Source organism: Enoplosus armatus, chromosome 11 (assembly GCF_043641665.1).
Source record: "Enoplosus armatus isolate fEnoArm2 chromosome 11, fEnoArm2.hap1, whole genome shotgun sequence".
NCBI classification, from domain to species: Eukaryota; Metazoa; Chordata; class Actinopteri; order Centrarchiformes; family Enoplosidae; genus Enoplosus; species Enoplosus armatus.
The window spans coordinates 4688012-4748959 of record NC_092190.1 but is presented as its reverse complement, the minus strand read 5'-3'; the positions used below and the strand labels follow the sequence as shown (position 1 = coordinate 4748959).

Here is a 60948-nt window from a genome sequence, read left to right as displayed (position 1 = left end):
GACGAGTAAACTGGTTCCACTCTTCACACATTGCCGTGTCCAATATTTTGAGTGTAAAGCAGCTCAGGTAGAACAGGAAGTAGCTCCTGTGTCAGAAGATCACCGTGTAGGTGTTTCAGTCGTCCGTAAGACACAAGGGTGGAAGGAATGGGACAAGAAACCGCTGGAGAAACCAGAAGCAGTCCTCGAATTACAAATCTTGTCTGTGATCCAGACATCCTTACATTCCCAAGAATATTAACTATCTCCTTTCAACCTGTACAGTTTCTGAGTCTTGCTCTTCTGATGGCATCTGCTTCACCCTCGATGCAGTCACATACAGAATGTTGTTTTTTGGTCCTGGATCAGGGGAGTTTTGTATTTGGAGTCAATGTGGATGCACTATAGATTCCACAAGGTGGCAATGTTCATCAATCCTGCTCCTGCAACTTAACAGTCACACATGCCAGGTATGCAGAAACATACACAGACACGCCTGTGTAGCATGCACACCTCTACACACAGACACATATGCAGAAGAAGAGCAGTGGTAGGTGGGGGAGTCATGAGCTGAATGATGAGCATTAATAGACACACGCTGCTCAGGAAGCCTGTCAGTCTGCAGCTCTAGACGTACACCGGTTCACAACCCTCCCCCTGCTCTCCTTCCTCCTCTTCATCGTCCTCTTCCTCCTCGTCCTCTTCTTGCTCCTCCTCCTCTTCTGGGCCCATGCAAGTGGCTCCGGTGATGCTTGGCGACCCACCGCCGGCCTCAAGTGGTTTAGGGTAGCGGAAGGGGCAGCCGTTGTCGTCGAAGAATCTGCGGAAGGTGAACTCGTAGAAAGCGTGCTCTGGGTGCTTCCCATGTGGGGAGCAGAGCATGTCCAAGGCCCGGGTGCTGTCCCCGCTGTCACTCCACGCACCGGGACCGCCCTCCTCCTCCACGGGGTCAAAGTTGGATGTGTCCATCGGGTGGGCGATCTTGGGCCTGTAGGGGGCTGGTTGCTGCCGCAGATTGCTGGAGAAGTCCATCTGGGCAAAGAAGGGGTGAGCCTTGATCTCGCCGGCGCCGTTGGCACCCACCCGATCCTCTGCGGAGCAGCAGAGGCGACCGATGATGTCGACGGCCTCGGGGCTCAGTTTGACCTGAGCAGGCACCTGCAGTGTGCTCTCCCAGTTAATGACCTGCGGAGGGGACAGACACATCACATGAGGTCGTCACAGCCACAGTAATGTCAGACGCACCTACAATTCTGACTTGAGACTGAAGGTTCATTCTTGACGTTGGACACAGTTGTTGACTAATACTGTACAGTCTCACCATCAGGTTCACTCTGCAGCTTTTGATTCTATCACACAATGTTTCAGGTGGAGTTTGCCATAAAAGTTTAAATGTTTGAGTTTCCATTTTTATTGATTGTTCTCGTCAACTACATCTTTGTATTTGACTTGTTTGGGGTCACATTATTCCAAAAACAGCTTTTGATTGCAAAACTATCTGTATGAGTATTTTTTTTAATGATTTGGCTGAACTGACCCTTTAACAAGGCCAGGTTTGAGATAAAGAACAAAGTTGTGATTCCAGTTCCTGTAACTGTAGCCGAGTATGAGGTCTACAGTGTTTCATTCACCTTCTGTGTTGTTCAGAAAAGTCTAAATATGAGTCCAGCTGTCTTTGTTCTCAGTGGCAGATGGTCAATAGCTCAGATTTTATTCAACTTCTTCCTGTTTACATCAAACTGTAGTACGGTGGCCTTTTAGGACACATCTATCCATTAACACAATATTAGCCATTGCTAGCTTCACTGGTCCAATCCAGCAGATGGCAACAAACAGTAGGCTAAGCGGCTGTTTTTATATGCACTATATTCTGGCATTGCTGTTATTATCACAGAAGTCAGGACAATATTTTCACTATGTTTATGAAAAATAGGAATGAATGTACGTTCAGCATTTATGTTTGCATGCAGCATTTATAAATTTGAATAAAGTCCAATAAAGTTTTGGGGATCATTCTTCTATAGTTGAAGTCAAAGCTTAGTGCATCAAGCTAGACAACAATAGTGTGTAAGCAGAAACACAGGTAAATAATCACCAGCCACCATTGCTATCGATGCATTAAGAACTACATCTGTCTATTAGGCATAAACCCACACTTTGGAGAAATGTCCTATAGTTGGTGGCACTGTCTAATTGGCCTGTTCGGTCAATGACTTAATTTGTAATTCAAAGCAGGGACATTTTTCTTCTTCACTGACCTTAATCTGAGTCTCTGTAGGTGTGGGGGCCAGGAAGGGTGGCTGTCCCACCAGCATCTCAAACAGGATCACTCCCACGCTCCACCAGTCACACAGCTGGGTATAACCTGCACACAAGACACAAATAGTTAGTTTACAGTTTACAGAATTCCACAACTTTTGAACAGCAAGTCAAAAACAGGGCTACAGTTTCTACCGTGTTCATCCAAAATAATAAGCTAATAAATAATAAGATTGGCTGCCTTTGCTGCTGCTTTGTGTAGAGCAGCTAAACTCTTTTGTCTGGATGATTACATAGCCAAATGTTTTTCAGTCATCAGACACTTTATTTCAGACACTGTGCATCTGTATCTGCAGCAATTATCCATCATATTCTCGCCCACCTTTGCGCAGCAGCACCTCCGGTGCGATGTAGTTAGGTGTTCCCACCAGGGAGTGAGCCAGGCAGCGCTGGTGCTGCCTGTTGGCACGCTGCTCCAGCGTCATCAGCCGATCGCCGCAGCGGCAGTTAGACACGTCGTCCCAGAGGTCACTGGGCTCCATGCTGTCCTGTCTGACGTGGCTCCCTGGAGACAGAAGAAGGGAAACAATGCTGTTAAACTCCACACAGAAAACACACACAACGACACACTGCCTGGATTAGCTAGATGGGAAAGGTAACACTTGATCAAAGCACTTAATGACCAGCAAAAGAAAACTGGCTGGACTTGATAGCTGCCAAGTATGAATGTGTCTGAAAATGCACCTGCAAGCTCATTTGATTTTGCATGGACAGAATATTTAGAAAAAGACAATCAAAGGCTCAGAGATAATATATGAGATATACATGAAATATGATTCTCCATTCAGTGAGGGTGAGACATAGTTCTAAGAAAAATCACTTTCATTCGTGCATTGGATTATACAGTATATTGTTACATATCATATATATGTTTACACAATCCACTGAATCCTCACAGAAACTCGTAAAACTGTGTTAAGTCGTGTGTGTACGTGTGTTAAGATGTTTTGGCCAAGAAGCATGAGTCGAGCTCTAAACCATCATCACAAACTGCCTCACCTTTCTGGTAGTACTTGGAGTTGTGCGTCCAGCGGAAGCCCGTGCACAGGCCAAAGTCCGTCAGCTTGATGTGTCCGTCCAGGTCAATGAGGATGTTGTCTGGCTTGATGTCGCGGTGGATGAAGCCCATCTTGTGGACACTCTCGATGGCCAGTGTCAGCTCCGCCACGTAGAAGCGCGCCAGATGTTCGGGGAAGACGCCCATTCGGATGAGCAGGCTCATCATGTCTCCTCCGGGGATGTAGTCCATGACGAAGTAGAGGCTGTCGCGGTCCTGGAAGGAGTAGTAGAGACGTACCACCCACTCGTTGTCTGCCTCCGCCAGGATGTCACGCTCTGCTTTCACATGGGCCACCTGGACCAAAGAAAATACCCAGTTGAACTCATTTACATAACAACATGTAATGACATACAAAAGCATGGGCCCTAACTAAAGACCTCTTTAAAACAGTAATACTGTGTACCATATGAACACAAACGTATGAAATCACCTGGTTGCGGTTCAGCACATCTTTCTTGCGCAGTGTTTTCATGGCATAAAGTGCACCAGTGTCCACCTTACGCGTAAGACACACTTCACCAAAGGCACCTATGCCCAAAGTCTTGATTTTGACAAACATGGACTTGTCCATTTTGGCACGGCGTAGCCTGTTGTAGTTGGACTCTTTCTGGTTCAGCATCTTCCTCATCTGTTCCTGCTCTGCTTCCGATAGGCCAGCCTGAGCAGGAAGGACAGGGGATGAAGACAGACAGTGAGGGGAATAAACAATGACTACAACCTTTCAAAAGCAGCCTCAGAAACAACTTAAAAACAAGTTAATTTTTCATTTTTGGTTATTAAATGACCTAGGAATGTCAGCATGGGCTGAACCCTGCACCCTGACCTTTGTTGTCAAATTTAACTCATTCTAAAACTGTCTGGGTCTAGCTGTGGTATTTTCTTTCTCTTCTAAAAATGCCTTTCAATCACTTTAAAGTAGGTCAAAAGGGCAGGGCAGAGGCCAAAGTCATGACTCAGGACAAGCTCATGCAAACACAAGTGTGAACTCACTGACTTCTCATTCCTAGACAAAGGTCCTGCTGTCTAAAACAAAGCCCTGAGGGAGAATTCTCTGGACATCATCGCTCTGTACAACCCATTATCATTCTGAGACCCGAACACTTGACCAGTGGCCCATTAACTATAAATTGATAATACATTACTCCTGGCCATTTTGTAGAGTTTCCTTATTGATTTTCAAGCTAAAGACAGCCATTGGTTTAATATTCTTTTAACGCACTTTGAAAACCAACTTCCAGAGACTCAATGCTTGCTGGAGACAGTCAACAATTTGCTTCTATTAAGTATTTGTCTAAATTTTACTCAGTTGATGCAGTCCAGGATGTCTGAGACCTGATGGATGTCTGCTCTGCTGAAAATCAACACATAATACTGTAAACTTGGCTGTTTTTATAAAAATGAAAAATGTTGCTGCTTGCAAAAGAGTCGATACTTACATAATCTAAATTTGACACAGAAATACATGTGCCAGCTATGTTTTCCACTACAATGGACCTCAAGCAACAGCTGCTTGGAATTTATAAATTTCTTAACGCTTATGGTATCCTTTGGAAAATGGTCTACAATAATGTAAAATATACACAATTTGTAGTCAATGGGCTGAAACATGCAAAACCACTGCTGTGCTCCTTTAATTTCTATTTAAAGATGCTTTCCAGGAAGCACCTGGGGATATATAAGTGGCCTTTTGCAATGTCCAAATAAGATGTACTGAAACTGAAATATATCGCCCTAATACGTTCCTCAATCAAACCTTTGATTTTGTTAATTTATTTCTACCTTTGACATCTCTTGTTCCAGCTGAAGCCTGCGGTTCAGTTTCTGCTGGTGGGTCTTCATCACATTCTCTATGTGCTGCTCCATGTAGAACTTGAAAGCGAAAGGTGAGTAGGTCTTAATGCGTGACTCTCTCTTCTCCTCATCACGTCCATTCTTCCTCACCGGCACAGGTGACGTCTGGATCTGCTTCTTGTCTTTCACTGTTTTTTCTCCCTTGCCCACCTTCGTCTTCTCTTTCACCTGCTGGCTCTCCTCAGCCTTTCCGCTCCCTCCGCTGCCGCCGTGTGTGCTTCTGGCAGCAGGGTTGCAGAGGTCCGGAGCTCCACACATGGCTCCGGGTCCTTCCATGGCTCCTGGCTCACCAGCTGTGCCAGACATGAGCAGGTTTTTGGGGTAAGGTGGTGGTGGGCAGCGTGGCTCCTGAGCAGGCTCAAGGGAGTAGGCCTCCTCTGGCATGTAGGCCAGGGGCTCAGCTGCGTCCTGGGCCTGAGCAGTCATCCAGCCGGGGTGACACGGTCCCACAGCCGTCTTGGGCTCTGGCCTCATCACACGAATACTCTTGACCGGCTGTTGGATGGGCGGGGATGTTACAGCTGTGATTGTGTTCGGAGGGCCCAAGGAGGGGTCCTGTTTGCCAGCTGTGGGGGGTGCAGCCATCGCAGGCCGGACACCATTGGGCCCCGCAGAGCGACTGTTGAAAGAGTTGGTTCTGCTGGGGACACGCACCTCCCCCCTGAATGGGCCCTGGGGCTGGGGTTGCCTGGCTGTAGGGGCCCCTTCAGGACCTGGAGGCCCCGCCCAGTGGTGCTCATACAGGTCCAGGTTGAGGCTGGCCCTGGATGGTGTCATCAAGCCCTGGGGCATATCGGAGAAGTCAGGGCCCATGGCTGCCACCCCACCTGGAGAACGGGACATCATGTGGACCTGGTGGGACGTGGGGCTGGCCTGGCGTGGGTGGGAGTGAGGGGGCAGGAACAGGTTAGCTGGGTACCCTCCCCCTCCTCCTCCTCCTGGACCGTTCTGGCCCATGGCCCCTTTCCCCTGCATGTTGACGTAGTTATCTGGAGGCGTCATGGGGGGCGGTGCCATCTTGTTCTGGAAGGAGGCGGTCCTCTTGACTCCATAGCCTGCAGGCTCCATCATGTGTGGTCTAGCATGGCCGTAGTCATAGAGGGGGCCGGGGACCGGTCCCCCTGGTGGCTGAGGCTGGAGCTGCAGAGGCTGGCCAGGGACGTTGTAGCTCATCATCGGTCCGTGCTGCTCCATACTGCCAGGGTAGCCCTTCTGCTGGGCCCCTGGAGGATACATGGTGTTGGCTGGATTGCTTTGGGTAGCCATCACTGGTGGATAGGTGCCCATGCTGGGAGGTCGACCCATCGGGTTTCCCATGGCAGGGCCCTGTGCTGCACCAGATGGGGGCATCATGTAGTTCATTACCGGGGGAGCACTCATGTAGGGTCTGGGCATCTCACCCTCAGGGCCATATCCACCTGCCCCCTCATACATGGGAGCTCCTCCCATCTGGTGATACGGAGGCATGGGACCTGCCTCACCTGAAGTCTCTAAAGAAGGTCGGTGGTCCATTGAGTTTGGCATTCCAGCTTTTCCTGAAAGGAGAAGAAATAAGATCACTCAATGTATATAAAAAATAACAACATTTTGATGAAATGAAGAGCATAGAAGTCAACTTATAGCGGTTGTATTTGTACCTGGTGAAGTCTGCTTGATGACACGGACGATGAGCTCATTACGAGGGTCAAGGTAACCCATTTTGCTGATGTACTCTAAGGCCGCTTCGATGTTCCTACTTCCTGTCTGCTTCAGCGCCCGCACCGCCATCTCCTGTGAAAAATGCACACAAATAAAGAGATGTTGAGAAACTTGACACACCCACCCCCCTCCCGTTTTTTCATTTAACAAAAACAGAATACTTAAAAGCATTTAGCTGCACAAGAACTTTGCCTAAATAAAGAGTCTAAAATTGGCGAATTGTTAAATTAAATTCTGGAACTGTTTGATCAAGGAATATGTTAACAAGACTACAAATCTGGCCTGATATTCAGTACCCGCTTGTCATACTCACAAACAAACTAAACATAATGTTCAAAATACATTGCTGCTGGTCTCTGCAACTAATCACACAAAAATACTCAAACACAGGCACAGACATGCCTGAAACACACATTAATTCAAAATGAGGATAATCTGCCTTGAAGGTGTCCATACACCCAACAAAAACATAAGGAACACATAACAGAAATAAACTTTAGCTCAGAAGGTGCTCAAGCACCTGCATCCTCTCCATGTGGGGTCACATACCAGTGACTTCCTGTGTCAGTCACAACAACATACCACCAAAACAAGGTCAAACAACTATTGGAAATAGGAATAATAATCTAGCAACAGTTTTATTGCTTTTGCAGTGAAATAGTATAATGACATTCAAAGCACAACCCGATCTATGGCATTTTGTCTGCAAAAAAAAGGAAGAAGACAAGCATTAACACATGGACATTGTGAAAAGGATCATGGGAATTTGGAAGCATACTGCATTAAAAGATTCCTGTTTGGCAGCCAACTCCAAAATCTTGGAAATGGGAGTTTCCCGCCATCAATAACGCACCACCCGAATGATTAACGTTGAGCCAATTTAGTTTGCATAAGATGCAAAAAAACACCAAAATACTATGATAAAAGCAAGATTGTGTGTTTTTTTTCAACTGAATTAAAGATCTATGCATTCTCCTTATTCTTGATGTAAAATTACATTTTATTGAATTATTTGCCTTTCAGCTCATCTCCCTCCTCAATCATAGCCAAAAGGTGGGGCACTGGGAGCTCATCCCAGGATCCAACAGGTGGGTCACTGTAAAAAGCCTGAAGGTATGTAGGTCACCTATGTGAAAAATGTTGGTTAACCACTGGGATTTTCTATTCATCAGCTGCCGTGTAATTTGTGATGAAAATGTGAGGGAGGAAACATGCAGAGCATTCTTTACGAGTTTACGGCCGTTTATTACACAATGTCAATCAGTCCTTTGGTTCTTGTGTTAATGTAAAGCAGGAGGTCTTAAAAGCTTTTCAGCACAAAATTCAAATGAGAAATCCATTCAACTCCCCCAGACAAAGACGGCTTAACATGCACTTTGGTTGTAGCAAGACACAGTAACCAACTGTGGTTCTGATTTATAGCTTCAGAAGTCAGATTTATATCAAGATAATAAAAAGAAAAGTCAAACTGACAGTTTCAATGGACCAAAGTTTGTCCACTACAAATTGTTGTTTCATCAGTTTCTGTTTATTTATTTGCTGCCTGTGGGGTAATATCTATGTAATAGGAAAATCTAATAATAGCTTTTTACTTAAATTCACCTCATTAGTGTTCTTCACGAAAACACTCTCCTGTATATGTTGTGCAGTAGATGTATACATTGAGGTGATGCGGCCCCCACCTGCAAAGCAAAATTCCTTTAGATGGGGTGGTGGGGGAACAAGACGAGGAACAACTGCCTTCATCTCCATGAACTTCCTGTCTTTTTCACAATAATAAACATGTAAACAAACAGGGAGTGTGAGAGTATGAGATAAACACAACAGAAACTCTGTCTTTCCCTCTCCGACTGAGCGACCCACACCTAGATGAGGAAATCCCCTCTATTGGCATATGACCTCACTGCTAAGACATTTCAACTCAGACCTCTGCCCAGCCGCTCTGACAGAGCCGGCATTCACCCCCACACTCAGCTGCCCCTGCTGGCCACACACAGTAACAGCAGCCACAAATGAAAGTCTCCTTTTACAGATGATATTAGGTGGATTTCATTATTCCGACACACTCATGGGGCCACAGGGGGCCTTATGAATATCATTTATGGAATACCATTGCGGCTTCTCCGCTGCTCTTCCCAAAAAGACCATTAAACACCTGCAGCACCTTCAGTTCTTACAATGACCAGGAGAAGTGAGCATATTATTCCTACTCTTAAGTCTTTACAACGGCTTCAAGAACATTTTAGATTTTAAAATGCTGCTGCTAGTTTATAAATCACTCAGCAGCCCAGCCGAGCAGTCAGATAGAAGGGCCTCGAGTCAGAGCCAAAATGGTAAAACTGCATTTAGCTACTATGCTGTGCACAGATGGAAGCAACTTCCTGATGATCGTCAGTGTGAAGAAACTTCAGCTGCTTTCCAATCAGATAAAAAAAAAAAACCTCTCCTGTTTTCTTCCTTTAGTACATTTGGGGCAACTTATTACTGGACTGTCACTGCACTGAAACTGTTCATACTCATTGGCAAAAACGAATGTGGTCTAATACAACAATCCTGCAATGAATCTTCCCTTCATGAAGGTCATAATGTTTTCCGTTTTTGTTGAAACTGTTTTAGAGACGTGTTGATTCAACTTCAACTGGATTTTGTTGTGCTCTCGAATATTGTTAGCCTATTTATATCAATGATTTTTTTCTCTTCAATTGTGTTTTAAATGTTGTTTTAATGTATTTTGCCTTAAGTAAAGCACTTTGAATGCTATATAAATGAACCTGCTTGGCCTTCTATATAATACTAATAATTGAGGCATTTTGTAACCAGCATCAAAACAGTTACTACCTCAAGGATGATAAAGGTTTTTTATTTTAATATAATGCAAAGGAGTATAATGTCATCCAACAACAGAAGCAACAAAAACATGTCTTTGTCCTTAGAGTGTTGTAAAAGTTGTATCCCTGTGCGGACATTTTGTGCCTCTTCTGCCAGCGGTTTCTCAGACAGACTGGCCAGCTTCATTTGTTGGAAGGAAACTAAATCAAACATAAATGCTTTAAAAGTCAAAAAAGCCAGGAAATGCCAAGGCCGCACTCTTTCTATGCCTTCTGTAATGTGTGTGTGTGGTGTCCATCACAGTGTGTCTCTATAGGTATAAATACACAACTGCATGCAGCGTGCACACGCCTGCATTCGTCCCCTCCCATTGCATCCGCATGTTCATACACACATACATAACTACGTCCCAGAGCCCAAGACTGACCATCCACACACACACACAGACACACCCACACCACTGTTTATACTTCGTTTCCTGTGTGTACGTGTATGTGTGTGTCTGTTGCATTCCTGCGTAGCCAGTAGAGAGTGCTGGCTGCCAGAGCCGCCCAGTAATGTCACATTATGTCCTTGTCTCGCTCAGTCTTTCTACCTCGTTTGCTTCCCTCCGGCTTCTCATGCAGGCATCTTTCTTTCACATTGTAATTTTCTTTAATGGCATGATGATAATGAAATACAGTATTACCAAGTTGTACATGGTTTACAACATGTAAGTATGGTAATGCAGAATTAATTTCATTATTAATAAGTATTTTTTGGCATTTCGGCCTTCATTAGACAGTACAGTATAGAGCTGATAGGAAATGAGAAGAGAAGTAGAGGGACTTGCAACAAATGTCCCCAACTGGGCACATTGCGACGTCTAAAGGCGGAGGTATGCTCAAAACAAACTAGTAAGAACAAGGTGGAAGTGTTTTAGCTGTTCTGTACGGCCAAACTCGAAGGTGGGGTGAAAAACCAGCCGTCGTAGAGAGGGGCGAGCCACGATAACATATAAAATGGGGATGTTATCTGATGGGCAGTTTCAGCTAGCATGTCAAATCAGATTTGAGCTCAAGATGAGTCATCAAAAATATCTTAATGTTTTACAGGAAAAGAAAAGAGGCATTTTGGCATTTACCATCTAACAGAAGACAAATGAACAGCTAACACAGGGACACAGGCTTAAGATTTTCTTTTCTTTCTGTCATGATCTCTTTTCCCCACTCAGTACATTTTACCTTTTGTGTTTCAGAATAGTAAACCAGTATTTATAATGAAGTTTAGTATATCTGGTTTAAAACATAGCCTCCAATTTCTAAGCTGTCATTAAACAGTTCTGAGGCAGAGTTATATTAAAACTGACAGATATATTGAACCATCAAAACACAGGAATAATCTCTGCTTTTTATTGTTCGACACTTCCTCTCTTTTGTGTGTGTGTGTGTGTGTGCTGGGTGGAGGCGGGCCTTGTGACCCCGGCTGTCATGGCGACAGATGTTCCTTGCTCACATTCCTCAGCCCGGGAAGCAGGAATTCAAGCTATTTGCATTCTGGATAGTCTCTTTCCCTCTCTCCCTCTCCCTCTCTCCCTCTCCCTCCCTCCCTCACTCCCTCTCTCCCTCCCTCTCTCTGTCAAAAATATCCAGGCCACATTTGTACCCTTGTGATAATGGTCGCGGGCCGCAAGCCGCCGAGTTATCCCAAACACATAATCACCAGCCTACAAACTTTACACACACACACAAAGTGCTACAAACACAGGCTGAGTTACTCACATACACTCTTTTTCTTTGCACAAGGGTGACAGTTGACAATACTACCCCGAGTGTTTTCTGATATTAGTTGTCTCTTTGACCCAATTCTGAAACACATTCCAGCATGGGACCCTGCAAATCAAAGCCATATGGAGGACGTTCAGGAGCGGAGTGCAGATGGATGGACATGCCAAGAGGGACGTCCATGCATCATTTCCACACAGAGAGCCATAAAACATGCACCGTCTTCCTCCCTCCTCCTCCTCATCCATGGCAGTAACGTGCAAAAAGCTCCTCTGGAAACAAAATAAGTGTGCGCGAGGTTACACCTTACTTACAAGTTATTATAGCGTGAGCCGAGGAAAGCCACGTCCTCCACCCCGACATACAAACCATGAACACTAACACACATACACTGCTTCCCAGTCACGTCCTGTCAGCTTTATCGTTACATAAACACCGCAGAGTTTGCTCGCTAACACGTCGAAGGCTTTAATATGCTTAGCATGCATCAGATTCCTGCCTGGCCGCAGTTTGTCCTGCACATACAGGCCTGTGAGGATGGCCGAGCAGTATAGGGAAGGAAAGTGCTGAACGCACCCTCCTCCCTTCATTTCCTTTCTTTCCCTGTCATCTCAATGCGTGGCATGCCACCCCCCTCCCACCCTCGCTCCCCCTCCAAAACATTTCCTCCTTTAAAAAAAGTGATTATGTAACGAGCCACATTGCTCTGTAATTTGCAGCTGGAGAAGACGGCAGAGACAAAGAGGAGGAGGAAGACGAAGCTAGCTGATAAGAGTTGGGCTGAACAAATAGGGTTGCCTGCAGAAGAGGCGAAGGAGAAATTAGGTGAGGGGTGTTCAAGGACATAGTAGCTGATCCCAGGCAGCCATGAAGGCACTAGAAGATGCATGAAGAAGAAAAAATAGAGACCCACAGCTTGGTGGCCTAAAAATGGAGGCCGTCTGTCTGTCTGTCAGAGGCAAAGTCCATCACGGTAAAGACGTCCAGAGCGGTCCTAATGGGTTATTAATGACACACACACAAATGTGTACATGTAAGGCACTAAACACGAAACATTTTCTAATATACAATATCCAATCTTCCAAACCATTCATAGGACATCTTTTCAAATGCTGCCACTCTCAGCTGCCTACTGAAGGCTCCCCCTCCGAGAAGAATCTGTCTGCCTGTCAGTGATTGTTGTTTGAGGTCAGTTTGGAGGGTCAGGCCTTACAAGTATGCACATGAAATTTAAAAATAAAATATTGTTTTTACTTTTTGTACCACCCACACAAAGACTATATCCCCTGGCCTATGTATATGTATTAGTAAATTATTTAAAGATTCGTAAAGTGAAATCCTTTGTTTACAAAAGATTCAGTTCTCTAATCCGCACTGATTATGTCACACTTGTGTTGATATTGAGCAGCCTTGTAAACAAACTCACATTTTGGCTTTTATTTTGGTTTAATGTGCTCTGAATGTGAAGCTAAAATAAGTATTGATTGCTCACATTTTTATTTGTACGCTATAATTGAATTTACTTCAATTATGATTAATCATTCACTCATTCATTCCTTGTAAGAATGGAGCAAACACATACAGTATACACATATTTACAGAGACACCGAGGGACAAAGTCAGAGAGTCAGAGGGGGAGGAGAGGCGACATGTTGGGTGGCGACTCGGCTGCAGCAGAAGGAACTGTTCCACCCTGCTGCCGTTGAATGTTCACTTCCTGTTTGTATTGACTGGGCCTGCGCTGCTCCGGCTACTTTACAATGGTGGCAGCGATGGAGGTCAACTCGCCGGCATTGAAGCCACGGAAATGGCTGCCAATGGAGCCGTACGACAAAATAATCACAGTACAGTGAAACAGATAAAGTTACAGGTGAAATGTTGAAAAGAATTAACTGCTGTGCCCATTCTGAGTTCCCTGAGCCTCTAATGCAGCACACAGTCAGTCCAGGTATGTAAGACGGGGAAACAAGACGCAGAGCAACGGCCCTGCTATCAGCAAACACCCAACAAACAGCAGGTCTTTGGCTGTGATGTGCTGAAGTCGATTTTTTGAGCTTGAGCTGAGCATTTTCACATGCCGAGCTCAATCACAGGTCCCATCCTCAAGCCCTTTAACCACTGGTGTACCAAATCTAAACTGGACCAGCTGACATTTTGTGATGACATGCTGTGATTGAATGATCTGGCTTAGTTGCCCCTCAAACCAAGAACGTTTTTCAACTGTTCCCAAAGCTGATGGTCAGTCTATGCATGCAGTCATTAGTGCACGTTCATTGTGACAGACTTCCTCATTCATTTCCAGTGAATCCTGTACCAGGATAAATCTCTACGTGGTGCCACGGCATTTAATAAGCTTTCAAACTGGACTTCCTGGTTCATATTTCATCTTCCAATAGTTCATTGTAGCAACAAACCCACACCTACGCAACCCTCCTTACATTGTTATTGCTATCGCTGGATTGAAAGTGCCCTTAGTTTCAGCCATAATGCCGTAACGGCAAAGTGCAACATGATAAAATTCTGTCTCCTTATCCAGATCTTTGTACCAGGTGCGATGAATTATTGTAGTCCACTTACATACTTTCAATTTTTAACAGCATATCTTTTTTGGAACATGCAGCAAAACCATTTCTTCACTCCTTGCTGTAATGATGTAACTTTTAAAACTTAACTTAAGCTGTAAAAATGACAGAAATAAAGAAATAAAGTTTGGAGATAAAGGGTTGTGGTCTACTCTCCTTCGACTCAAGAGAGAAGAGAAGAGAGAAGTGATCCCTGATTAACAGCATCCACTTTACTTTACGCAGTGATTTCTGGGGCTGAAGGCTGACTGTAAAACACCTTCCCAGGGAAACTCTCTCCCTCCTCACTCTTCTCCAGAGACATTTGATGGCGCTCTCGCATTCCTCAAGCAGGACGGAGGGAGTAAACGCCAAACAGCCCACTTGGGAAACCCACCTGATATTTCAACATTTCACCGCTCAGGCCCACGTTACGTAACCACAGCGCTGTACACTTGGCAGAGAAGACTTGTATTGTATTGCATCTAAGAGCGTATAGCACTCCTGACTGCTTTCATTAAAAATTCCTGACTGAAGGAGGAAGAGTGGCTTCGAACATCTGAGTGAAATGACTTTTACAGCAACACTGTATTAATACACTACAATACATCCTCTGTCTCTGCTTCTTGTGAATGTCTCACACATTCACACACAGCAGGGATGTAAAATGATCAGGGCACATCATATTGCATATACAAAAATGTGACAAAAGCATAATGGCAATGAAAAATCACAATAGTAACTCAATCTAATCCATTATGATTCCTGAATGTTAATAATTTGTGTTTGTATGGAAGGTTCAATTAATGTCATCCATTAAAATTGCTTCCTGTGAGTTGTAAAAACACAAAATAAAGTTTTGTTTGTGGCCAACTGAGGTGTTTTTTAAATTTGTTTATTCAACCAAGTTGACATTTGTTATTTACCTTTATGAGAACATTCTAATCCATCCACATTTGTATTCATTTATATTTTATTTTCAGTTTAATGGAGATAAAGATTTGTTAAATAAAAGCAGCTTTATGTTTTTATGAATTTCCTTTCAGAAATATTTTCAAATTTTGCAAATGTTCTGGAGAGTCAACTGAGAAAGTTTTTATAGATAAAATATCCAGTTAGTTGTTTTTGTGGCTAATCCAGTTAAAAATTCTGTTAATCTAATATTACCATAAAGGAGTCTCGCTCACTGACTTACAACATTGCTTGCAAGGCACTAATACAACTACAGATATTAAAATGGATGGTTAACTTGGTATACTCAGTCTAAGAGAAGTGCACCAAACGAAGCACATCCTCGTGCTCAGGACACCATACACTCCTACAAGAAACTGTCAAGACACAAACCCATACACACACACACACACACTCTCTTCCTCTCTCTCTGGCTCACCTGATCACAGCCGGCGTTGACCAGCTCCTGCAGCATCTGCCGGTTGACCTCCCCGGCGCCCGCAGGGTGTCCAGACCCAGAAGATGGGCCCGACTCATTGGCAAAGGGCATGAGGGACTTGCGGATCTCCCGCAGGGCATTCTGGTAGTTGTTGAACTTCTGCGGGGGTCGGAGCTGCTGCTGTCGGCTGGCTGTGTCTTTGCCGTTCTTGCAGTCGGCTCCTCTGCCGCCCTCTGTCCGGGAGCTGCCCCCATGCAGGGCCTGGCTCACCAGCTTGGCCGGCTGCTTCAGACCCTCCTTGATCTCCTGAAGCCTCTGGCGTGTGTTGCCCACATACGGGGCAGCTGGGAAAGTCTTGGGCCTCATGGCCTCAGTGCCCAGGGCAGGCCCCTACTCTAAAAGGGAAACACACACACACACACACACTGGCACTCACTCCCCTACACCCTCCAAAAGATCCCTTTCAAGCTGGATGACCTAAATAGATAAAGAGTCTCCAGGCACACAAGCACAGATTTTGGAGTCCTCCTCTGTGTCCCTTATTTGTTTGTGTCTCTCTTTGTGTTTCTGATTCCTGCTGATGCTGGTGGGCTGGATGAAGGTGAGGTGCGGTACTACAGGCATTCCATGGTGTGGCTTTCAAGGCTCAGGTTCCAGCTTATTCCAGGAAATACAGCCGGTCACGAGGGCACCACGGAGCCAAACCATGATGCTGCCAATCTTCGCCTGTGGAGGAAGAGATGGAGTTAGAGCATGGAGACTGTGGTCATGCACAGCGTTCGTGTTTTTGTTATTTTCTAAAATTAAAAGCAAGCACTGGGCAGCTTACATCTTAAGCGCAGGAGAGTTGTGCTTTTAATTAAAAAGACCAAATATGTAGAAGTGAAGCAGAAATGTTAACGGCTCATCAGAGAGGACGCCACAAAAGGGTCTAAGACATCCTGCTGTAACAGAAGGTAAAAGCTTTGGAGTTTTATAGATGTTGTTATACATGCTGGTGTTGTCAGTGCATTGCAGCAGGCTATTGATTAACAAGTGAAACCTTAATTTTTATGTCAAATGACTTGATTTTCAGTAATATATGACAAACGTCACATGGGACCAGTTTGAGACTGGTACTAACCTGTAAGTCTGGAAGTCAGACTCAGTATTAGTAGTGCATAAGCAGCACTGATGCATACCTAATGCATAATTCAGGAATGCTAGGGGTCATAAAACATCACCTGCCTCCCTCTGCACCCCACCAATGCATAGCTGCGGTTGCAAAAGTCAGCCTGTCACCGCATATTTCTGCTACGTGGTCATCGGTAAACACCCTTGCGAGAGCGCAGAGCTCCAACGTGGGGTCAAAACAAGTCAGCAGCCCTCCCTGCGTCAGCCTCTCTGCCTGTGATGCTTCCCTGTGATCACACATTTAACACCATTTGACAGTCTTATCTGGAGAAACATACACCACATTCTGCCACAACAGCGTTACTCCTTCAGGGCAGATGGGATGACATGTGGAATAAATGCACATGTTCCTGTCAGGAGCCTCACGTGAGGACCTGCAGTCCAACGTAAAACACTTGTGTTACATGAGATGTGAGGTGGTTTGGAAGGTTTTTGCAGCATTAAATAGAGAGGATGAGAAGACAGAGAGCAACAATATTACATGAAACAAACACTGACAGACTGCGGCACAAGTTGTATATGGTTATAACTGTGAATCCAAAGCTCATGCTGATACCAGTGTTTCTGTACTGATGCTGCCGATAGCATTTCCCCACAAATTCAAAGTAATGTAGACCATCCTGGGACAATAAAACTCCCCCATGACACAATTATCTTATGGGCAACTAGCAGGATGAAAACAAGACTAAGAATCAACAACAAGGCTCTGTGAGGCTGTACTATATACTGTACTATACTATATACTATACAATGCTAACATCAGGGTGTGAAAATGTTGGACCGTATCTGATCTTCCCAAAGGCCAATACAATATTCAATTTAACTATCTGACCCTAGTCACTATATGTGACGTGCTCCTCATTCATCTGAATTAACAGTTTGGACAGTATGACAAAATTGAGATTATGCAATTTCTAAATTCTTGATTTTGAATGCAAGTGACAAAACCAAACCAAGAGGAACATCCCAGAACACTAAGGGGGAGGACATATTTCACTTGTACATTCACTTTTCACCATGTATTGGTTGGTTTTCTTTCTTATCCACTTAATTTAAGTCTCACTTTACTAACCAAGCAATACCTCTTAGACCCAGAAACTGACAGGCGGGTTGGTTTCCTGTCCAACTGAGCGGCTCACAAGCTTCAAATATCTTCCTCAGCCAGAGAAGATTTCCGTCTGGCTGACAGGTGAAGTCTGGTCTCCAGATACCAATCTGGTTTGTTACCTACTCTGAAAAACAGCCAGACACGATCACATTCTGGCAGGTTTCGACATGGCTGTGGTTTTAAAATCTTGCCTGCTATTCCAACCATTTTGTTAAGCAACCTTTAATTGATCTGGTTGTATTTCAAAAGGTCTGACAGGTAGATTAGTAAAAGAAATTAACCTGATTATTTGAGCCACAATTATCCTGACATATGAAAATAAGTGGTGAGTTGAAGGCGTTCCCGCCTCTAAATCGGTTATTTCATGTATCAGGACACCTTTTGTGCTTAAAACATATCCACGTACCGCAGGCATAAAGACAAGCTGTGTTCAATCATTTAAAATGTGTTTGTAGTCAGTTTAACCCATGGCTAAGTCTGTTTCAACAGGGAGAGTTAGCTTAACTGTTAGCAAATAGTATCTGTAGGAAATATTTTGAAGGTTCATCATAGCGGAGGCACAAGGTCCGGGTCAAATTTGCTACAGCTCTGATTCTCATTCTCTTGATCTCTTCTTCATAGCAAATGGGAGCTGAAACTCAGGAATATTGTAGTATTTATTTAGATGCATTTTCCAGTGGACCCCAGTGTGTCTGTGTTGGGAAACACTGAGTATTTCAAATGGGAATTTAAAGTGGGGAAAAATACCACGTTGACGATTTTGGTCTTATGTGATGCCAAACGATGGAAGTTCATTACAGTGAACATTCATTTGATTATTTCATGGGATTTATACATTTGCCAAGTTGTTATATTCTGTATCTAAATACAAAAAATGTCTTCTTATTAATCTTGTGATAATGATCTCAACCACACCGCCCAGAGCTACTTTCCAGTTGATGCAGTACTGGGATTATGGCATTCACCCCAAAGTAGCCAAACATAAGAAGCCCTTTAGCTACACCCCCACCCGCCTCCTCCCTGGCAGTCTACATCCCTTGGGCCATTTCTAAGAAGGACACAGCCCTCACTGTTTGTACAGATAAAACTTTGTGTAGACAAAAACATGTTTTTTTTATATTGGTGGGTGGTGGGGTAGGGTGGAGCCAAGGGTGCCAAGCTACATAAATGTTGCCTCGTCTCTGGGATCTCTTGCCTCCATTCCTGTGATGCTTTAGGCGCCATGGCCGACCAATGAACATTCCATTCCACAAGTAACTACAAGTAACCTCATAACCCTGAATCATGGGACAGTCTATGCTGACCAAAATAAACCAAAAACAAGAATTAAGGATGATCTCTGTCTGGAAAGAGGCTTTAGGAGGGTGCTGGGGCAGGTCCAACCGTAAAGATTTACCAGGAAAAAAAGTGTTAAGACATTGCTCTGCTGAAAACCACAACTCATACACACATCTACCAACACACAGCTTACTTAACCTTAATCTTCAACAATACATACCTAAGCCTTATCTCTACTCTGACCTGACTCTTAACCTCTGACTCTAAATTGGACCACATTCAACCTGAAAATGGTCACTTCATGCAACAAAAATGTGCACTGAAGAAAACCTCAACTTTATTTAGTCTTGTTAATGATGATTTTTGTAAAATAAGTCAATTCAAAAATCTGCCACAAGGTAAAGATAATTCCACTCATATTGACAATTTCCCTTTAACAGTGAAGAAAGAAATCACAAAAATGTCACTTCAAGAACTCTATGAAATAATTTGCACAGGAAACAAGTGAAATATTCTGGCCTTCAACAGATTTTTCGTATGTTTTTGGGAAAACAACCAATCAACTGAATGACAAAGCCAATGTGATTCACTTTAACCTGCAGTTCCTCTAGTGGCCACTAGATGTTGACTTCAAGAAAGCCAAAAAACTCTCTTTGAAAATAGACAACTTTTTTCCCCCACTAAATCTTTGGAAAAGTGTGTATCTTGTTGGTGACTTCTTATTTAGACAGTTTTGAAGTTTAAACGGGATGCATATTTTGGATTTTAAATATCGTCACCTTCCTAAAATAATGGCCTACGTCATTTTTTGACAAAAATGATTTTTTTGCCTAAATCATTTTGTCATGATGCTGGCCACCTCTGGTAAAATCGCCTGCACCCTCAGTTGAACAGATCATGCGAGTCTACCCCTGTGGTATAATGACCTGAGTGTCAAGAGTGTGTTTGCCTAAGTCAAAAGACAATGTGACTTAGGCAATTTTACAAGCTTTTCAAGATGGCGGCTGCTTCAAGACGAATGAAAATCTACCTAGCCACTGAAGTTATTTCCATGATTCAGGGCTTGTCCCCTATTGGTAAATGATGAGGTTTACTATAATATAGGCTAGGCTATAAATATTGCATAGTTATTTAGTCTTTTTATTCAGTCTTTTTAGTCAGCATTTTAGTCAGCAAAATAGCTAAGTCCATGAAGCTAGCATTTAGCAAACAGTGGAAAGGCACCAGAATCTGTGGCTGTTACAAGTGATAGGCTTTCTGTGAACTCTTTTCATCTACAGTTTTTGTTTTATTTCTACCACATTACATGATCTAATTTAGAAAGATTTGAATACTGTATTATAATCTAACAGCTAGAAATGATGTGTATAACTAATTACAAAGGATCCTCTTTACTTTTGTGTTTTTATTTAATGAAAATCTCACTTGAACATAATATTAGTTATCAGAGTTGAAGGTTTAAAATTGCTTAAGTCACAAAGGCATGTTCAAAAATTTGCCTAAGTCATTTATTCCTCTTATGTTACATAATTGACAGACATTGTTATTAGTATGTCAATAGTCATCTATTGTCATAACCTTTTTGAGGGAAATTATTAATAAATATCATATATTCAATATTTGATTCAGTTTTTTGTGTTTTCTGAAAAACCTGAAAAAATGACTTAGGTCATTATTTTAAGAGGGTGTCGATATGTTATGAGATCTTAGTCCGCACCAATATTCAGCACTGAATATTTGGTAATGTGAGTACTTCACCGGTTACGTCTGACCCCTCCTGACTGTTGCCAGACTTTATGAGTGCTGCCCAGATAATATCTAACCTGTTTGATCTGGACAATACTGTCTCTGCTTTATTTGGGAAATTATGGAGACAGAACTTCCATAATGGCCTGCAGATTTAATGGATCGCTGAGATGTGGGAACAGCTAGTGGCACAGGCCGCCTCAGCTAACATATCTTCCAAGACTCATCTTATGCATACAGACAAAGACCAGTTGAGGGAGAGTGCATGTGTCTGTATGAGAGAGAGAGAGATTAGCCTGAGAGAGCAACAGAAAGCCAAAGTGGTGTGGAACTCCCCCTGGAAAGATGATTTTAATCTCTCTGTGTGTGATGCCCTATTGTTTATTTAATTTAGTGCAATTTTGCACTCCTCCAGTTTACATAATCTTACATTTCTCCTATGTATGAGTCGATTTAAAAACAGGTAGACTTGTCGAAACCCTGTAATCTGAGCCCAGGTGAACAGAAAAGATGGTAAATCCAACATCAGCATCCAAAACATCTCGTATGAAATCTACAGGTGACGTCACAGACACTGTACCAGCGCTGTCCTCCAGAAACAGACACACATGCACATCAAATTGAAACCAGACCTTGGCACAGCACAAGAGCCAGAGTTTACAGCTTGAGACACAGTGGCTGTCTCATCCCAAATTTCACAAAGCTTCTTCGCTATTTTGCCACCTGGTTTGTTGTTTTATTTTCAGAGCAAGACCTGGTTACCTGCTGGTGTACAGTAAAACGAACAACACAGTTTAAATGGCCACAGCCAACATCTGCCAGCATCTGTCTGTAGTCTGGTGGTGATTTCCCACTGCAGGGATGACTTCCCTGACAGATGCCTCTGCACTGCCTGACAGAATTAAATCCAGCTGTGGCCTGATACCTGACGACACACTGTTACACCACCATAGCCTAAGTATAATAGGCCTAATTGTTTAAAGAATGTGACCTCTCGCCTTAGGAAAACACACTGGCAGGAACATAAAGTCTAAATAAAACTTGGGTGTTATGATTTGGTTTGCATAACTCGGGCCTGCTGCTCGGCATTCAGAGGAGTCTGCTGGTACTGAAGGGGCTGCGTACCTGCTGCCAGGTGAGTTCTTAACAAATCAAACACCTGGACTGATAAAGACCAAACACTGCGGGCAATTAAATGTAGTAAAAGTGTGTCAAACAGAAAGAGAGACTCTGTGTGTGTGTGTTAGAGCGTAGTAGTAGTAGCAGCACACCTGAATGAAACACATGGTTGCATCGGTGCCAAACTATGCTGGCCTTTAGGCTTGGAATAGAGTGGAAATAGCAAATTCAAAACAAATGATCTGCGTGCATCCTGTCCATTTTTTTCCACTTTCCCCCCCTATATGTCCCCTCTTTTATTCTGACAGACTCAGATACTATTTCTCCCATTGTGTTACCTGTAAAAAACTTTTTAAAAATATCAAATCATTTCAGGGTTAATCTAGAGACATTTATATCTCTTGACAGCCTGTTTTTAACCACATATCATAACTCTGTAGTTATTACAGAGTTGTGCATGCAGTGTTGCTCTAAAACAGTGAAATGAGCAAAGGGTGTTCTGATATACAACATCTGTAAATCCATAGCTGGATATGTCCTGGATCCCCTTTACTATCACTGAACATGGAGTTTTGGCCCCGTAGAGGTCCTTAAATTGGGGTCTGCAGCATAACTGCAATTACTTGAAATAGCACCAGGGGATAGTGTAGAAAACAGACTATTCTGTTTAGAAGTTTACCCTCCACCTTTTTGCCAAAGCTTTATAACCGTTACAAAATGGTGTCTGTGTAGTTTTCAGTCTTTGACTGGGGCCCCTGGACATGAAAACCCTCGGAAACCCCTGTTAATGTCCTGTGGCCTTCCCAACTGTATCCCAGGCTGGGGCTGGGGGCTGAGAGGAGCAACACCAGAACATTCCTATGCAGAGAGGATTGGGGTAGTCCTGTTAACCCTAAAACAGACACAAAGCGAGAGGGGGATAAACCCCCTTCTTTCTACATACCTCACTTTAAACACACCCGCGACGGAACTTTTTCCTCAGCAACAAGTCGTGGAAATAAGTTACACCACCACTCCCCTCCCCAAAAAAAGTAAGTCTCAACTTACCATGTGATAGAAGTAGCAAGAATAACTCAAGATTGGAGAGTAAATCCCGTCAAACGACAAAGCGCGTAGAGACAGCCGAAGAGCTCAGCGAAGACGGAGGAACTGGGTAAATATGATGAAATGAGCCTCCATTTTCTCCCCAGACTCCAGGCAGGATCAGAAATGCAGCACAAAGTTGGACACTCGCTGCATTGTTAACATTCCACAGGTCACGTGACGGACCGACGCACGTCAGCACTGGGCCAAAGATCGTCTATTGGTACCCGAGTTTCACTCGCCGGCTGTTTTTCTTTTACTTAGGCAACTACAAATCAATCAAATTACTCCTATCATGCTCAATAGATGTGGTCTCAGCACCAGTGAACACTAAAAAGCCAGGCGGAACTGCAACAGTAAATGTTACTTGTTAAATGCTACTTGCTTGCTAGCTAATATTAGCACAAATATTTTTTACTGTGCTCTTCTTTTAGAGTCCACGACCACTGGTGGAAGAAGTATTCAGAGCTTTTAAAGTAGTACTACCACTGTGTAAAAACACTCTGTTACAAGTGGAAGTCTTGCATTCAAACTCTTAGCATCAAAATATACTTCAAGTACTCATGCAGAATGGCCCATTTCAGACTAATGTATATTATTATAATTTGTGATGCAAGCTAATTTTGATTACTTTGTATGCTGCTGGGTAGCTTATCCAATAATAATACACCCTAATGTATTAGTTGACTATGTTTTGTATTAATAACCTAAATCTGCAAAGTAACTAGTAACTAAAGCTATCAAATACATGTAATGGAGTAAAAAAGTACAATATTTCCCTAAAAAGGTAGTGGAGTAGAAGTATGAGGTCGAATAAAATGTTAATACTCTAGTAGAGTACCTCAAAATTGTACAGTATTTGAGTAAATGTACTTAGTTACATTCCAATATTGTCCAGAACAATGTCATACAAAATGACAGTTTTTTTTAAAACAATTACTGTCTGGTGCATATCCTAAAACATGACTTTAACAGAAAAAAAATGACTGTACAACACATATTCTAAGGGCATAGGTTCGTGGGAAAATAAGACAATCTGGTGAAAATCCTGGGGTAACAGCTAGCGAGTGCGCCAAAGGCTGAAATTCTACACAGTGAGTTTAAAAAGCCACAGAGTGAGTGGTCCTGTTTTTTCCTCCTCTCTGACCGCACATATTCTAGGCGGGGCTTCCTCCAATGTATTTCACTCTTTGATAAATCAAAAAATATCAGTACATTACTCAGTCACTCCTCCCTGGCCTTGGAGGGAATCTTTACCAATGAGCTGAAGGACCGTTAATCAGTGTGAATGCAAATAAGGGCCTATACTCCATTATCAATGATCCCAAACACATGAACAAAGGGGTGGACTGCACATGCACCGTGAAACATTAAATACATGTATACACACACAGACACAACTCCTTAGTTTTGAGGACGAATCAAAAGGCTGTTATATTTCCCAAACTTTAATGTTTCAGTCACAGAGGCAATAATGAAGAAAAACTGACCAAGAAATTCAACTTTTAGAGGTTACACATCATGGAAGCACATGCACCCATAACAATAAAGGCAAACAGCATGGCAGATAGAAGAGTAATGTGAAGTGTGAGTTAACAGAGATAGCATGTAAAAAATACTGGGTTTACAAAAAATCATGGACATTGACCAGTTTATCTGTGAACATGTTTCATTCACCTCAACCTGGAAGGTCTTTGTTTATCTTAGAGTAGGAGTCAATGAAAAGTGAACTATCAGCTGTTGGCTGCTTTGTGGAAGAATCATCAACATCACTCTCCCTTATATAAAACCCAAATGGAAAGTTGAGTTCTTTCCGTTAGAACAAAATAGATATTCAACCACCATTCGTTTCACAAAGGTTTTGCCAATAACTATTCTTAAAACTGGTATTTGGCAGGTCTCACTTGATCACAATCTAGTATACAGGAAGTGATGTAGTTTATGCTTTCAGAAGCAGCAACTGCAATAAATAAAATAAGATCTTGGTTGTATGAAAGATCCAAGGAAAAAGACGTCTTCGTACCCATCACACACTCCGAAACGATTACCCTCGGTCTCCTCTCCATCCTTTAATCAACAAGCTCTCAAGTTCACCAGTTTGCAGATATATCAGAGTTTTGAGTCAAAGACTTTGGAAAGGAAGCATGTCTGTTCATCAAAAAAGCACATGCACTATTGAAGATAGAAACTGCTTAAAGAAATAATTATTTATGAATTTGATGCCGATTCATTTAACCTTTCTGGTTTGTTTGGAGTAAACAGAAGGCCGACTGGGTAGTTAAACCTACCAACAAAGAAAAATACATCACAGGTAGAGAGAGAATCAGTTTGATGTGAGCATACATTACGAGCACAAGACAAACAAATGGTCAGGAAAGACATCCATGGAAGGGAACATCCAGCGGCCTGAGAACAGAAGGCACATTCCACTCTGGGCTACCGCAGCACGCCTATCTGAACCTCACACTGCTTATGAAGCAACACCTTTTAAAGCCCGGCAACAGAACCGAGCCAGTTTAGTCTCTGTCGTTGTAACAAGCTGCCCCTCGTGTGAAGAACCTTTCCCCAATTGATTTCGGGCCCTGAGCCAAAGCACAAGAGCTGCTGTTGGAATATTTAACCCCTCAAAACGGTTCTCTCAAGAGATAAGTTATTATTTATGTATAATTACTTGACATCATTTGGAGTTTATACACATTAAATGGCAGATTGGTGAATAATCTAAAAGATAAAAATGAGCGTTTCTTACCGTCCACACAGAAAACTTGGTGAATAATGATAAGGGGATTCTAACATTTGTTGTTAACATTTGAGTGACTGTTTATACATGTTTAGCTGAGTATCCAAACCAGACAAGTGTCTAAAGCATATTGTACGATGCAAAAATAAATATTTGTAGAAAAGAAAACACAGGCCGATTTGTTAACAGCACTACCAGCTTTACAAACTAAGGCACCAGCGATGCAGGACAACAAAAGTCACATTTCGATAAGCGGGGTCTTGTTTTAAGGTAACTGAAATCATAATGAAATGATATACTGTATATCGAAAACAGATATTTCAGTTGAAGTGTCTACATGTAAGCCCATATCGTAACTTAATTTGACAAACTATTAAAAACATCAAAAATGCACTTCAGTGGCTGGTTAACCGTTCTTGAAAATAGCCCCCAGCCAGCAGAAACGTCACGTCTCTGTGACGTACTCATGGTCCAAAATGGTTCAACAATCAGTTAAAACAGGAACACATTGAAGAAAGACGATGAAATTTAAACAGCCATCTATTAAATGTACATTCTCCAAGTGCTGCAGCTGAACAAAGTGTTAATTAAACCTCCTCAACAACACTTCAGTGTCTGTGAACCCCACCCCCCACCCCCCCCCCCCAAACTCTGGTTGCCTTTGGGAAATCATTCCTTCTATAATGCATCTCTTTCACTCACTTGTAATGATTCAGTAAGACTGTTAATAACAGAGAACAGAGAATGGCGCTTCATTTCAGTACTCGAATGCCTGCCTATGAAGTGTTTCTTTGAGAGCCGTCAGTGGCCACATATAATGAGTTTGTCCTGCTATAATGATGTTCGTCCAAGGTATACCTAACAGCTCAGAACATCTTTTAGAAATCTCAAGCTTTGTATTAAATAAGAAAGCTTAACCATTTTGGCGAAACACACAGAATGCTTAAAAATAAAAAAATGGAACCTGCACAAACATGAGTGTGGCGTCGTAAATATTGACATCATTGTTAATTATACAGCTCAGCTTGGAACCAGAGAGCGGACAAGCATCCACGTGGTCTAGTTAATCCTGACCTGTGGTGAAAACGAGTTATCTTTTTGGTCTATTTCAGTTATTTTACCACCCAGCAGGTTACGTTTCAGCAGGGAGGGCTGTTTACTTTGCGTAAAAAAAAAAATCACCAGCTGCCATTCAACCTGGGAGCTATTATTAAAAAAAACCCTGGAAATGAGCTGCGTTCCTACAAAGCCAGGGAGCACAGCAGATAAATTAACAGCAGACTCTGTCCATATGGTAGTAAATTGATCTGTGGGTGGTGTGTTTGTCTGTGCTAACAGGTAGCAAATCATCCCAGAGTGGCTGTCTTCTATTGTTATAAAATCTAGCTGGCAGGCAAAAAATGTGCTACAATGCCAAAAGAGGTTAGTTTTTACACCCAGTAATCCCTCAAAACCCCCATTAACCATGACATGTTTCTATCTCTGCGTGCTGACCAGGCAGGAGGAATTCTTATCTAAGACCTGCATTACTATGGATGCTGTTCTTGTAGTTTTAACCCGTTTTATATCTCTTTGTATTGTGTGTACTCTTCTAGACATATAAGCAGGGAAGCGAAAAAACAGCTGGTTTCACCAACAAACCTTCTTTCTGCAAGAGAGGGAGGAAGTTATCAGTTAAGTCTGCTGCTGTTGTATTTTGGGGGATTTAAAAAAAAAAAACTTTAAACTCTTGGATGGCACAGGATTGGATAAGTAGGGACATTGCCTCCACCACCCATACTGCAGTTTATATACCTCAGTATTTACAAATGGCTAATGAAGACTCATTTAAAAAGGTACATTTTACTCAAACAGTTCTCAATGAAACCCTAAATAAAAAAATAACATCCTCAGCAAGCCTGCCTTTCTTTGTCAGTTGGGTTGCTTAATAACTTAATGACATTGCATCTTTGCAATGTGGTTTCTGGATTTGGGAGCAGTGCTCTTATTTCCAAGTACAAGCCAACTGATAAGAGGGACTCACGTACACTGAAAGTGTATTAAAGTAGATAAGTATAAATCAATTTTCTGTACTAATCATGTATTGTTGCCACGGGGATGCAGTGGGAGAACATGGAATAAGGTCCAAAGCAGTAAAGGGAACTTAAGTGCTTGACCAGCATTAAGGAGCACTAGGTATTTCTGTGCGAATCACTCTAGCGGAGCAGCAGAGATGCACAGGTTGTTTAAGGCACAGGCAACTTGCACAATCTTATCAAAGGTTGAGAGGTTCGACGTGCGCTCAGAGGCCGTGGTGAAGGGGCTCTCGACTGGGCCTGTGAGCATGGCGTACCTCTGCTTCACCATGGAGATCACCCTCTCCACATGCCTCTGCACGCTCAGTGTCTCGGAGGAAGAATCAGCCAGCGGCGAGCCCTCTGAGCTGCAAGCAATTCTAAACAGAGCTCCGCGTGCGGCCACCGAATCTGCGATGTTGAGATCGCGGCTCGCCAATACGACGTCACCTGGAAGAAGCTTGCACAGAAATCCGCAGCCCTCCGCCAGGCTTCTGTCACTGACGTTTCCCAGCACGCCCCTAGAGACAAAGGTGACAACGCCTTGCGGAGCCACACCAATCAGATACTTTAACACATTATAACTTGATCCCACCCCCTGAGAGCTTGGCACCATCCTCTGCTGTTGCTGCTGCTGCTGGTTGCCCCGGGAAACCGGCTCCTCAAAAGGCACCATGAAACAGTCTATGATGACAGCGCAGTCAGGATGGGAGGTGCGAAGAGCCGCCGGCAGGTTTTTCCGGAGCTCAGCTCTAGAAGGCCAGAAGACAGCTGTCGGCACCAGAGTGGAGGACATGATGTTGACCATCTGGTGCACTGTTCTGGTTACCGTACCGACTTTCACGCCAAAGCGGTAGGCCAGGTCTTGATTGCGGAGGTCCAGACGGAGCCGCATCAGTGTCAGCAGCAGCTGCTGAAACTTTGAGAGCTTCATGTTTTTCATCCCATCCATGTGAGGTGCCAGCAGCCACATGACCGTCTCTAGGACAAAGTAGTTGGGTAAACCAGTGTAAAACTTTACTTTCTCTGCATCGTTCCTCAAGGAGTTCTCAGAGAGGGACATTTTCTCCACAGACTCCCTGAGGGCCTGGTTCTCCCTCTTCAGGGCTTTCAGGATGTCGTCAAAGTTAACTGATGCATCAGATGTCTGAGCGAACTTTCCCTTCTTGCTGTCACTCACAGATTCGTCGTCATCGTCTTCATCAGTGCTGAGGGAGGAGGACCCACTTTCCTCCGCAATGGCCTCCTGCTCCCTCTCCTCAGGATGCTCTTCCGGGCCCCGCTCCCCCACCACAGACCTGCCCTGACCCTGCAGGAACAACAAGGCGTTGGCCGCCTCCACGCGGGCTTCCTGCTTGTCCAGGATCTCCAAGGCACCTGGCTCCTTCATCTCTGGGGATAAGGGAGCAGTCGTGAACACAGAAGGAACATAATCTGGCGAACGCGGATTCTTCACCTGTTTACCTGCATGTAGAAAAAGAAGAGGTAGTAAATGGGGAGGAGGTGAAAATTGTCTCCTTATGGCATTTCTCCAAATAACAGTCTACTTTAGTCAGTGGAGTTTGAGGACAAATTGTAGTGGGCAAGCAGCCATGACTTTTCCCCATTTGTGCTGCTACATTGTCCCACTCAAAAAGAGCAAAGTGAGCAGTTTGATAACGACTGAAACAGCAACAGATTTTATGGTTAGGTGCAGGATTGGGAAACATGTAATAAGGTTTCTTGTGGGTGTGACAATTTAGGGCTTGTTGTGATGGGAAATTATAGCTCCAGTTATGAACAGTTACTATACATAATTGTGATTTTGCACACACAAGCAAAATGTGAACAGTATATTGATGAAACAGGAAGTTGTTTCAAATCACAACAGGACCAAAACGTTACAGTAACCGGATCCAAATTATCTTATTCTTGATTACTTCGTATATATATATATATATATATATATATATATATATATATATATATATATATAAATAAGACACTATATATATAGTGAATCTTCAGCTAATGCATCTCTGAAGAGTTTTTAACAATAACTTTACATCAACAACAGCATGGAAAAGTACATTAAGTATACACGCGCAGACACCAGGCTAAATAAATTATGAAACAAATAAAGAGATGTGAAAATAATATGCACAGTTTTTCCACTCAAAACTGGCACAAATCACAAGATGTGAATTAATTAAATTCCTGTACCTTTTGTAAAAAAAATAGTTTAGGTTTGATTAGCAATTAATCTTAATATTTAAAGCTTCACAGCTGAAAATAGTTTTGGTTATCTATTCAAAATATTAAAACTGATTTATTTGAGGTTTTTAGCTGATAATCATACCGAGACCAAATCTGACTAAGTTTAAGAAATAACTACTGGCTAATAAAAAAAAATTAATTAATCGATAATGACCATAACTTTATCGTTTAGAAAAAAATTCAGTCAAGCCTAAATCAAGTGTACTACCAGTTGTAAATATACCAAATATGACACTGTACCCACTAAACGTAAACAAACCAGAAATCTTTAGATCCACTGACATCAAAATGCATTTTGAATCTCTCAGTTGGACATATCCTCTTGTATAATTTGAGCAACATTAAACTGACCCGGAACAAATCAAACAGTGGGATAGGTTTCTGTTTCAGCGTTGTACTGCATTCATACCTGAGATGAAGTGAGTACTACACAGCCGACTGCCGTCGTTCGGCACCCAGCCGTCGCGGTTCACAGCAGCTATCCAGCGCTGCTTCCTCTCGGGGTCCCGGGGGAAACGGTAGAACGATAAGGTGGTGCCCGGTGTCCTTCTGTTCCTACAGCCTGCCACCACACATGTGTGAACCATAGTAAGGCCACGGAGAAGCGTGGAGGTGTGCGCTGCTATTTGTTGGGTGTTTTGACTCCCAAAATGGTGGCCGACCAGAGGGTGAAAAAAAAAAGAAAAAAAAACAGTAGTGCCGTCACCAACGGTCGTTTACATTCACCGATCTAATTGGACCACCTTAGGGCGACGTCATTGAAATGCGATCCTTACTCACGCGGTGCTGCAACAACGCTGACGGCCTGAAAGTGTAGTAAAATAATACAATAAAAACAATAAACAATAAAAAATGTTACCTATATGTGGCTTCAGAGCCGAATAACAGAAGCTAAAGAAAAAAAACACAAAGGGTTGAAGCCGAAGAAAACGTTACGGTTAACTGGCTACCTTAACGTAGATGTTGATGTAGCTAGCAAGCTAGATGCAACAACTCGTTGACGTTACCCTGGTTACCGCGACATTTAACTAAATATGTAAACAATCAATGATAGCATAGTTGTCGAAAATGTCACCGTGCTGGGGTGTAGTTGATCGGGGACGTAACACGAGTACACAGCATCATCTGGCTTTCACTCACAGCAGACAGCCATGACTGTGCTCATCATTTATAGCCCAAGATTCTGAAGGAGTGAACACCATGTGAGCTTACAATACTGTGCAAGGAGTAATTACTTTATTTATTTTTTTTAGAGCTTTAGCCTTTTGCATATATTCACATTAATAACAAAAAAGTATGTGGACACCAGCTGTCCTGTGTACTTTTGGTTTAGGGAAATCTAGACCAAAAGTACCAAAATTGGAAGGTAAATCCTGATGCTGCATCATACAGTGATTTGAGCTTTGAAGTTCTTGACCTTGGAAACAGAAGTTGATAGAACAATCCCACCACAAGGTCCATTTAGTAGCTGTTCTGGAGCTTGGAGATATGAATCATATGATCTTCCTTAGCAGATGCAGTCATGTGATTGTAGATGTTCACATTTCCATGTTTCTAAGCACTTTTAAGGTCTTCTCATTCATATTGGCATAAAAGTCAAAATTGAAACAGCTGACTAAATAATCCAGAGTCGATGTCATAGATGTAATTCCAATCACTGGACAAATTGGAGATGTGTGCAGTGATTTGGAGGTCTGGAATCAGGCTAAATCCAGGTTGGGCTGTGGTAAAGTGCTAAAATATCTGCTGCTTTAAAGTCTTATGTACATGTTTACACATTTATGTGACCAGATTTCTTTCCCCACTGCTCATTGTAAATCAACTGTTAGAGGGAGACGTGGCATATTGTAAATCAAAGCAGTTTCCTTTTTTAGCCTGAATAATGAATGCTGCCGACTACCGTTCTGATCATACACTTATACTAAGTTAATACGTCTGTCATCTTTTATCTATCATTAATTGAACTTTATTTTAAAAGTAAAATATTTTTTTTAAATATTCTACACAATTATTACTATTATTTTCCATATTATGTGCAGTAATGTGTTATGATTTTATTATATACAAAATGCAAGTGCAAATTATTGACTAGCCATGCATCAGCACTATTTACAATCTGGACACAAACAGATACAAACGTTATCAAGCCTGCTTTCTCTTTGAATATTGATAGAAGCCAGCCAGAGTTGAGCACGTCTGTAACTTAAATATGGATGTACAAAGCAGGTTTTTGTGAGTGTAGATGGGACTACATTTGGTGTAAGTGTAATGTATCCAAGCAGCCTTTAGCTCTGTGTGCTCAGTTTGTACACAGAGGTGTTCGCGGCTCCTCCCACATGCTGCAGCCTCTTGAGCTCCGTTAGACAGAGGATGTAAATAGGGGTCTTGTTACCAACGTTGGTAATCCTCCTCAGCTCCTCCATCTGAATCTCTGTCTTTTCTCCTGCAGAGGGCACCACAGGACATCAACCGATTAGATGCATCAGACAGCTGCTAGGTCCAAAAAGTCAGATATTTTTTTCTATTTTTGTTCATATGATTGTTCGCTAGTATTTCTGATATATCTGTAAAACCCGGCTTTCTGATTTATTTCATGTACTTAAAGTGGAGAGGAATCACCTTGTTATGGTATCTGTGTTGTCTTGGCTTGGTTTTTGAGTGGCAGGAGGTAATTTAGACAATATCTTAATTTATTATCCTGAAGTGTTCTGTAGCACTGACCTCTACACTCTGCCGTGAACATGTTGATGTTGTGGACGGCCTGGTTGAGGCTGGACAGAGTCATCTGCCTCAGGTATTTGGGTAAACTCTGGAACTCGCTCTCTGACACCACAGACAGACTTGCAGCTCTGGGAAGAGGACTGAAGGGAAGAGGACATGTCACATTTAAAATTTTGATTAAAAAAAATGATACCAGGGTGACATAAATAAAACAAAGAGATGGAAGGAAATAAACACCAATCATGATTAGAAACAGACAGGACAGACAAAACCAACAACCTCAAAATCCCAAATCTATTGGAAATATATATAAAAATTATACTACATCCCTGAATATCTTCAATTAATATTCTTTTCTTCTACTCAGCAGCAGTCCGATCTCATTTGATCTGCAACTTTTGGAGGGAGATTCTTGATATTGTAGATATTCTATAATAATATATTCTTCAAGGTAGGTAAGTGGTTTTCTGAGTTACTTCACCTGTTTTTATCTTTTTCTGGCCTGACATGTGGGTGAACAACCGCCGTGGCAGTCTTCTTCACCTGAGCCTGGGACAAAAGCTACAAAATAAAAGAGACATCATAAGTGAAAAAAGCACACAAGAAGAGTACGACAGGAATCTTACATATTAAACATTTGGTTTTGATGTCATGTCAAATAAGACCAAAAGGTTTCTTGGAAGACAGGAAAATTCATCTCTATCTGAAAACTAAAGGTACAGAATGTCTGCAGTTAATCAGCGAAGACAAAACTGCAGGTTTGGTCTTTTAAGTTGTAAGATGTGCTGTTAATGGGAATAAACAAGACTTACTTTACAGATGTCCTGTGTGACAGAGCTGAGGTCTGGCATCTCTGGCTCTTCGTAGTCCACCCTGATGCGAGGTGTCCCCAAGCTGAACTCCTGGGTGGGTCCGTCCAGCTCCAGAGTGTTGACAGTGAGCTCCTTGGTCACCTTTTCATGCTCACTAGTCTTCTTGTGCATTTTAGCGCTTCTCTGTCGGCAAACATTAAACAAAGAGGCTCAAGTTGATCTTTTAACATGAAGTCTTTATTTCACTGCGCAGAAGTCAAAAGCAAATATTAGAAATTTCAGCAACCGATTGTGGATTTTTATCAGTTTTAGAAATGATTGGTTTCTTTGAAAGATTATTTTGTTATTTCAGGGCTATATTTTCCTCTATACAGTGTATTATGATGGTCCATAGACGACTGTCTTGCAATATACAGAGTTACCATCATTATCATGGCCATTGTATCATGAGAGTAATATTATTTGAGGCACCTGCTCAACCACACTGAGCAGTGTCAGGCTACGACGTAAGAAATGACCACAATCCTCGAATCAAATGGTCATGAATTATTGGCTGTGACTGGAAAGACTTCAGCAAACCATTCTTCAATAACATGGCCATTTCTGTTTTAGTAATCTTTCAAAAGAATATAGTCTGGTCAATTTTGGGATACAGCAGTCAGTATGACCTGTGGCTTTCCTTTGGTCTTACACTTTGTAACGAATTTCCCAAAACAGACTCCAGGTTTGGCATCTCTGGCATCTGCTTGTCCTCCAAACCCACGATGGATATCTCTGGCTCACTGTACTCCCAGGTGCGTTTGGAGCTGGTTGCTCCGTTACGAGGAGGTGTTGGAAGTTCGAGGGTGTGACTAATATCATCATTAGCGTGCATGTTGATAGGCTCAGGCTGCCGTGCACTCTACGGACACACGAACAAAAAGGCACAAACTCTGAGCTGAAAGTTTTTGTGTTCTGCGAGTCTGAATGAGGAAATAAAGAAATCCATTTTCTTCACATTGCTATTGGCTAAAAAAAATACACACACATTCTTTATACCTTTTTTGTGCTGACCAGCCGGTTCATGTATGGGGTTTGAAACGCTGGGACCTGAGGGGTAGAAGGCAGGTTTCCAGGGCAACCAGGGGATTCTGGGTCACCATTGCCTGGAGCAAGTAGGGAGCTGTGACCGTTTGTCTTTTTGATCTTGAACCCCGGGGTGCAAAACACTGGTGGCTCTGGGGACTCCAAGTTGTTTACTGAAGGCAATAAGAAGAATGTGATATAAGGCAGATGACAAAACATGTTTAATTTCAGTGCTTTTTCTTTCCGTTTAAACCTTAGGAATACTATTTTATTTCATACTTCCACTACAAGTTATTCGCTAACAATTTAATACAATGATTTATGATTGAGAGCAATTGTAGAAAAAAAGATTTAATTTCTAGTTCAGCATTATTACAAGCAGAGTAATGAACAGACCAAAATGTGAGTATGGAAAAGTACCAAAAGCTGGTATTAAATGTCTGGTCACATTTGTAATCTTGTTTATTTATTTTCCATGAACAAGAAGTTCTTAATTTAAATAAAGATTTCGCCAATTTTAAACTGTTTTATTTAGGCTTTGGCTTATTTGTTAATGAAAAGGAATTTCAGAAAACGTGTTAATACTTCTCAATGTAATGTATCAACAAAAGTATGGTTTTGGTACCAATACTCAGGTACTGAATCGGCACTAGTATTGAAAAAATACAAACGATACCTAGCCCTAGTTGTAGAGGTGTTTAGAAAAGGCATAAGAGAAATAAGAGCTAAGGAGAATGTTAAACTTGAGGATGCTTGATCAGAAACCAGGTCCTTGATAAAACTGAATATAAGAAGGCTATAAAGGCTTACATTTAAAACAGTTTCATACCTTTTGTCTGCAAACTCTCCATTAGAGAGTTCACTGGTGGTGCAGGTATTTCTTGTGATGGTCTGTTAAAGAAGAGGACACTCATAAAGCAGTAATAAGCAGTGGCTAGCGACTGTTGAAAGAGCTCCAGCAGTGCTGCTGCAAATCCTGCGTGTTGCCAGTAGAGGTCAATAAAGGTAACGATTATGTAATGCACATTATGTTCTACCTTTGGGGCTTTTCAACGTTCTTCCGGAACAGATCCATAGTGAAGTCGTTGTTCAGACACATGGTGTGCTCCGAGATGCCAAAGTCATGCATCTGTGGTGTCTGTAGCTCATCGTCATCCATCCGCAGGGCACATTTGGGAGTCAAGGGCATGGGTGGCGGTGCAGGCGTGTTGAGTGAGGGGTGAGGGAGGCTCATCTCAGGCATAGGGGGCACTTCAGAGCACCACTCCGCCCCTGCCAGGGTTCTCTTCAGCTGCATCTCAGACAGACCGAAGTCAGAGAGCTGCGGGGTTCGCAACACATCAGTGAAGGGTGGCGGTCCCACTTTCAGGGGCGATGAGGAGTGATTACCTTCAACCTCCTCCTGACTTCCCTCTTCTCCTTCTGCTGACTTAGTTTCACTCTCATCTGCTTCTTCGTCTTCAGCCTCGGACTCATGGCCTGTATAAGAGAAAGTCACAATAAAAACAGATTTTGAGTGCATCTTGTTTCCTTTCGTGAATGAGTTAAGAACAGTAGAGATAATAAAACAACACCTTGCATTGCAGAACATCATCAGTAAATATCAATGTGTTCTTTACAGACATAATTATTTTCACAAACAGGTAAATTATGTTTGACTCCCTCCAATACAGCTACAGTCATTACTTACTGGTTGGTCTCTGGGTGTTTCTGGGAGCTTGGTAACCATATTTTTCCCAGTGTTCCTTTAAGTTCTGGATGTCCTTAGTGACCCTCTGCTCCATCACTCTGCAGGCCTTAATGAAGCTGCTCACCTCATTCTTCTGTGCTTTCTGCTGAGCCAATTGTTCCTGGATCTGCCCCTGTATGATGACAGATGGGAGTTGATCAGTTTCAAGTTAACAGGCCCACAGATTTGTGATGATATTCTTCACAAAACTGATACTATAAAGATAGTGTGTTAGAAACAGGCTGAATAATACAAATACTTTTACACAAGAAAATTATTCATTCTCTACAAACAATGTCTACTATTATTTCATTTGCTGACACCTGCAGCTAACAATGGTTAGGGTTATACTAATAATAATAATAACAATAATAATAATAGATATGTCAATTAAAGTCTTTGGTAGCATAACAAAAAAGTTATAAACTATATTGCAGGGCCATTGTGTTTGAGTGCTATACAGCAGTTACACTCATGCCAAACTCAATTTACAATCTGTCAGATTTTCGTCTTGTAAGAGTAAACACACTTATCTTGACTCAATACCTTCTGGTAGTCGTTACAGACTTCTGGTCTACAGGCAGCTGGAGAGCCAGTTTATTTTAATAAAAGGTCAGCTTTAACTGAGTGTTAAGTGTTTGATCCCACCAACTGGCACCAACAGCATGTCAACGGGCGGTCATTAAAAAAAATTAGAAACCAAATAACTTAAGTAACTTTAATATAATGAACACTGTAGTATTTGGTGTATTCGATGTAAATTGCTGCTGGGGATGTGATACATACAGGTATCACGTTTCATTGTGCCGATACATAAATTATTAGATTAATAAACAGAGTCTGGTGTACAGTTTTCACAAAGATATTGCCGTACCTTCAGGTTCCCGACGTCACAGTTCAGTTCGTGATATGCTCGCATCGCTTTCGCTGTGATTTCTGAAATAATAAGGAGCTCATATTGACTTATGAAAACTAGATAAGTGATTTATACATGCTTTACAGGGGCTGCACAACGGGTTTGCGTGTCGGTGTGTCACTCACCGCTGTCATCGTCGTTGTTGCGGTTTTCAAAGGTGTGCTGGAGCTTGGCAGTTTCTGATTCTAGAGTCACCGCCAGCTTTCTCAGCTTGACAAAAAACCGTGCCGTCGGGTCCATTTTCAGATAAGAGTCTAACTAAATTATGCAAACGTGCATTCAAACAATGTCATACAAATTCTTACAATTACAACTTGTTTACCTACTCTCTTCGTTTCAATTTTGGCGCCTCTTCCGGCTTTAGGCGGAAGCGTCTTCTTCTTCTAGGGTTTTCGGCGCTCGGTCCAAATTGTTTCATTCGCGCCCCCTATGTTGACAGTTGGGATTTTTTCTTTTCACAAAACTGGAGTGTTGGAATTCAAGTGAAACAAATAAAGCAACGTTTCACACAACGTGCCTAATGACATATCATTATTATTATTATTATTATTATTATCTTAATGATCTTTTGTGGATCCTGTGTAAATAATTATATTTGAGTGTTTGTGCAATCTGACAATCTCCGGGATAGGAAAGGGCTCATATTGGCAAATATGAATTTAACTGCAATAATTTGAGTCGAGTTCGAGTAGAAGCATGTATTATGTATTGTAATGGGGTGTATGTATGTATGTATGATCCGCTGTCTGGGGAAAGTCAGTCAACACATTCATCAGGCCTCAGTAATAGTTTAGCTACAGATTACATGGAATAGACTCCTATCATGCGACTTCTCCATGCTTCATCCTCCTCTCAAGTTCAGAGAGAGCTGTGGGTGGAGAACTCTTATCAGATTAACTGGTCGTTCAGGAGAGTGTATAAATATTGGACAAACTGTGAAGGTCAGTACAAACCTGCTGAAGTGAGATACAAAAAGAACCCAACAGGTTTCAAGTTTGGTCTGGTAAATCAGAGAATTTACACCAATTTCTGTCATTTCTAAATAATAGGAAACATTTCTTACACCGGTTATCAGGAATGTGGGGTTAACTATTCACTTTCTCCCTCTGTCAGAACACACCTCTGCAGCCATGGCGATGTTTGGAAAGGTTTTGGAGCCAGTGGGCTACATGCAAACTGTGAGGTGAGTTTTCTCTCTAAACACATTCCAGATTGTACAAGTGCTCCTGAATATCACAGACTGCTAAAAATAAAACAACATATCTTCCAAATACATTTCCATTCCATAAGCAGAACCCTGTTAAATTGCTGTATGTGAAAGATTTTGAAGTGAATCAGGAGTGTGTGTGTATGTGGTGCTCAGGGTCCAGGTCCAGGGCATATGCTCCTATCTGGGCGGCAGCGCCACAGCAGAGGAGACAGAGGTGGCCAAGAAGAACCTGGACCACATTGATCAGGAGCTGGGGGCATCGGGTCATGGCCTGCTGGACGACCAGGAGGTCCACCGGCTGGAGGACGACCTGGCGGTGGTCTACTACCAGCTGGGTACAGCGGTGAGGAAACTGTCATCATACATGCATAATTAGTAGAGCCAACTACCTGTCTGGGTATTTTGGAGGGTAGTCTATTATATATATATATATATATATATATATAAAAAAAAGGGAGGACTGGAGTGTTTTATTGTGAAGGTTAGGAGAAGGGTGGAGCAGCAGTCACACAACTTTCCCACAGTGCTACCAAAGTTATGGAATCATATGCAGGTAGACAGTTTAAATTTTTGCCTAAAGAATATAAACAGTTAAATATTTTACTCACGTCTCCTCATGCAGCAGTTTTGTTAGCATTAATTATTTATTAATTTATTCTAGTCAGCTACTCAAAACACTTAACATCACGAGAAATGCATCATCATAGCATCTGTGTATGCTGTCATTCACTGCTTATTTTGTCTCTGTATTTAAAAGGAAATGACACGTTCTCTACTTGCAGTCCCTCTTGTGACTGCTAGGGATTCAATGTCCTGTTCAAGGACACCTCAGTAGGACAGCAGTTTACCAATTTAAGGACTTTAACTTTGCTTCCCCTGATGAATGAACGTGGATTTATGAATTAGATGCTATGCATAGGGATCAAAACTTTCATTGCTAGTTTGACCTACAGTTGTCTGAGATGAAACTGTCCTTGAACAGCCTTGAGATCGACTTTCTTGCTCCCACGTCGAGCTGGATAAGAAACAAAGGGTGAAGGATTTGGTGGCAGTGGTAGCATTAAAGCTGAGCAGTGTTCTGTGACCTGCTGCTGACTAATAGATGGACAGCTGAGAGGAGAGAAAACGTGTATTTATAGCCGATTTAACAGCAGCACTAGATTTGGTTTTATAAACATGGTCAAGGGCTCTTAAGGCGGAGCCGACCTTGAGAAGTAACAAATGCTCTGCCAATTTTCCTAAACTGATGTATGACTGTGACTGAACTCATCACTCTAAGCGTGTTATGTAAATGTAGATATGTGACCAGATGTATGATTGAAGCATCTGTTCTACCAGAATTAGTATTAACAGGCTTATGTTTTTTATTTTCTGTTTAATTATTTAAAACCGTTCACAGGACGTGCTCTCCTTTCACTCAGTGTTTATTTGTACAAATCTCTGAAATGACCTGCGTGCAGAAGCCATTTCATCTCATAAGTTTTCAGGCATTTAAATTTGAACAACAACACTTTCCTGAATCAGTGTAGCTGAATTAAGTGAACTGAGCTCATTCCTGTTTGTTGTAAATTAATTTGAATGAAGAATAACCAGCGTCAGTTTCTGTGTCGGTGGTTTCTGGAGTGGGAATATGAAAGAAAATGTGACTCTTCATCCGCAAAAAAAAACACAGCTGTAAGTGCAGCCAAGTGCAAACCAGCTGAAATTCAGAAAAAAAAAGCTGGAGCAGCAGGGTGGAGGATTAAATCCACCCAGATTCTGGTGTGTCTTTTTATGACACTTTGGCAGGTAAAGGTCATTCTCAGCTCTTCTCATTGTGAAAATACATTTCATTACACTTTGGATCCCTTGAAGATGTCCTATGGAGCCTCATCTTAAGAAGAGATGAGGTTTCCTGTTTGATATAGGACGAGATTACATAACTCATAGCCTGATTTTACAAACCACTGTCCTGTTAGTGCATCAAATGAGCCAAAATCTTAAACCTTAACAACGATTGCAAGTGTTGTATTCCTGACAATTTATTTTATTTGAGCAGTGCATCAATGGCAAGGTGTTAGTATGAGTAAAACCTAGTGAAAAGTTATGATTCAGCTGCTGTGAACGGAGTGCTGTCTCAACAAGAGATGCAAAACGACCTCAAAGAGGCAAAACAAAGCCAGTGTTTGTGGTCATTTGTAGTCCGATGTAGGAGGGGTGTGTCCAGGGGCCCATAGTCTCATATTCTGCACATGGCTGTAGGCTATTCAGAGTTACAAATAGCAGCCATTTACTGATATCATTTCATATTAGTTAATTATTTTATTACACTGAATAAATACTGTTAGCATTAATAATATACAGTTTTAACACATATTTACTTATTCTATAAATGCTTAAAAGTTTCTAAACCTGCTGCCTTGACTCCTTTATCTTAAGAGGAAATTCTCTCACCCTTGCTGGTTTCAGGTGAGGGCCCAGTCCGACTTCACCAAGAAGGAGACGGAGGTGTTCCTGCAGTACGTGCAGGACTACCGGCTGGAGAGGCAGCTGACGGCTCTCTACAACCGACTGATGGGAGTGTCGGCGCTGACCGACCAGCCCACGCTGCTGGAGGAGCTCATACTGAGCCGCAAGCCCAAACGCTGGGAGCTGAGGGAGTTCTGCGTCAAGGTTAGTGAAGGTGGAGGACGCAGTGTGGAGGGGTGGGGGTCTTTGTGTGTTCAACTCATCTCCCTAGAGGGTTCATTAAAATGTAATTCTCTCTTATTTTACAAGTCCATTATACAGAAGCACGCGCCCCTGCTTAACTACAGCAGGAGGAAGTCTGAGGTGACACACACACACGCACGCGCGCACACACACACACACACACACACACACACACACACACACATACACACACTCGTGAAAAATGGCAGAAATAAAAAAGGACATTCGCACAAACAACTTTTCAAACTGGAGCTGAAGTGCAACTGATCTGTCATCAATATGTATTCTTCATTACAGCAGATCCAAGAAGTAAGAAGCTATTTCAGACGGCATTTCATCAAAATAATGCAAATACGCTCAATCTCCCTGAGGACAAGTTTAGAAGAAAAAAAAGGCACAGCTGTACAGGATTAAATATTCAGACCAAAAAGATAAATTTGACGGAAAAACATTGAGGTCCTGTGGGGAATGAAGCATGCTGCGTCTATCTTCTTGGTATGAAAATAAACTGAATATTTAATTCAGCAGAGCCGTGACCTTCTGTTGACTTTCTTGTGAGCTGAGTTGGCAAATTCCCTTTTGCCTACACTGTTGGTACGGGAACAAACGTTTTTTTTTATCCCCTAAAAGGAGCAACAACAGAGTGCTGAGCTGCTCAGGCTTTTAACTTCAAATTAAAATAGGAAGATCAAAGCCTGAATACTGTCTTCTGTGTGAAACAACATTACATAACTGTGATGTGACTGAAATGTCACAAGTTTGAGACCCACAAAAGCCACATATTTCCCCTTTTTGCATCGGGTCAAACCGAGTTCTCTCTCCTATTTCTTACGTAAAATAAAAAAAATACAATTGACTGGATGGTCAGTGTTTAAAATGAAGCATCCATTAGTCCATCTGTCCAAGTGCCCTTCAGCAAGACACACATAATGAATGTCCACTCTGAGAAGAAATTGACCTCAATAGACACTGCGGCAATCACTGTTCGTTATGTAAAAGTAATTATATAATTAACATATTTGCGGGCATGACCTAGGTTGGACCGGCGTTTAACCCTTGTTACACTCGTTTATCAAGATCGTTTTAAGGGCATTGTAAAGAATTTGCTCAGAGGTTGTCCATTCAACACAGCCGCTGTTGCAGGGGTTTCATCCTAGAAACTCAAATCAGTCCAGCGTCCACTTATTAAGGGGCTTTAGGGTGTGAGGGAGCCAGCCTCAGTGGATTAGCCTTAATGCTGAAGCAATTTTCTGCTTGAAATCGGTGCTGAATTAGTGATTTGTTTGCTCCTTTCAAGGATTTGTTTGCACTATGACCTGATTTACATAAATGCACTGAGTTGTATAAAAGCCCAGTGCTTTCACTGAGGCGCAAAGAATTGCTAAATTTGCCCTCACTGTGCAGTCATAGTCAATCATGGTTAAATTATCCAATGAACAATTTGGTACCAACCTAACTTTGTTCTGTGTCAGGAGCTGGGAAATCTACAGCGCACAGCAGTGGGTTCACTTTGAGAAAAGGGCAGCATATCGAACTAACTGGTAATCAAAGTCACCGCTGTAAATCATGTGTCCATACTGGAGAACCTGACCTTGTTAAGCAAAGGAACCACAGCCATATTTCTTTAACCTTGATGAACTTATCATGTACAAACATGTTGTAGGTGATAAGTTTATGTGACATGCTGGGTTTAAGAACACAGGCAATGTCTTTTTTCAAAATCCACATGTGATACGACAAAAATGACAAAACTAAAATATCTGTGCAGCCATTCATTTTAAATCAGGCTCTGTGCGCTGACCTCAGACAACCTTGCATAGCTCTCCCTCTTTACAAAGAGTCTGTGACATCTGGGTGGTTTATTTTGAGGAAAGAGAGGACAGTCTCACAGGGCCAAGTGTTCACCTCAGTTTAAGAGAATGAGCCAAAACAGTCTGAACCAGCCTCTGTTCTGCCGCAACGACGAGATCGGGAAACACTTTTAAGTTCAATGTAGTCGACGAAAATCCCAGATGGATTGGTGTTCTGCTAAAGACAATACAGCGCCATAAACAACTCATTAAAGCTGCGCTAGGCATGATGTTGATATAAACTACCCCTGTTTTATCAGCTGAAATAAATGAGGGTCTTAATTAGTGTCCCACTTATTAAGATGCAAAAGATTTGTCAATATTCTGGTGTTGGGTACAGCCACTTCTGGGAAGAGACTATCAAAACCTGAAATAGGAACTTTTTCCTAAACAGCAGTGAGCACATGTTCTGTTCAGAGAAAGCTGGACTCACCACTGGTAGATGTTTTTTCATTCAAATTCCAAGACGCTACTTTCCGATGGCTGAACAAACCCAGATCCCGGTACTGCTACAACTTGTAAACTGCATTAATTTGGCCCACAACCATCCAGAGGTTGTTTCTAGTATCAGTAGTATCAACAGTGGGAGAGAACAAGAGGAATTAATCTTAACTTTATTAGCTAATCGTTCCAGCAGGGTTAGCTACGTACAAAAGCAGAACAATAACTCTCAACAGATCGTCGCTTCTTTGTACACAGGAATCAATATCAAGTATCCCAACAGAAATGATGAAGATCAACACAATGACTCGGTGGTGTTGCGTGAAACAATTATGTCCGAAACAAAGCGTACAATTTTCTGTGGTTCATCAGATGTAACGCAAACGATGTTCAGATGTTGTCAAAATACAAATGGCAACGTGCTACTGGGACCTTTAGTTCCTGAGGCTCCTAAGTTCTGGGACTACTTGGTCTTTCTGAGTACTTGGAACATTTATTTTAAAAAATCACTTCTTTAGGGCAAGCAGTTTGAAAAGTTGCAAAGCCCAGCTTTAATTTTACCCGCCACTATTTGAGTAGCATTCATGTGGTAAAACCACCATCTGGTTCTCCCTGCAGGGTTAAACACATGTTATTTTTGACCACTGTTTGAAAACTCACGCTTGCTCCTTTTCCTCCTCCTACTCTCAACAGGTAAACTTTGTCCTGGGCACCGGTCTGCTGTGTCTCTTCACGCAGGCTTCTCTGACAGGCAGAGACCAGGCTCTGCTGATGAAGACCTGGTCTGACCGCATGGGTGCCCTCTATAGGAAGATGAAGAACACAGGAGGCCGCTGCTTAGGCTACTTCCTGGAGCAGGCGCAGGAGGATGTACGGCAGCAGCTCCACGAGGCTGTGCAGAACCGTGCACCCCCTGAAGAGGCGGCTGCGAGCATCCTGAAGACCCTGGAGAAGAACTACGATTGGCTGCGCTGGGCGGTGATGCTCCACCCTGCCGTGGGACCCATGGACGAGGAGAAGGACGAGGAGAAGCAGGAAGAAAAGGGGGAAAAGGAAGAAAAAGAAGAAACTGAAGAAAAGGAAGGTGTGCCGGCAGAACAGCAGCCCAACAATTTCCTTTCTGTGGCATCTGCAGCACCAATCCCTCATGTGGTGGCGTGCTACCGTGACACACCCACTTCGCTGGACAAGAGCCGCATCCACCAGCTCATCGTGGACCTGGAGTGGAAGATCCCCAACCCGCCACCTGAGGTGTACGCTTCCATCGAAGAGGACCCGGGCAGGGCGCGGCGTTACCTGGCCTCACGCATGCTGAAGAAGCTGCAGGAGGGGCTGGGATCCGGTGTGGCCGTCCATGTGGTGCCAGGCAGGATGGAGATGAAGTGCAACTTCCCTGCAGCCTCCTACTACCTCTACGAGTACAAACACCGACTGGCCTCGGGCACCGTGTGTGTGTTTGGATGAAGGAGAAAGGAGGAGGAAACAACCTGCTGTTCTCACACAGATGTTTCATAATCATATTACAGTATTGGCTTTATTTTTGTTGCTTTCACAGTGGCATTAACATGTCTTGTGTAATATTACTTCCAAATAAATGTCATTTTAGAGAAAAAGAAAAATTACTTACATGAGTTTGGTTTTTTTTACCTTCCTTTAAAGCAAAATTCCAGTTTATTACAACTTGGGTCTTATCTAAGCTCCAGCCCCCCCTTTGTTCAATATTTTGGTTTATGACTAAAAACTCAACATTCCCATCAGCCTCAGCTCTAAGTTGTGTTTACTGTTAATTAGCAAATGTTAGCATGCTAACACAACAGAGGTTGTGAACATTATACCTGCTGAAACATTATCATCGTCAGCAATTAACTTGGTGAGTCAAATGTTGTTTTTATTGATAGGAACGATGGACAAAAACGACAAAAATAAAGCCCAAGTTGTATGAAACCAGAATTTCCCTTTAAGGCTTGCTGAACATTAAGATATGCATTGACTTTGCAAACATCAATGCTAAATCGCAACATCAACAAGGATGCAGACTTCCAACGTTTGATCCGTCTTTGCTGTTGAGGTCTTTGTTTATTGCTGATAACTGATGGATCAGAAGACAGAATAATTCCAGTCAGAATGAAAATAGTAAATGCTCTAAAACTGTCCGTCTCACCAATGAATAAGAGTCCAACTCGTGTCCACATGAGGAATCAGCCACGGTCTCACCGTTCATCACATAATCACAATGTCCTGGAAATATCCATATCTCTTGTCCTTTGCATACAGTGAAAAAGTCCAAGTGTTGTTTTTGGTCTTACACAAGTCCACCGTCAGAGTTGAGCTGAACCATTTTTTCTAAGTCCTTCTTGACATCTGGGAAGCCCTCCAGTGCATCATGAAAGTCGTCCCAGGACAGAGAGAAGCACTGGCAGTCGGTCAGTGCCTTCACTGTGGCCAGATGTTTGCCTTTGGTCAGCACGCACGTCTCTGTTGTACACACAGAGGGAACCACAAGAGCGTGGTTAATGAGCGAGTAAACCCTAATGACGGGGATGAGATCTGACAATTAATCCTAAATTAAATAACCAGACTTAGCCGCGTTGTTTCAGGAAGCCTGCTTAGCTCTAAACGCTGCGGAGGTTCGCTGCCAAAAAGATTAGGACCTGTTCCCACTTAAAGCCTGAGAATTAAATAAATCCCCCAAATTGGAAAAGACAGTGATTTAAAAAAAAAAAAAATGTAAATGTAAACAAACAGAGGCCTGCAGATGTGTTCAGTGTGTGTGATGTGAAAAAGAAATGAATACTGAGCAATGAAAAATCAATTGGAAACCTGACAAAAATCTAAATGAAAACCCACCAGAATGGATCATTTACTTCCATGTCACAGTAGTAATATAGATCAGGGAATCAAAATATATTTGATGTGAACTAATAAACAAACTAAATGACCACATGGCAGTTGCTAAAGCCTGTCTTCGCCTGTTCCAACCTCTTGTAAAAACTGCTCTGTATAAATTAGTTGATACTCAAATCACCTACCTCTAGTGGTTTACAGCCATGCAGATAATTTTGGTTTTATTTGTCAAAATTTTGAAATAAGTGTCTCAGAGATGTTTTGCCCAGTGCAATGGAGGGGAATGGGATTTTGTTTGTGGTGCTCACATCACCAAAAAAATGACAACAGCAACATCTTTTCCTGGAAACATTATCCCTGTTACTGTAGTTAATCCACAGAACACGCTATCAGCTGTTTTCATAGGGACCGTTTCTCTGGTCGAAAGTAGTTCCAGTGAAAACTGTTCACAGTGAGGTCTGTGGATTATCCAGAGAATAACTGCTTTTACGCAGGGGTGGACGAAGTACTACAGCTGTCAGATAAATGTAGGGGAGCAAAAAGTACAATATTTACCTCTGAGATGTAGTGGAGTAGAAGTAAAAAGTAGCAGAAAAAAGAAATAATCAAGCACCTCAAATTTGTACTTTGGTAAAATACTTGTCACATTGTTACTTTCCACGACTGTTTTGACACATGAGACAGAAAATGTACAGATTTTTAAATGGAGTTTGGCATGATTTCCTGAGGAGAGACAGCAACATACAATGCTCTCCAACAGCTTTGACTGTAACCATTTTCTACTACTTTCCCTATGAAAGCTGACAGCAGGTCCTGTGGAGTATAGGGACAATATTCTTCGAAAGAGATGTTGCTGCTCCATTTTTTAAAAGTAATATTTCAAAATAACTATCTGCATGGTCAGATAATATTAAACGTAAGTGAGAAAATACGTTTGAGTGGACTGACCCTTTAACATATTTTCCCTAGCTCAATACAGAGGTTTATACACTCAAGTATTAATTTAACAACCATAAGCACACATAATGGTGGAAAAAAACAAAACAACTGAGCAGACGCCATCTGCTGAGGAAGACCATGAGATGGGATTGAAATCAGAAAAGGCTTGAATTTAATTTTTTGTCAAGTTCATACTTAAATCTCCAGTGATCAATCCCTAAGTATTTACCTGCAACATATATTTCAAAGTACAAAATATTGCTAATGCATAATGTACCCAAATGTGTGGAAGCTCAACACAATGGAAGCTTAGAATATAAAGACAAATTAGCTTGCAGCACTTTTTATCGTTTCTGTTCATTTGTTACATTATGTAATACTTAAACAGCGTTGTGTACTTTTGCTTTAGGTAATACAGATGTTACTAAGAGTTTTTAAAGCTAACTGACTTTTCCTGACTGATGACGTGATTGGATTTCGTCTTGGTTTGTTTGTATTTTTCTAGAGGCATAAACAATCTGCTGTCCAGCTAATTGGGCTGAAAACTTTGTGAGACAAGTTGTAACACACACTCTGATACTGATACTCGGATGATTTGTGAAATTCCCTGATATTCCTTCACTTCCTTTTCCTCTCCCACTTCAAATTCCCTGACTGGAAATCACTTTTCAAGTCACTGAATGATGTTCCAGATATTCAATAATCAGAATAAATCCAACTCACCTCCAAAAAAGTCTCCATCACACAGTTCCCTCTCGTAGGAGTCAGTCTCCATGAGGACCTGGCCGTGGTCGATGAAGAACATGCGGTCGCCCGGGACGTTCTGTCGGATGATGGCGTCTCCCTCCAGGAAAACCTCGTACTCCAGTTTGAGGAGGACGGCGTTGATAAAGTTTTCATCTCTGTTCTGAAACACCGGCACATTTCTTAGCAGCCGGCTGCACATCACCATCAGGATTTGCTGAAAAACAAATAAAAATATTAGTTTATGAGACTAGAAAGAAGATTATTATAAAGCCTCAAAAAGAAAAAAAAATCAATAAGATGAACAAACACACAAAGGAACAACAACTTAACAACATTAAGTTCCGAGCAGAAAGTGCTCCACAGCTGTACCTCTTTGAGCGCTGAGGACACCGTTTTCATGACGTCCTTCTCATGAAACCACTTCCCTCCATAGCGAGCCTGGTAGTAGTTGTTGATGCGAAGGCACAGCTCCGGTGGCAGCTTCATGAAGGTCATGTAGTGCTCCAAACGACTCATCTGTGGAAAGTCACAATGTTTTCAGGATCCACCTCCCATCACATGACACATGACACTTAGCCTTACAGTGCTAAGATCTACTCGAGATGCATATTTAATCATGTGTCATAATTGCATAGTTTCACTTTCCACATCTGTGTAACTGTAAATGCGAGGTGTGAAGGGAATATTTGGATGTCGGCATTTAAAATGATGTTTTTAAAACAAGTGTCAGTTTTTATTCTTGAAATGAAGACTTAAGCCTCAAATAAAAACCACAAGTTAAAAAAACGTCCTTTCTACCACAAGTCTAAATGTTTGTCTCCTACTCTAGGTCTTTCGTTTGTTCATTTTTTGATGATTGCTGTGTTTTTTTTGGGTTATGTTATTTTATTTTTAATGGCTAATCCCAAACAGGTATCAAATGTCTGACACTCAACTGAATAAATGCTCCGTGGCTTCATAACTTTTTGGGTCTTTACATTTTCCAGCATCCATACTCTGCATGAATGATCTTAACGTTTTTATTCTGAACTGATATTTCAAATGATGTGTGAACAAGTGGTGTCATACATCAATATATGTAACAAAACTTTTTAGCATCGTAGCAGCAACTGTGAAGGACAACAACATGCCACTCCATTTCACAGATCACGGACTCAATGGGACATGATTATTCTAATAAAAATGAAGTGAAATAAATAAATAAATAAGTGATTAAATATATTAATAAGAAATTAAACAAATAAATAGTTTAGATTAAAGCAACTTAAAAATGCTAAAATAACTAATAAACGTCAACTCATTACTTATTTCTGTAAGTAACTAAGTATATTTACTCAAGTATAGCACTTAAGTACAATTGTTTTACTTTGCATGAGTATTTCCATTGTATGCTACTTTGCACTTCTACTCTACATTTCAGAAGGAAATATTATACTTTAAGATTTTACAAACAAAAGAAATTATCAATTTCTAAACAAATGTATCAATTTATTTATACAACATCCAATAATATGATATATATATATAATAAAATAAGTCTCTGAAAGGGAGCATTCTTCCAAACAAGTACTTTAATACCTTAAGTACATTTTGCTGTGTTTATACTTTAAGTACATGCACATGTACTATGTGAAATCTTGAATGCAGGACTTTTACTTAATTGCAACTTTTACTTAAGTAAAGGATATGAGTACTTCTTCCACCACTGAGTCCAGTAACAGTAGTTTACTGCTGAACAGTATTTTCAGATGAAGGATAGTGTCACCTTGCTCTTGTACTCTTTGGCCGCTGGGTCGATGTTGGCGATCATGGTTGTAGCGTTGGCCACGAGGACGGTGTACATCAGACAGCCGGACACCATACTGACCATGACGATCCACATTTCAACATAATCTGGAGAACAAGACACCGACACACCAGCTTGTTTCATGTGAAATGGAGGGGTATTTATATCTGAGCGAGACTGTGATACGCCTGTGCTTTTTTTAGTGGTGGATAAAGAAAATCTATAATTCCTACTTGTTGGTGCGTCCATGGAGCCATAAGAGAGAGCAATCATCTGTGAGAGAGCTCGGAAAACTCCCCAAGAGTACTTCACAATCACTGTGGCATTCTGGAAGAACATTTTTCATTATTAGTGATACTTTTTGTAGATCTGGAGCTTCACAACAACAACAACAAGAAATCTTCACATGAATTTATGATGTTTTGGTATTTCTGCTTGAAAAATTACTTTGAAAATAGATTAAAATAGTTGAAGACTAATTTTCTACATTCACAACACCTCATCAACAACCATCATCATTCACACTCCATTTGTCAAGAGTAATAGTTGTCTCGTCGTTTGTGCAATTTGTTTCACCATCAGGTTTTCTTTCCGGACCCAGCAGTCGGTGGGAAACTCCTCCAGCATGGGGACAAAGTACTGGATGCAGCCATTCCAGTGACACAGCAGGAAAATCATCATGAACAGAGACAGGATGCGGAAGAACAGGCGGACCACCTCCAAGTTCGCATTTGACACCTGTCAGGAAGAGATGACAGGAAAGCATGTGACTTTATGGCATCTAGGAAGCAAATCATACACACTGCAGCAAAAATACTGGGGTTAAGACTGGTCTAGGATCAGCCATGTCCCCTCAAAATATTTATTGTGTTTAAGACAGCTAGTTAATATCTTTCATAAATTCAACTCCCACTAGGAATAGAGAACAACCTTAAAACAATGCAACAAACTATGTGATCAAAGTTAATGTTATATCTATTGTGCACACCCAAGGTCCCTTTTTATGACTTTAACTTGCGATAAAAAGGTAGAAAGTTTTGCACTGTAAAAGATCATTCTGGGTTATTATTAATGAAGTCAGATTGGGCAAGAAACATGAGCAGTCAGATGATCGGACAGGCTGTAAACAAACCGTTAACAGTTTTTCCAGTTTACCTAAACCACTTAATTTGCAGAAAAACCCGAAAGTGAGGGCACATCTTGTCCCACTAGGGATGAAGAGGATTCGTTAAGTAAACAGATTTATCTGTGTGAAATTAATAAATCAATGGGGATACAAAACATTTCTTTAAATTTTCCAAAGCAAGAGGGTCCAGTAACCACCACTACACCAAAACATACAGCAGACAACCATTCATTTTCAGCCACAAGTAGCTGATTAAAGGCTTGGAGTTACACGCAAATTCCAGATATAACATACATTATGCATGGACATCGTCAAATCAAAGTAAGTTTGATGTGCGCTATCCAGACCTCTGTTGTTTGAGCCCAATGTTTGGGTACGTCCAATTACAAAAAGGCAAGCTCTTTTAAAAATCTGAAAATTATCCAAATGCATTGTTGATCATGGAGTAATGTGTCAGCTCTTGTTTTACAAATGACATTGTAAGTGTTTAAAGGATTTGACATTGGAGCCAGGTCTGGTAAGGTATCTGCAGGTCAGACTGATAGGTTGATTGAATTTCAAAGGTGAGCTTTGAAGACTTTGTCTGGCGTTTGAACTTACTTTCTCCACTTCGTTGAAGAACCTGACCAATCTGGACACTCGAGCCAACCTGATCAAACTGAGGATCCGCACAAACATTAGTATCCTCATCATCTTGTTGGTCTTGGAGGGGTTGTCATCGTTGTGATATTGTAAGTCCTGGGATAATAAAATACAGATGCTCAATTACCAATATTATGTTGTAGTATGTTTCTTGTTTAATTTATTTAATTTCATTAATTCATGTTTTATTATCATTGAATTTACCTTTTAAAATGATCTTATGTGTTATGTATTTTATTACCTTTACCTTAGTATCTATTGTCTATAAAACACCTTCTTAATGCTCTGAGTGCTCCATGAGTATCAAATTATAAACCATGAACAAATAATGTAAAAGTACATAATTGTTTTGCGAACTGACAAGTACTGTATCCTTTATTACCGCAAACAGCAGTATGTAGCCAATAGGGAAAGCAGCTATAACGTCCGGTATGAACCATGTCCTCAGGTAACTGACTCGGATCCGTTTGATATCCAGAATAGCTTCCTGTGAAAGAGAATAGAGCAGCAGATTGAGCAGATGGATGACGATGCTGTGCAGCACGTGGCACGATCGCATGTATAATTTAACACTTGAACTGAACCAATATTTTGGGAGTTTGTCCCAAATTAAGGGAGACAGCGGTGTCAGATGGGACTGGCAGTGTGATCAAAGAAAATCAACATTAATATGACGGCATCGTTGAATTGTTGCTGATGCACATACATGAATATTTCAAACAGGCAGAAACTGACAGAGAGTAAATCTGGCAAAACCAGATGTTTGTGCGGTCCAGAGAAAACATCACGGACAGGAAAAACATCCCAGATGGGCCATTTGTGATTGGCGAGATAGAAGTCACAAAGCATGAGCAGATGAAAACAAACAGGATATAGTCTGCATAATACTTAATTGGAAATGTTATACTTCTCATTTATCCAATACATCATAATCCCTGTTATAAAATCAAACAGCAGGTGCCAATTTCGCCTATGTCCAGGAGCCAAGGGGGAGGTTTGTTAATCTAGCCTTTCGTGTATTGAGTAGATTACAGATGGGGCAGAGATGGATTGTATGTGCTTGTCTGCGCAGGGATTATAGTCTTCCAGATTGTGTCTGAAAATAGAGTACAGCCACTCTCACCTCGCCGTCCTCTGCTATGATGCCCATTCGGAAATTCAGAGCCACATCTATCAGGAACAGCGTGTCTGAAAACACGTTAAATCCTTCCCATGCCAGCCCGCTGTTTCCGTCCAGAAACGCTATCTCCATGGGAATCCCGATCAGGTTCAGAAATGTGATGGCCATCATGCACATGATGTAGTAACTCCTGCAGGAAAAGATCACAAAAACATATGTGAGCGCATGTGGGACTTTTGACTGAGCCTCAGATCTTGTTTCCCATGTAGGTTTGTAGTGGAAAGTCTCAGTTCATTTGCCAGAAGGACTCATTAGACAGTCATGCTGCAGCCGGTAAGGCAAGCTGATTTATGCACACTAAATACTCTGATACTGTAACTGCACATCTCCTCAGCCTGGGTTCGATTGCCAGGCTCAAATAACTCTGCTCTCTGATCCCAATTGTTTCATCCCCTCTCTGTTTTCACTCCATCTGATCATCTTACAAACTAATAATAACTGCAGGGACGATGCAAAACACAGCCATCTGTGAAAACATGTTCCTTACAGAAGTCATCTGTTTTCTTTCTCCTCCTAATCCTCCAGGATCCTCTTTAAAACCACTTCACAAAACTACATACTCTTTGCATTGTTGACTAATGCTTAATACTAATTAGTAATGCAATATGGAAGTAATATGGAACCGAGTTGCAACTGACAATTATTTTCAAAATGGTTAATCATTTTCTTAATTAATCGATGAATCTATAAAATGTAATTTTATATTTTAAAATTCAAAACACAATTTTCTAAAACCTAAAAATATTCAGTTTACTGCAGAAAAAGACACAATTGTAAAATTGAGAAGCTGGAACCTGAAATTGTTTAGATTTTTTGATCAATTATCAAAATAGTTGTTTTTCTATCAATTCACTAATCAATTAATCCACTTATCATTTTAGCTCTAACATGGAGAAAAATAAATATGATAATACTTAATAATCCCTGGAGCAAAATGAAGAAAACAATCACTTACCAAAACTTGCAGAAAGTACACAACTTTTAAAGGAATGTGGAGGTGGTGTCTCAGTACAGGACTGCCCTGAATCTATCAAATTTATTAAATACCTCATGAGGCTGAACGGGTGGATGACAAAGACTCCGCTCTGCAGCTGTCGCATGCATTCCTTCTCCACGGCCATTTCGCTGCCGTACACGTACAGGGACTGTCTGTTCAGCTGCGGGAGAAGCAGGGCTCTCCATCCACAGGTGGCTGTGGTGCATCCCGCAGCGGGACCTTTTAGTTTCTCCATGGCCCGACTTTGGTACCCCTCATCGGCCGAACGCTCGGGCCATCCTCCCTCTGCTGCTGATGCTGCTGCTTCCTCTTCTCAGGACAAGTGGAGTCTGACTCTACCAGTCCTGACCTCCCCTCTTGGTCACAAGGTAATTTTCCATGAAGGCTCCCAACCTCAGGGCTTATTGAAGCTGTGTGGAATGATGTGAGTGGATACGCTCGCTTTCTGCTCCCTCCCTCCCTCCCTCCCTCTCTGTCTGCCTCTCTCTATTTCTGCCCCCACCCCACCCCTCCACTTCTTTTCTTTTTCTCCCAGCTCATCAACTATTCAGTATCTGTGTCTCATCTCCACATGAATCAAGCCGTGTCAAGAGGGTAAGGTCCAGCTCACATTAATACTGAAGACAGTGGCATGTGTGTGTATATGTGTGTGTGTGTGTGTGTGTGTGTGTGTGTGTGGAGGGGATCACAATCATGTGAACTAGACATCTGGCAACGTGTGCAGAGACAAGTTCAGTCCTGGCCATCTCTACCAGGGATGTAATTAAACACTGTACTGTGTTACCTGATGCTGTACATATGCTTGCAGCTCTGAGCCAACTCCGGTGTTGTTTGTTTGCACATTTCACATCAGTAACAAAACAAAACAGAAGCTGAAGTATTTCATTTCAAGGAGTAAAAAGTGGATGCTTTCATTTTATTAAACCGGATCTTTTTACAAAGCAAGGTTGCTTCCTGCAGCAAAGTTTGAAAAATGAAAAATGATGTTACAGGATGTAGCAGCATGATGGGATTAACTGAGGGGTCACGTCAGTGGGTAAAGTGAATTACTGGCAGCTTACTGCATGAGATGCAACTAATAATGTGAAGGACATTTTATGAGATTATTGTTTTGTCTTTTTTTTATTAATTTTTCCTGTGTTAGATTGTTTGCAGTGGAGAGGTACAGGAAACACTAGAAGTGGTTTTATGAAAGAAATAACTTTTCCCACATATATAGATTAATTCCACTGGTAGAGTGATGTCTTTTAGTTCAGAGTTTGAAGTCGAATGAATTGGTGAAGGTGTGTTTTTCTATTTTTGGGAGCCCTGTTCAGGTGCTCACTGTCTCTTGACCCGATGCATGTTCTGAAATAGGCTTCAGCCCCATGTGACCCTGAACAAGATAAAGCGGTTAATACAATTGTTGGATTTCATCCCTATTGTGGTTTTCTTGTAGTAACTTGTAACAGTTAACCATTAAATTTAAGGCATATTTTTCAAATAATATAAAAACTGGCCAACTCAAAGTGGACTGTGTGGGCCGACTTTAGGCCAGATCAACTTTGCTACCAACCAAGTCTACAAAAGAGGCTGACAATTTTTTTGTGTGGTTGTTTTTCATTGTCTTTCAAAACAAACCCATATGACTGTTTCAAAAATGATTCATATGTTAAGTGAAGGAAACGAAGTATTGTGTTATGGTTAGGAAAAGATTGTGATCATGGTTAAAATAAACCAATATTTACTGGATGGTCTTGGGTCAGACACTTTAACACACTACTTCCATCTTGGCTTCTGTCATTACTCGCATGACCACAAGAGGTTGCATGTCAGGAAAACATAAACACAGGTAATTTTGTGTTTGAACAAACGATCAATGATGGCGAAGAGTTTCTTAAGTACTCTAAACAGGAGCTGCTCAGTGTTTCTCAGTTACTTTCACTGGACCTATCCCCGCAGCTCACCCTCTTGGCGGGCTTTCAAACTGACATTTGCTATTCAGCAAAATTACATGTCTGCATTGTTGTCAATGGGACTTTTGCATTGTAGCATTCTCGGATGATGCTACAATGCAGTCAGGTTAGCTTTTTTCTGGAGTACTGCCCTCCATTGTTCTGTGTGTTGGTATATGACAAGTTATCTTTACCAACAAAGAACACGTTTTATTGGAATACACAGTAAATATTCAGATAATATTAATTTGCTGCAAGACAGACAAAGAGTGCTTACATTTCTGTTTTCCTAGAAGAGGTGGCAGACAGTCCGGACTTGTACTGTGGTCCTACACCTCTCCTCCTTCAGGGGGCAGATTTCTACAGGGAACATCAAAACAAAGACATATTTTAGATAAAACTGAGAGTGAATTAAAGGGTATTTCAATTCCACTTTTATATTTTGCATTTGTGCCACACTATATGGATTCTAATCCTGTGGAAAGCACAACAAAGACTGCAGCAAAGTGTGTTTCAAGTGGAGGTGCATATCTGTCACACAGCACAGAGAAAATGAACAATATGCTTACTTGCTCATTTATCTAGCACACAGATGGCCCTCAAACTAGAATAAGTGACTCAGTGCTTCTGCTTACGCACTGCTTTGCTGTGCTGACGCACTGTAAACCCAGCAGACGTGAAAACAAACACATACCTTCAGTATTGTAGGACAGAAGATGAACATTTTTCATATTACAAAACTCCCAAGCCATTGTAGTGTATATTCTACCCACCAGCAGCTATATTTTACAGCACAGAATATGATATCTGCCGAAGTAGCCGATAGTGTAGAAAAACAATAGTTCTGTGTGGTGGCTCATACAGTTCTTCATTTTTTTAATTATCAATACAAAGTATAAGCACTTGGACATTTTGATATTTCACAGGGACACACAACAGTGTAGTGCTGAAACAAGTAGTCAATTAATTGATTAGTCAATTAACAACGAATTTACAACAATTTGGATAATAAATTCACCATTTAAGTAATTTATCGAGCAAAAATGTAAAACATTTTCTGGTTCCTGCTTCTCAAGTGCAAGCATTTGCTGCTTGTCTCTGTTTTATATCATTATAAACTGAATTTCTTTGGGTTTGGACTGTTGATTAGACAAAAGTTACAGTTAAAATTAAAGACCTCCCATTGGGTTGTGGGAAATTGGGATGATTTGTCATTATAAAGACTAAATAATTCATCAGAAAAAATAATCAATACTGACAATAATACGTATCAAATTTTGTTTAGGTTGCAGCCCTAGTGATCCACACAGTGATCTTATTATAGAGTGTATCGACCTGCGTAATACCCAGTGGAAACGTTTGAACCTTTCCAAAACATAATATAAAAGGAAGCTAGAAAAGTCAATAGTTTTGTACTTTTGTTGTTACACTCGTGAATTACGAAACACTGACACAACATCATATTTATAGTGCTTCTATAACTATGACACTGAATACTTACAACCCACCTCCAAAGTCGTACCAGTGCCTGCCTCCATCAGGAGGGACTCAGCCTCCACCATGAGCTGCGGTGGCTGCTGAAGATCATGCGCTCACTGGCAGATGAGGATGCCTTGAGGATGATGATGGTGATTGGTAGTAGCTGTTGATGTTGCTGCTCAGTATTGGGAAGCTTCAACATACCTGTGGTGCAAATTCTGCTTAAGTCCAACAGGGAAGAGAGTCAGACATTTAGTTCATCTGGCAGTTTAAAAAAGGTTTATCTGAATTTTTATATTATGATATGTGAATAATGGTACAGTAGCAGCAACTTCATCATTTCTGAGTAGGAGAATGATGAATTTTCATTATATAAATTTTTTATAGGTCAGGGAAAATTTGGGATTAGTGGCTGTGTGTGTGTGTGTGTGTGTGTGTGTGTGCGAGCACGCGTGTGTGTGTGTGTACTGGCTGGGTCGAAGTGGAAGTGAGCAGTAAGTCAAGGGTGACTGTCTTGTTTAAAATGATAACATGTTGGTTGCGAGTTTTTTCGTTTTCAGGCAAAAAAACAGGAACATGTGGTGTCAACTGTAGTGTCACTGCATTGCCTTTTAAAATCTTTACTTTCACAGTAATGGGTACTTTTTGGCAAGAGCCTGCTACCCACATTGTTAGTTTGGTTAATAAGTCTTACACTATTTTACATATTTTAACAAAACTATTTTCAGTACATTGTCAGTTTTTATATTTTGATGGCTACAATCAGTTCTGTAAATCCCAACTTGCTGCCTTTTCCTACAGGAATGCAATGTCTCTTGCACTCTTGAAGCTGTCTTGATACACAGAATTAACTCATGTAAACCCATAATATATTTCTTCATTCTATTACTAATTTTTGTTTGTTTTATTTGTATTGATTTATATAGTTATTTTTCAACTGCAATTCTTTTCTGGTATTGTGTAATTGTGTTACTTAGTGTATTCTAAGTTATACATAACGTACCACCACTTATACAAAATAAGGTAACTTTGGTTTATGCTAGTCTATTTTTGCTTGATAAACACCATGTTCACCAATTTAAATAACTGAATGTAAAACCTATTTGGAAATGTTGATTATTTGAAAATTGTTCTGTTTAAAAGTGTTTTCTCTTATATATTTGACATTAAATGTTGAATGGAAATAAGGAAATGCATCATTTGTATATTTACCTGTGGTGCCTATTATGTTCACTTTGAGAAAGAGAAAAGTATAGAAAAGAATTTGACCAAAGAAAACACAGAGTTTGAGAATAAACCTGTTTTACTCACTAGCTTTTAGCAAACTCGTTTTTAGCTAGCTTAAGTGAAGCTTGAGTTCATATTTTTTTGTTGTTTGTTTTCATGGTCAAAAATAAAGTTAACACAAAATTATGTCCTTGGAAATATCACAATATGCATTTAACAAGCTTACTGTACATCCATAGATGCTCTGGTCACAGTATTTGTCGCCCTAATGTGTTAGCTTTCTCTTACATTGGTTAGTTTCCTTCTCTTCCCGCCTCTGTTACAAAACACTTCATATCCCAGAAGTCTCAGTTGACGCTTGTAATCACGTGGGTTTGTATAAAACGCGAACACGTGAGCTCTGGTTTCTCCGTGTTTCCATTTGAAGGTGAAGCTAGCTTGTACCAACAGCCTCCATTCAAAGTAAGGTACGTAACATAGCTTAGCCGCTGCATCAGTCAACACGTGTTTTAGTTAGTACACTACGTTTTCTGGATGGTGTCATTTATCTGCAGTGACACAAGTAACGAGCGTTTGTGTGAACGTTTTTGTGGCTAGCCGTCATCACTGTTAGCTAACTTAATGTTAGCTGGCGTGAGCGTTACGCAATTTCTCCAAACTGTTAGCTAACATTAACGCTAGTAAACCACAACACAGCGAAGCACATGGCGGGTCTATTCAGGGGTTTTCCGCCAATTTCACATGTTTCCCAAATATATCAAAATTTAAAATACTCGTCCTGTCAGTGACCTTTGTTGTATGCTGCATGGTGTGTGTGTGTGTGTGTGTCGACCAGTTGATGGTTTCACCTTAGCTAATGTTACATCAGTTCAGCCTCCCTCAGTGTCACTATTATACAACAAAGTTGGGCTACAACAAATAGCATTAACTAACTTTATTTACAGTTTTTAACGTATATTTAACTTGTCTTTTTGTTGGATAGAACTTCAACATTAAAACGTGCCCAATCACACTTGCCCCAAACCAAAACAAATTGCTAGTTTTGTCTGACCAACAGTCAAAAACTCAAGAGATTCAATTTACAATGAGTTGGGGCTAAAACGAGTTGTTGAAGTTGATAAAATTGAATAAATTGAGCATTTTCCACTATATTCAGAAGATAATTAAAGTAGTAGTTTAACCCTACAATGACTTTCAAAAGTCAAAGCATCGACTTTTGAGAAGCTGGAGACAGTGAAGATTTTTAGCATTTTTGCTAAGATGATTTTAAAGACTGAGAATTTTTAAATTTCTAACTAATTGATTCAGCAATAAATTGACTCATCAATCATACAGGTGATTGCTGTTGTAGGTAATTGGTCCTCCTCTGCAGGACGAACTGGCATTCTTGATTGGTGTTAATTTCCCATCATTAGTTTAGTACACCAGATTGTTGACTCCATTGGCTCTAAATTTGTCATGATGAGAAAAAATCTCCATCAGACTTTTTCACAGCAGACATTTTGACTTATCAAAGTAGGAAAAGCACAGGTGTATAATGATGATGATGCTGGCTCTGTTCTACTCCAGTCTTCCAGTAAGCTGTGACAGTTGGCCAGTATGCATGATACAGGACCATGAAACTTGAGCAACTACATGGGATCATTTTATTTACACCTGCACCTTTCATACATGTCCCAAGTCTGCTAGTTGAGTGAATTGAATCTCCTCATTTCTCGTTCAGTCAGAAGATGTCGACCGTGTCTGCTGCCAGCGTGGAGTCTGCTGCTGTGACTGAGAGCCCTGAGCAGAAGAAGCCACTGAAGCCATGTTGCGCGTGTCCAGATACAAAGAAAGTCAGGGATGCTTGGTAAGTACCAGGTGCTGAGAATGAGACCCTTTCCTTGTAAGTGAAAATATTTATTGATGCCTCTGTTTCTCCAGCATCATCGAAAAGGGAGAGGAAAGCTGCTCAGAACTAATTGAGGCACACAAAGATTGCATGAGGGCGCTTGGATTCAAGATTTAACTACTCCATTTTTGTGTGCGTGTGGTAAGTATCAAATCCGAACATCGGCATGCACACACTTACGCAGGAAGCTTTATTTTTAGTGTCATCACCTTGTTTGCAACTAGAACTTGCTTGTTCTGGGTCATTTGTATCCCTCAGCTGTTACTGATTTGTCCATTGAGTACATGCTGAACTACCAGACTAGAACACCAGTGCACTGAGATGCATTCTAATTAAGTAAAATTTGAATAATACAGAGCGGATTACATGTCTGTTTTTGTTTTTTTAATGATTCATGTATGAACCTTTAGTACGAGTGTGCCTATACCACAAAAAAGCCAGCAGAGAAAGCTGCAAGTAAGAAACGGTTAACCTTTTTTTTTTTTTTTTTTATATTGTGATACTAATAAGATGTATTGTGGGGGCAACAATTGCATTCAAAACTTGAATCTGACCTTCAGTTTGCACTTAATTGGCTAGTGGAAGTTTGATCAGGCCAAATGCACACTAAAAAATTGTCCATTAGACGCAAATGCTGGTAAATTAAAAGATGCAACTTGTTTGCAGATCATTTATCTGTTGGAGGAAACGTGTTCCCTCACTCTGTACATACAA

The 60948-nt window shown here is 41.4% G+C and overlaps 5 protein-coding genes across 6 annotated transcripts in view; 1 reads left to right on the top strand and 4 right to left on the bottom strand.

Moving 5' to 3' along the window:
* Nucleotides 1-404: 404 nt before the first annotated feature.
* On the bottom strand, nucleotides 405-22995 carry lats2 (large tumor suppressor kinase 2). Its single transcript, XM_070914313.1, has 9 exons — nucleotides 22922-22995; nucleotides 15451-16176; nucleotides 6847-6979; nucleotides 5138-6744; nucleotides 3789-4016; nucleotides 3298-3652; nucleotides 2621-2803; nucleotides 2238-2344; nucleotides 405-1164 (listed from the first exon to the last, which is right to left on the bottom strand). Exons 2-9 carry the CDS (start codon nucleotides 15814-15816, stop codon nucleotides 607-609), a joined length of 3537 nt encoding a protein of 1178 aa, XP_070770414.1. The 5' UTR covers nucleotides 15817-16176; nucleotides 22922-22995; the 3' UTR covers nucleotides 405-606.
* Nucleotides 22996-32204: 9209 nt separating this feature from the next.
* ska3 (spindle and kinetochore associated complex subunit 3) lies at nucleotides 32205-37490 on the bottom strand. The gene is made up of 11 exons (XM_070915294.1): nucleotides 37376-37490; nucleotides 37209-37270; nucleotides 36296-36467; nucleotides 35643-36084; nucleotides 35435-35496; nucleotides 34579-34778; nucleotides 34232-34441; nucleotides 33541-33723; nucleotides 33210-33289; nucleotides 32729-32856; nucleotides 32205-32450 (listed from the first exon to the last, which is right to left on the bottom strand). The coding sequence occupies exons 1-11, from the start codon at nucleotides 37488-37490 to the stop codon at nucleotides 32293-32295; spliced, it is 1812 nt and encodes a 603-aa protein (XP_070771395.1). The 3' UTR covers nucleotides 32205-32292.
* An 8254-nt stretch (nucleotides 37491-45744) lies between these two features.
* Nucleotides 45745-49842, bottom strand: LOC139292615 (potassium/sodium hyperpolarization-activated cyclic nucleotide-gated channel 1). Its single transcript, XM_070914977.1, has 4 exons — nucleotides 49738-49842; nucleotides 48342-48488; nucleotides 47949-48186; nucleotides 45745-45917 (listed from the first exon to the last, which is right to left on the bottom strand). The coding sequence occupies exons 1-4, from the start codon at nucleotides 49840-49842 to the stop codon at nucleotides 45745-45747; spliced, it is 663 nt and encodes a 220-aa protein (XP_070771078.1).
* A 13-nt stretch (nucleotides 49843-49855) lies between these two features.
* hcn5 (hyperpolarization activated cyclic nucleotide-gated potassium channel 5) lies at nucleotides 49856-53938 on the bottom strand. The gene is made up of 7 exons (XM_070914976.1): nucleotides 53754-53938; nucleotides 52650-52836; nucleotides 51909-52013; nucleotides 51485-51622; nucleotides 50335-50496; nucleotides 49937-50085; nucleotides 49856-49865 (listed from the first exon to the last, which is right to left on the bottom strand). Exons 1-7 carry the CDS (start codon nucleotides 53936-53938, stop codon nucleotides 49856-49858), a joined length of 936 nt encoding a protein of 311 aa, XP_070771077.1.
* Nucleotides 53939-58722: 4784 nt separating this feature from the next.
* cox17 (cytochrome c oxidase copper chaperone COX17) overlaps nucleotides 58723-60948 on the top strand; it is a 3513-nt gene continuing 1287 nt past the window's right edge. The window contains exons 1-3 of one of the 2 annotated variants that reach the window (XM_070915124.1): nucleotides 58723-58810; nucleotides 60067-60192; nucleotides 60267-60375. In XM_070915124.1, coding sequence (XP_070771225.1) covers nucleotides 60074-60192; nucleotides 60267-60351 — 204 coding nt within the window. In that variant the 5' untranslated portion in view covers nucleotides 58723-58810; nucleotides 60067-60073 and the 3' untranslated portion in view covers nucleotides 60352-60375. The remainder of the gene's footprint in view (nucleotides 58811-60066; nucleotides 60193-60266; nucleotides 60376-60948) is intronic. The other variant, XM_070915125.1, reaches the window with a different exon arrangement.

Excerpts from the sequence above, each read along its gene's own strand:
- lats2 (XM_070914313.1), bottom strand. The coding sequence starts at position 15,816 with ATGAGGCCCAAGACTTTCCCAGCTGCCCCGTATGTGGGCAACACACGC. Across the intron at positions 6,745-6,846 it reads CATCAAGCAGACTTCACCAG|GAAAAGCTGGAATGCCAAAC; the intron begins GTACAAATACAA and ends TTCTCCTTTCAG. Across the intron at positions 4,017-5,137 it reads TGGAACAAGAGATGTCAAAG|GCTGGCCTATCGGAAGCAGA; the intron begins GTAGAAATAAAT and ends CTTCCTGCTCAG.
- ska3 (XM_070915294.1), bottom strand. The coding sequence starts at position 37,490 with ATGGACCCGACGGCACGGTTTTTTGTCAAGCTGAGAAAGCTGGCGGTG. Across the intron at positions 34,442-34,578 it reads GGCTGGTCAGCACAAAAAAG|AGTGCACGGCAGCCTGAGCC; the intron begins GTATAAAGAATG and ends GTGTGTCCGTAG. Across the intron at positions 32,451-32,728 it reads GTTCACGGCAGAGTGTAGAG|GAGAAAAGACAGAGATTCAG; the intron begins GTCAGTGCTACA and ends TGCCCTCTGCAG.
- LOC139292615 (XM_070914977.1), bottom strand. The coding sequence starts at position 49,842 with ATGGTCAGTATGGTGTCCGGCTGTCTGATGTACACCGTCCTCGTGGCC. Across the intron at positions 48,187-48,341 it reads TGTCCTCAGCGCTCAAAGAG|CAAATCCTGATGGTGATGTG; the intron begins GTACAGCTGTGG and ends TTTGTTTTTCAG. Across the intron at positions 45,918-47,948 it reads TGATGGAGACTTTTTTGGAG|AGACGTGCGTGCTGACCAAA; the intron begins GTGAGTTGGATT and ends TGTGTACAACAG.
- hcn5 (XM_070914976.1), bottom strand. The coding sequence starts at position 53,938 with ATGGAGAAACTAAAAGGTCCCGCTGCGGGATGCACCACAGCCACCTGT. Across the intron at positions 52,837-53,753 it reads CACCCGTTCAGCCTCATGAG|GAGTTACTACATCATGTGCA; the intron begins GTATTTAATAAA and ends CTTTTCCTGCAG. Across the intron at positions 50,086-50,334 it reads TCCGGAAAGAAAACCTGATG|AATGCCACAGTGATTGTGAA; the intron begins GTGAAACAAATT and ends ATGTTCTTCCAG.